This window comes from Leptidea sinapis, chromosome 38, assembly GCF_905404315.1.
Source record: "Leptidea sinapis chromosome 38, ilLepSina1.1, whole genome shotgun sequence".
Lineage (NCBI taxonomy): Eukaryota > Metazoa > Arthropoda > Insecta > Lepidoptera > Pieridae > Leptidea > Leptidea sinapis.
In genome coordinates, this window is record NC_066302.1 from 5,483,781 (window position 1) to 5,555,869 (window position 72,089).

The 72,089-nt window shown below is 34.3% G+C and overlaps 1 protein-coding gene and 1 long non-coding RNA gene across 2 annotated transcripts; both read right to left on the reverse strand.

Moving 5' to 3' along the window:
- Window positions 1-11,899: 11,899 nt before the first annotated feature.
- LOC126975925 (heterochromatin-associated protein MENT-like) lies at window positions 11,900-19,445 on the reverse strand. Its single transcript, XM_050824039.1, has 7 exons — window positions 19,347-19,445; window positions 18,538-18,732; window positions 17,583-17,681; window positions 16,366-16,506; window positions 14,890-15,102; window positions 12,680-12,836; window positions 11,900-12,077 (listed from the first exon to the last, which is right to left on the reverse strand). Exons 1-7 carry the CDS (start codon window positions 19,443-19,445, stop codon window positions 11,917-11,919), a joined length of 1,065 nt encoding a protein of 354 aa, XP_050679996.1. The 3' UTR covers window positions 11,900-11,916.
- An 866-nt stretch (window positions 19,446-20,311) lies between these two features.
- Window positions 20,312-22,816, reverse strand: LOC126975849 (uncharacterized). The gene is made up of 3 exons (XR_007731805.1): window positions 22,395-22,816; window positions 20,831-21,028; window positions 20,312-20,452 (listed from the first exon to the last, which is right to left on the reverse strand). It is a non-coding gene; the product is annotated as an uncharacterized LOC126975849 (long non-coding RNA).
- Window positions 22,817-72,089: the final 49,273 nt, after the last annotated feature.

A 72,089-nucleotide genomic window follows, 5' to 3' on the forward strand; every position in this document is an offset into this window, starting at 1 on the left:
AATTGTATTTTATCGAAGAGACTACCAAAGTAGTAGTCTTGTAACGATGTAATATTAATTGTAATAATAATGTAATACTAATACTATTGTCATACTTATTGTATTTACCAAAGAAACATGCAACAGTAATTATATTGTAATCTTTGCGACAATATGTGATACTAATTGTATTTTATCGAAGAGACTACCAAAGTAGTAGTCTTGTAACGATGTAATATTAATTGTAATAATAATGTAATTCTAATAGTATTGTCATACTTATTGTATTTACCAAAGAAACATGCAAGAGTAATTATATTGTAATCTTTGAGACAATATGTGATACTAATTGTATTTTATCGAAGAGACTACCAAAGTAGTAGTCTTGTAACGATGTAATATTAATTGTAATAATAATGTAATACTAATACTATTGTCATACTTATTGTATTTACCAAAGAAACATGCAAGAGTAATTATATTGTAATATTTGAGACAATATGTGATACTAATTGTATTTTATCGAAGAGACTACCAAAGTAGTAGTCTTGTAACGATGTAATATTAATTGTAATAATAATGTAATACTAATACTATTGTCATACTTATTGTATTTACCAAAGAAACATGCAACAGTAATTATATTGTAATCTTTGAGACAATATGTGATACTAATTGTATTTTATCGAAGAGACTACCAAAGTAGTAGTCTTGTAACGATGTAATATTAATTGTAATAATAATGTAATACTAATACTATTGTCATACTTATTGTATTTACCAAGGAAACATGCAAGAGTAATTATATTGTAATATTTGAGACAATATGTGATACTAATTGTATTTTATCGAAGAGACTACCAAAGTAGTAGTCTTGTAACGATGTAATATTAATTGTAATAATAATGTAATACTAATACTATTGTCATACTTATTGTATTTACCAAAGAAACATGCAAGAGTAATTATATTGTAATCTTTGAGACAATATGTGATACTAATTGTATTTTATCGAAGAGACTACCAAAGTAGTAGTCTTGTAACGATGTAATATTAATTGTAATAATAATGTAATACTAATACTATTGTCATACTTATTGTATTTACCAAGGAAACATGCAAGAGTAATTATATTGTAATATTTGAGACAATATGTGATACTAATTGTATTTTATCGAAGAGACTACCAAAGTATTAGTCTTGTAACGATGTAATATTAATTGTAATAATAATGTAATACTAATACTATTGTCATACTTATTGTATTTACCAAAGAAACATGCAACAGTAATTATATTGTAATCTTTGCGACAATATGTGATACTAATTGTATTTTATCGAAGAGAATACCAAAGTAGTAGTCTTGTAACGATGTAATATTAATTGTAATAATAATGTTATACTAATACTATTGTCATACTTATTGTATTTACCAAAGAAACATGCAAGAGTAATTATATTGTAATCTTTGAGACAATATGTGATACTAATTGTATTTTATCGAAGAGACTACCAAAGTAGTAGTCTTGTAACGATGTAATATTAATTGTTATAATAATGTAATACTAATACTATTGTCATACTTATTGTATTTACCAAAGAAACATGCAAGAGTAATTATATTGTAATCTTTGAGACAATATGTGATACTAATTGTATTTTATCGAAGAGACTACCAAAGTAGTAGTCTTGTAACGATGTAATATTAATTGTAATAATAATGTAATACTAATACTATTGTCATACTTATTGTATTTACCAAAGAAACATGCAAGTTTTTTTTTTTTTTTTGAGAGGAGGAAAAACTGTTGCGTATTTACGCCCTGGAACGGGGCGTAATATGTCGGACTCGAGTGTCCGCGTAAGCGGACGCCCCATACCGACTAAAACCTCCTCTGTGCTGTTAGCAGCCCTGGCTTTCACAGCGAAGTAGGACGTGGGCTGTGGAGGCCGCAAAGACTACGCAACAACAGTCGCGGGGCGTCTCCTAAGGAGACTCGAACCTCAGACCGGCTGTGTGCTTGTGGGAAGGAGAGAGAATGAAAATGAAAATGAAGATGAAAAGATGAGAAGAACACACTCGCCGGCGAGTGTGGTGATGTTTAGTGTAATGTATGTAAGTGTGTATGTATGTGTTTATGATTGTTTGTATGTATGTTTGTATGTGTGTAAGTAGTGTAAATATTAGTGTGCATGTATGTTTGTGTTTGTGTCTGTTTGTGAAGTGTGTTTGTGGTTGTGTAAGTGGTGTATGTCAGTCCGTCAGTCAGTCCGTGTGTTAGTGAGTGTAGTGAAACGATTACAGGACGAGGACTAACGTCTCGTCGGGTATCAAAACAATGTGTGGTGTATCTAGGGTGCGGGCCGCTGGCCATCGTCAGAGTGACGAGTGCCAGTGGTTTGCGGTGGTTGACCGCGCCTACGCCTGCGAAGGCGGTGTGTGCGTGTCTGTGTCGGTGTTTGTGTGGGTGTCGCGTTCGCGATGGTGATGTCGTCATCCGGGTCTACCGTTACGTGTCTGGGACGTCTTATTGGGTTGAGACTATGGTGAAGGGGGGTGTACCCGCATGCCTTCCTAACCAAGATGTTGGGATGGTTAGGCGCCTTGTCAAAGAAGCGTCGCGAGATCTCTTTAAAGTGTTGAGCTATCGTCGGATGAAACATGCAAGAGTAATTATATTGTAATCTTTGAGACAATATGTGATACTAATTGTATTTTATCGAAGAGACTACAAAAGTAGTAGTCTTGTAACGATGTAATATTAATTGTAATAATAATGTAATACTAATACTATTGTCATACTTATTGTATTTACCAAAGAAACATGCAAGAGTAATTATATTGTAATCTTTGAGACAATATGTGATACTAATTGTATTTTATCGAAGAGACTACCAAAGTAGTAGTCTTGTAACGATGTAATATTAATTGTAATAATAATGTAATACTAATACTATTGTCATACTTATTGTATTTACCAAAGAAACATGCAAGAGTAATTATATTGTAATCTTTGAGACAATATGTGATACTAATTGTATTTTATCGAAGAGACTAACAAAGTATAGTCTTGTAACGATGTAATATTAATTGTAATAATAATGATTACATTATAATAGTATTAACTAATACTAATCGCACTTCGACAAAGGTGTTGTATACTAACAATTAACAAATAATCGTTTTTGGCATTTTTAAGGTAAGGTTCTTGTGTTCAATGAGACGTAAACATTTCAATTAACCAGTGTATTAAATGTAAGGCATACATGGGCGTATTTTTATTTATTATTTATTTATTTAATGAACAAAATTATCTTGATATATATAATAATAAAGACATACTCACAAACCCTCTAAAGGTTTATGTGCGAGCGGTAAGTTCGCATTACAATAATTGTTTTAATTACTTAAGACTTAATATAACATATAGTAGTAATATAAAAATATACATCATAGGTATTCCTGGTTATTAGCTTCTAGATAGTATTTCTTTAGCTTTACTTTGAAATTTTTCTTTTGCAGATATATATCTATTAGATAATTAGGTAATGTATTTAATATCCTAGGTAATACATAGTTACAGGTTCTTTTACCATATACATTGTTATATTTAAGTAGGCTTGTTTCCCCATATTTTGTTTTCTTTCATATTTCTTAACATTACAATATGTATTATTATATTCTACAACTAAAATAGCGAATCTTATTTTAGAGTGTATCGACATGTATGTTTTGTATATCGAAAACAAGGGAACACAGGTGTTACGAATGTTTAATTTAATTTATACGCCCTCTTCCATGCGTTTCTACAGAAACATTTAAGGCAAATTATAAGGTTCCCTTTTTTCTTTAAGATGTACGTCCCTAAGAACTACAAAGAAGTCATCTTAATTAATAAGAGTTTGCTAACTAGTCTGTGGTATCGAGAGACAGCGAGAGAACGAATGCAGTTTGAATACGAAACTACTTTTGCTAATTTATAAAAATTTATTCTAAAATACGTAAGTAAGTACCTACTCTTATTAGCCATGACAACATTGAACCTTTTCATGGTATGACACCATAATTGGACGTAGTTCCTGAAAAACGTTCCAAGCCACAAACATCACATTTTAAGGAATTCGTGTTTAAAGTTTAATAAATATTAGTGTATTCCATACAAGTGGTTTGGGCTACTAAATCACGATGTCATTTAAAGAGTGACAGTAAGGCTGCCATTTTTTGTCAGTCCGTTAATATGAATCACGTGACCAATATATTCTTAAATCATAACTCTATTTCGACATGATTGTGGTTTGGAACGTTTTTCTGGAATTACGTCAAATTCATAATAAATAATCATATAAAATTATTACTTGTTGCTTGTTTTTTTTTTTTTTATTTAATAATATACTCCTAAAAGACAAATGTAGGTTTGAGTACAACATACTTTCTAGTCAGAAGACAATTATTATATTATAGTTGTACCTTTACGAGGTATCATTGTAAAATGAAATAGAACTAAATAATAATATGTATTGCACACTGATGCTCAATTATGATATTTTGTGCAACTAAATTAAAATAACATATCAAACTAATAAGTTTCTAGATTTAGAACTTACACAAAAATGAACACGCGTGCAAAAACATTAAGAAATTACAAAAATTATTTCAAGTGAGATAAACTTTGACAAATTTATAATGTCAATAAAAAATATATTCTAAATGTCCCACTTCCGGGCCTCATTTGTTGGCAGGTGCTCACTGCTTTCAAAACGTGTGATCCTGAAACGATGCCCTGGCTCGTCCCAAATTATTCATTGAAACTTTCAGCCAAACACTCAAATAAGAAACAACCAATAAAAACCAATAAGTACAATTTTGGCATCAAATAATATGAAGTATGCTTCAAACCTGCGACCCGTTGCTCATTTTATATATGGACATAAATAAACGTAAAGGTTGAAACCTTAAATTTTCAGAGTAGTATTTCTTAATGGTGCATAGTGCATTAGGTCCAGGGTAATTTGTGCCCTAACCGGAACCGTCGGCATATTCAGAGGTGCTAGCAACCGCATCTACATCAGACCTAGGTACGGTGCGCAGAAAAATTGTTCGCCGCACGTCCTGTGACAGGAGCCATTTGTTAATTCAGTGAAATATCGCTTCAGGCGACGGCTATTCATTATAAGGCCGGCTCGTTTGTGCCACGTGTGCTGGACGGTCAGCATATAAGTTCAAATTTAATTAAACACTACTAATTGAAACGATGTGTTCTGGCTTAGTAGTAGATGATTATGTCATACTTTATTATAATATATACTGTAATTTTAAAGAGGGAACAATTTTGACAAGAAATATTTTCCTTTTTAAAATTACTATTTTTGTTACTTTATTTAACATTGAATATTTTGGGTTTGGGGTGTTTATTATTAATTAATTAATTATATAACACTAGAAATAAGGGATTTCTTGTAACTAATTCTATTAGGCTTCGTAAGATACATAATAGCTTTAAGGGTGAATATATACACTTTTATAATAAAGTTTCAGCCACTGTTCAGGCATTATCTATAAATAAATTTAAATGTTTTATAAAAAAAATGGATTAGTCGTATATCCTTTTACGCCACAGCTGAATGTCTAAGTGATCGGACAGCCTGGGACTAGATTATGATTATTTTATAGCAATGAGAGTACAATATTGTATATTTTTAATTAAAATAGCGCAAAAAGACAATGCTGGGAGAGTTTCTTGCGCCGCTTCTTCTCTCTCAGAGCGCCATTTGTTTCCGAAGCGGTAGTAGTATCTAATTTATTAGAAATTACATAAAAAAGAATTCTGAAGCAATCAAATTTGAGAAAATAAATGCCTTTTATATGTGTATTTTTGGGGTGTAAAGCCATTGAATAGAGAGCGTTATAGTTTCTATACTTGACGAAGAGGATATAGTTAAACTGAACCTTCTTAGGATCCTATACCTCGAGGATCTGAGAGCTCCAGCAAAATAAGAGGATACTGGAAATGGAGTCTTTTTCTAGGCCCTAGAAACAGATTACATTTCCACACCTTCGAATGCCTATGCCTATCTCAGGACGTGTTTTTGGGCATAAATAGGGGTCAATATCCACGGATTTATATAATTGAACTCTTAGATCATTTTTATGTCTAGATAGTCTATGATAGCTGTGAAAGTGTCGAAAAAATTGAGATTGATAGTTAACCTCTATGTTGAGTAATACACCCACACTAGCAGAAAAGTAACATATAAATCGCGAGTGTAAGACGTAGTTTGTCACGCTACACTAATGTAATAAGCATAGCCTGTTTTCTTTCACTGTCTAGCAGCAAGAGGCTCTTTCTATACGTATAAATTACATAAGCTTGAACCTAATATTGAGCAAAAAAAAGCAAGACATCCATGTAATATGTGACAGTTTAATATGACATTAATTTGCTGACGCTACTTTCAGGTTCATTCGTTCATGCAATGACGAAAGTCATTGACTTTATCTTACACATTACAATTTGTTACGCTATCTCAGTAAATTGGCTAAATTTTATATTTTAGTTTGATAAGTAAAATTTTCTTTACGCATTTTTGGAACAGGGAAACTTACTGTAAAGGTACTGAGCTCTCGTGACCGCCATGCATATGACAGATGAAAATATTTATAGTATATAAGTATTCCCAAATTATTTTGACCATATTGACAATTATTGTGAAATTGAATTGCTCTAGTCCATAGTTTCTCAACCTTATTTTGCTCACCGCCAACTTTGAGAATATGTTTTTTTCTAGAGTATTTTCGTGTATTTTTTTGCCTTTTTAGACTATATTTTTTAATCTACTTACGCCCCATCTGCGCCATCTCAATGCCCCTTAATTTTCTCTGGGTCTTTTACTGCCCCCCCGAAAGTCTCAAACGCCCACAAGAGGGCGTTATCGCCCACGTTGAGAACCTATGCTCTAGTCCATAAGTCAAATTTCTTTTTTTTTGTCATGAGTTTTCCCGGAACAATCAATTTATATACGTATATTCCGAAATTATTTCGACCTATTGATATATATATGTGACATTAAAATATCACTAAAAAAAGGCCGTTTAGTTGTAATAAATGAAGTCGATTGATAATCTACCGTTTAATTATATCACTAGCGAAATGCAATTATTTAGTATTAAATATACCGCTATAAATATTTCTATATAGATATATAAAGAAAGTCTTTAAGTAATTTTATTCTTTTCGTAGCCATGAGTTTCCCAAGGACAATCAATTTATAGGACCGTTATTAAATATTTCATTAAGTAGAGGTCGAAAATGTTGTGACAGGTGGGTCTCGTGGGTCTCAATTAGTTCCGTCCAAATAGACTTCCTCGAACCGGATCGAACTGGATTAAGTCGGGACGACTCTATCAGACAATTTGTAAACTTGATCGTTTCACAAAATCAGATTGTTTTACTCCAAGATAAATATCTTACTATTTATTGTAAAATAAATAATAAAGTAAATATAATAAGTACATTTTTTTCTCATCATCAGGTAAGACAAAGTCATTTTAATTCTCTAATTTCCTGGCTACTTACTCGAGCCATTGATTGAGTAATTAGTTATAAAAAAATCTCTTTACAATAAAATACTCACTTCAAACTCACATATTTTAGAACAAGGTAACTAAAACTGAGAAATTTTAATATTCTCCGGATAATGGTTTTCGTTAAGAAGTTCCGCGCCTACCTTCCTGGCTTACTAAAACAACAGAGAATTTATCACTTTACAATCTTGTCACCAGTGAAATACGTGTAACTGAAAATCACGGAAACCTTTTATGATTTTCTCTATTAGTCCAACTTTACCAAATGACACTTTTTTGTTAAATAAATGATCTATAATTAAAAAAAAAATTGATCCTTTTTAACCGACTTCAAAAAAGGAGGAGGTTCTCAATTCGTCGGTTATTAATTCCAGTAATTAATCTAATTCTAGATACGATTATTGTAATTTTTGGAGTCGGTGTCATCCAATGTAATCGTTATGTAAGAGACGTAAAGTCGTGAGGAGGCGAGAGAAGAGAGCGGGTCGCGGCGGAAGGACACCGATTCCAAAAATAACAATAATCGTAACTAGAATCAGATTAATCAATGAGATTGTATAAAATCTATTGTTTTGGAATAGTGTTTTTGAAGTCGGTTGATTTTTGTTAAAAATTTTTTATTTCTTACAGGCTTTTTTTCTTCTTATGGACCCCTATATAAAATGCTTGGAGAAAGCCGTAGTATAGGCTTACAATATACTAGTGAATAAAATATTCTAAGTTTTTTGTGCTAAATATTTTCAAATAAACATTCAAATTTTAACATAAACATTTTAAAATAAAACATAATGTTTCTAACTAGAATGATGTGTCAAACAGTCGTACATGAGACACAAAGATTGTTATAAAAGAATTTCAAATTGCATTAAATTATCTTTTAGTTATGTATCTTAGAGTTTCTGTGTATTTACATGCTTCTGAAGGAAACCTTTTATACTGACGTCATGGCCGCTCGCTGCCTGCGCTGTCTACTCGAGCTAAGCTTCAGGTTTTTTTTATCGTTACACGAGAACGTCAGATTTAGGACCTTTATATATAAGTATAAAAAGTGGCAGCTTTGGCTCGCACTCCAAAATTAAAACGTTAACAGAAATAATGGTTTGAGAACTATTTATTTTACAAACTATATTTTTTTGAATGCCCAGAATATTAAATACCTTAGTCAAAGAGGATGTAACACAACGCACTAAGAGGCGGGATTGCCCAAGTAAAAATTGATATTTAGTTTAGTATGAAACGTGCACTTATTTCACATGAGTTTGAAATATTAGTAATTACAGTATTGCGATTGGCGACGAAGTTAAACCGGCTTTGTTTGAAAGCGAACAGTTGCTTAGAACGTAGTGGATTTCAGATATCTCCTTTTTTTACATGATTTTAGCCGACATCTGTCAATGACTGCACGTTTCATACAATCGAGTGAATCCCTTTTTTCTTAGAGAGATTCGCTAGCCTTACCATTGTGTTATTCTTATTTCTTGACGTAGTTGTGAAAGTAATTAATTATTATTATGTTTAAGTCAGTCAGAGTTCAAACACGTTCAAGCTTCGCTTTATTTTATAAAGTTTCGCTTCTTTCGGGCGTCTCTAGACGACACTGGTATAAAACCAATCTGTGTCAATTCAAATAATAAAATAGTTCTGTCAAGCAGAATTTAAATACTGCAAATATTCTTATAAGTTACTAAGAAGTTCTAGTACTAAGAGTATCATATCGATCCGGCCAGATGTATATCAGATCGAACCTCATTCAGTGTAGACGCAACGTAATAAGTCAGAATTTGGCGTCTGGCTCGCAACCGTGTTTATAAGACATATATGACGCTAATCAACAAGACGTGTACATTACAGACAACTAGAATTATTATTGAAAACTAGCTGACCCGACAGACGTTGTTCTGCATATAATAAATAAAATAATGTTTTTATATGAATTTGTCAATAATATATCATAACATCAAAAATTACTTCGTAAAATATGCACCCTGCTGTCGTAATGAAATTGTTTCACAGTAGAACTGTCAAACCGTGTGTCAATAAATTCTCTCATACAAATTATGTATGGACAAATCAAAGGAAAAACAAATCTGGTGTTTTTATTTAATTTAGCAGCATTTTCCTATTTATTCACCTTTTAACCTTCTCTGGACTTCCACAAATAATTCAAGACCTAAATTTGCAAAATCGGTCCAGCCGTTCTCGAGTTTTAGCGGGACTAACGAACAGCAATTCATTTTATATAAATAAAATATAATTAAATAATATATTCTAGGAAAAAAGGTCAAAAAGGGTTTTTTATAATAAATTTTAATACCACCTACTCAAAATTCACAAACAATCTAACATATAAATAATTAACTGTTAAATCAAATAGATCAATTTGTTAAGCTTCTAAGAATAAATTACGAAGAATGACACAATGACTACTACTCGGACAGAAGTTGGGCACCCATAAATCGTCATCGGTTGCAGCTGAAGTGTGTCGACCCCAGGGAGACATCGCCTTTGAAAGACATCTTCACACTGTTCACCTGTCACTGTCAACACGGCCTTTCCTGACAGGAGGCCGTCCTCGGGCTCTTTAGTCTTCTAACTCTGGAGATCCGTTTCCAGAGTTGACATCGAGTTCTGTGTTCCGGACGCGCTGAGCTATGGCTCCACCACGTCATCAGGCAGCTCCACAGCAGAAGGTTGGACGACACTCGGAGCGGTAGAACCTCATCCTCATTGTCAGATTCTGTAATGACAAAAACTACAGCACAAAACAGTGTCTAAGAGTAAATAATACACAATAGGTAATCTTCGGGTCCATACTTTTTCGATTACAAATTTGACAGTTATGTAATCTAGTCTCGCATAACCCCCTAAACATAAGGTTGTAAAATAAACTATTAGCTGTATCGATTACCCGGGGCAGTTCCCGTCGGGGAAGTGCCACCTCACGACTAGCTAGAATTCACGCGCTGGACCAGTTCCAGATAAAAGCATATTCCAACCGAAACTATCAATAAGACACCGAAAATTGTTTGTCGCTAGAAAATCACTATTCGTTAGCAGCAAACCCATGTAGCATAACCATAACACCATCTAAGACATGTCCCATATAAATATAAAATTTAAAATCACTCGCCATTTAAAAATCAGCGTCGCGCCACGCCTTGCACCACGTCTCTTCCTTAGATGGTGCACCTTACGCCAGATGAAGCAGCTAATGAAGGTTCCACCGTTTTGTAGCACCACGAGCCAGCGATACACCGTTGGATCCATTAAACATGAAAATAACAAAAACTTATTTCATAAAATGCAATGAAAACCTAAACACCATTCATTTAGTTTGTTCGTTTATTATGCTGATATTAATATGTAATTTTGCGAAAAATAAATTTAGTTGCATCGTGGTACATATTACCAAAAAATTGTTAGTTTGTGGATCACTTAAATTAAAGCCCCAGATTATAAAACATCAGACAATCGCCATCACCTTCATAATATCTATGAAAAGATCTTAAAAGTTGATGATCTCTGATACAAGAGGTATATAATATTGAACAATAATATAGTTGTATAATTTGGTGCGTATACAGTAAAGGCAATTAACAGGGTCATGAAACTCGCTTGCCCTAATCTCAGATGAAATAGGGCTCAATTTACACGGCCATGCGCTTTCAAATCCTATTCAAACTGAACATAATTGGTCAGATGGTGTATAATTTTCGATTTGACTTTATTGGCTCCATACTTATGCGGCACGCGGCCGTTCACGTGTTTTAGTTAACTATCATTGTGTTTTGCTTTTTGACTTTAAATATTATTATTGCAATTTGAATTTGTGTCTTTTAGATGGTGGGGACTAAGAATGACCTATTGTCATTCATTTATTGTTTCTGTTACATTTAATTTAATTAAAGTTATCAACTTTTGATGACCTGTTGGATGAATTGTTCTCTTTATTTAATATAGAATGGAAATTAACGAGTAATAATAATTTAAGAAAGGAAAAATTTAGTTGCTAAATTTAATCATCAAACTAATATTATGTTGCCTCGATCTATTGTTAATATTCATACATTATTTAATTAAAATTAAAAGTATTAGGAAGATTTGCGTTTTGCCCGTATAAACATACAGACAAACGTACAAAAATCCTGTATAGTACTTTTTTAGATTCGGTATTACTTTTAGAATTCAGCAAAAATATTCAAACTACAGTTTTTTTTTGTTACGATTGTATTCTATGTATAGATTTATGAAAATTCTTCGTGTTACGAACGGTGTAGTAAAAAGGGACAACGTTTTCTTCTGCCAATGTTTTAAATGATAATGCCAATAAAAGCAATGTAAAACAAAAAAATTATTTATTGAGGCCCATAATAGACACCATTTAGAAGATCCTCTGTGTTTTTATAATCGGATAGATCGTGATGAATCAAAATGCTGAAGTAGAACGGTTTATCTGCAGTGAACTCCAGCGTAGGATTTGTCATGGATATTATGTCATCCTGTGAACGCTCGAATTCTGCAACAAAAGTTTTTATCGGTTATGATTTAAAGTACAGGATAACAGCGCTCACAATAGTGCATGTTAAAAGTTATAAGAAAGTTGATGTTATGTTTTTCTGATGACAAACTTCCGATTTGCGAGTTGTTTCAAAGTTTTCACAATTTGAAACACGTATGATCATCATCATCTTCAGCTGGAAGATGTCCACTGCTGGACAAATGCCTCCCCCAAAGATTTGCGCTGCCCTCACCCAACAATTTTCTGCGATCTTGACCAGATCGTCGGTCCATCTTGTGTCCAACACTGCGTCTTCCGATACGTGGTCGCCAATTATTTTTAGTACCTATATTTCATTATGCAAGAGATAATAGGAACGAATAAGTAGTTACAACTCCAATTTATGTTAGAGATAGTAGAAGGAAATATTGTAAATAATCACTGTGGAAATTCACAAACTATGGCCGAAATGTGACAAAATCATACCTGATTATTTGACCTGGGTTGAGTTTTTAACATTAAAAATGCCATAACATATTAAAGAAGAAATACCACAGTAATAGACTGCACTCAGTGACCGATAATATAACGTATAATTATAAATATTTTATGTGTCTCACCATGTCTAAGACCATCTCCACGCAACACCCCCATCTCATCAACCTCGATAAAGGTCTTCTGCTTCACGACGCTTACATATAAGTGCCTTTTGGTATTGTTCTTCAATGCACTGTCTAACCCTGTTTCATTACTTAGAAATATTTTTTGCAAGCCCATCTGTAATCACAGATTAAGTTAACAATTATTTGAAATAAGAATAGCTTATCAACAAATAATAACAACAATACTTCAAGCCGGGGCACATTCTAGTGCTCTACAAAGCGCAGGTCCAGCCACACATGGAGTATTGCTGTCATCTCTGGTCTGGCGCACCCCAGTATCAGCTCGATCCATTTAACCGCGTGCAACGCAGAGCAGCTCGAATTCGCGCTTCGACACGCCACGAGTTAGGATATTATCCCCACCACCTGGACGACCACGGTCCTCCACAGTGCGGTTTTCAAGAAGCTTTCTTCCTCGTACTACAAAGCTGTGAAATGAGCTTCCTTGTGCGGTGTTTCCGGGACGATACGACATGGATACCTTCAAAAAAAGCGCGTACACCTTTAAAGGCCGGCAACGCTCTTGTGATTCCTCTGGGGTTGCAAGAGAATGTGGGCGGCGGTATTCACTTAACACTAGGTGACCCGTACGCTCGTTTGTCCTCCTATTCCATAAAAAAAGAATTACAATATTGTGGTTCCGAAGCAGCAAGTAACATAATATAAAAGTTCTTGTTGTTGTAACTTTGAACGTTGTTTTAAAAAAAATATTTACTAGATCTCGTTCAAAGTAACTTTCGGTGGAAGTATTCATGGTAATGTACATCATAATATATTTTTAGTTTTATCATTCTCTGATTTTAAGCGTTAAGGGGGGGGGGGGAGGACCCATTTTACCAAATTGGAAGTGTCTCTCGCGCAAACTATTCAGCTTAGAAAAAAATGATATTGGAAACTTCAATATAATTATAAGACCTAATCTCAACATCTACAAAACTATGGATACCATAGATGCTGGGGGACACGTATGGGTTTATAAAAAAAAGTTCAGTTGTAGTGAACCCCCTAAATTAATTGTTTTTTTTTTGTGTAAAAATCTTAATGTGGTTCACAGAATACATTTACAATTTACCAAGTTTCAACAGTATAGTTCGGAAAAAAGGGACTGTGACATACGACAGACAGACAGACATGACGAATCTACAAGGGTTCCGTTTTTTGCCATTTGGCTATGGAACCCTAATAAACTAAGGTTACCGTACTTTTTTTTTTATGATTTTTCCCTTTACCTGTAGTATAAGACGATACTACTTGCCAAATTTCATAGTTCTAGGTCAACGAAAGAATCATTGAGAGAAAAATTACAGAAATAAATATTTTGACTCTTGTTTGTTGCTTTTCAATATATTCTTGATAACGTTATGTATGTACAAAAGCACACAAGTGAATTTGCTAGAAACTATAACCGTAATGTTAACACCAGGAACAAACTCAAACTTATAATGCCTACTACTCGACTAAGTCGAGTTAGTAAGACTTTTGTGAGGTTTTGTATATACTTTTAGAACAAGATCCCAGAAAATGTTCAAAACAAATGTATTACGTAAATTCAAAATAATTGTTAAAAAACGTTGGTGTGTTAAAGGTTACTAAACCATAAATGACTCTCTTAATGATACCACTGATTGGCAATTGAGCGTCCGCCCACAGGCTATTAAATCGTAAATTTTATTATACCATTTTGTAACCACGTTTTTATATAAAAAAAGAAGCCCAATTTTATTGCGCCCGTTCTTCTTAGGTCTGAGCCATACTTTTTGGTATGGGTGGTAGTTTTTGACTTCCTATAAGTGATTTTATATCCTATTTTGAATAAAAATATTTGTATTTGAATTTGAACGAAAAATACCCTAAAAATATAGATTCTCTTGAGAGTGTCAAAATATTACTGCGGCATAAAATTTCGTATCTTTTTCTTACGGTAGCTTAGAATTACGATCTTCTCTGTCAAAGCGCCATTTATTTCCGAAGCGGTAGTAGTATCTAGTATATTAGTAATGACATCAAAAAGAATTCTACAGGAATCAATTTTGAGAAAGTAAATGTCTTTTATGCCTTTTAATTATTTAGAATTATAGTGATTCGTAACGCTCGCTTATGTGGCACTTGTTCTTCACGTCACCTAAAGTCAGCTGAACACCATGCACTGTTTATTATTCAACACTTACCTGCTGCAAGTCCCACTTCCAATTAACTAATGACTTTATTTTAAATCTTGGTAGATTTAGTGTCAGCATTCTTAATTTCATTCGATTCTTAATAGATCTTATAAAATTAGGTTCAGTTAAGACACTTGATAGGAAGTATGCCATACTATTTGCATCATCAGGCAGAACTATGAACATTGATAAACCTTGGGTTGCCAGTTTTATATCAATCATCTGAAAATGAATTATGCTGTACATTACTCCGTAAGTGCCTTGGTGATGTTGTGACAAATGCTCGTGAACGGGCGCTGCTTGTGGTGGCGGGATGATCCTGTTGCCGGGGACTCGGTTTCAGATTCTTGAAGGTTATTGTATATATATATATGTATGGATATATACATGTTTATTTATTTATAATCGCCTATAAAATTCTCACAGAATACCTTTATTGATTTATGGTGTATGTGGATGATGCAGCTACTGTACTCAATAACTTTTGTATTAATTTACATTTATTTTTTTGACTTACTCATGTAAGACATTGACTATTTGACGTTTGAGTGTGTTTGTTGCATCATTTTACATTTTACATATAATATTGTAATTGAAATGATCTGTAAATCTTGATATAAAAGAGTGGCAATGAGTTTCTTGCTACTTCTTCTCATTAGCTGAACCTTTTACGAAGTAGCGGTAGATTCAATAAGAAAAATATTTTATTTTTTTTTGACATTCATAAGTGTCATTTTCGTGACCTACTTGAATAAACTGATTTTGATTTGATTTGAATGTACCGAAAGTGTGAATATGTGGGTAAAGAAGTTACAGTAAAATCTATTATGTACTTATATTTTTCAGCAAACGGACAAAGAAAAGACTGAGAACTTGCTTTTTTCGGAAAAAGGAGTACAATCGAGTGTACGGGTCACCTGATGTGAAGTAATCACCGCCGCCCACATTATCTAGCAACACCAGAGGAATCACAGGATGCTGTCGGCCTTTAAGGAAGCTGAACGCGCTTTTTTTGAAGGTACCCATGTTGTATCGTCCCGGAAACACCGCACAAGGAAGCTCATTCCACAGCTTTGTAGTACGTGGAACAAAGCTCCTTGGAAACCGCACTGTGGAAGACCGCCACACATAGAGATAGTAGAGATGATATCCTAACCTGTGGCGTGTCGTGCGTTTTTTGTCACCTATTAGCAATATAGTAAAATTGTAACTAAGTGGAGGATAATTATATCGACAGTACCTTCAAATAAGCGCGTACACTTTTCTTAAAGGAAGCTGACACTCCTCAGACAGAGATTCCTCTGGGATTTCAAGATAATGTGGGCGGCGGTGATCACTTAACATCACGCAACCCATACGATCATTTGTCCTCCTCATCTATAAAAATCATCAGAAGACGTTGACTGCTGGACAAAGGATAAAGATCTATTATAATATAATACTATATTTAATTCAAGAATTTATAAAATTAAAATAATAGTTTACCTTCAACCCCAAGCCATCGTCTATTAAGAACAGATAAAGGTTATCTTGACTCATCATCGGAACTAATGATATATTCCTGTCAAAGTCACGAAATTTCGAGATCCGCGTTTTTTTCAAATCGAAAGGTATCTCCCACGTCATCTGAAATCGGAATTTTGGTTAGATTACCCATTTATTTGCGATTTTAGGCCTCAAATTATGAATCATGCTTGAAATTTGTTGTATCAATAGGTACGCCCTTTTCTTCAGAGGGCCCTTCTTAGTCCTGTCTATCGTCAACTCGAACAGGGTCGAAAAGCATGTTGTTTCATTCAACGCATACTGCCTCTTGATGATGATAAGCAAGAGATAACATTGAAAAAAATAATAGTAATTCCATAAACCTCATTCTAGAAAATATGTGTGTGTAAAATTTATGCTAAAAAGCAGATATTGGATTTTTGTTGTTTTGTTTGTATCTTATGCTTGATAGAAACCTAAATACAATGCACACGATACTTATCCACACTAACATTTTTTTAAAGAAAGATGTATCAAATCTCAGTATTCACGTACGAACATTTGCATGAAAAATAAGACGTGTTGACCGCTCTTAAGGCATGAAAGTAGACCTCAAAATGTTCATAACATAAAATATACATTAAAAGAAATAAATATCATATCACCTACACACGAATATATTACGTCGTATGATGAGATTATCAAATCACTCATTAATATGTGATCTTCTTTAATATTTAAAGCACCTAGATTTTGATTTACCGATAATGATATATGATATTTTTAATTACAAATCTCATATTATATTATTTATGTATTTCAGTACATTTTCCGTTGATCGCGTTCTCATTGCTATTTCCACAATTATCCTACGTTGGAAGTACTTTCCGGTCGCAGCCAATAACTCTCAAAAAACGAAGTTTACGTGGCACAATAATGAAATTATTATCATAATATGAAACATACTTCCTTATTTATGATTTAAAAATTTAATTTATAAAAGTTATCTAAAACTTCTCTTTACTTATTATCTTTTATTATTTCTTTTAAATAAAACAGTTTAAAGGATTTAAACGCGTGCAATTATAACTGTATTTTTAAATTAGTATTTTCCGTAAAAGTGACATTTTTATTTTAGTTAACCTGACTTGTAGTAGATCTGAATTTTTTATCGGACTTGATAATTAAACAGAAAAAAAAAGTGTCATAAAACTTACTTTGAAATAAACTGCACTAACCAACATTAAAGAGGTTCTGTTATTAATATCATCATTATTTAAAATATCCTTCAAGCGTTGTAAAGTTTTCGTGCTTATCTGGAAAAACAAAGAGTAATATTAATTCAAACGTGTTTGGATCAAGCAATTGTATTATGCAATAATATCAAAAAAATAAAAATTCGTGGAGTTCAACACACATAATAAATATAAAATTATAAATAATAATAATACAATTATATAATACATTTGTTAATTAGCGAGGTTCTTCGAAAAATCTGAATACATGTATACAGTACAAAATATTAATATTATACAGGGCCGTCCCAAAGTTGAAGGAAGGAACTCAGGAAGTCCCAAGACATGAAGGGAAAGTACCTTAAATATCCCTACATAGGGAATATTACTGAAAGAAGAGTAAATGTTATTTTTAAAAGTTGGTAATTCTGCATTCAAATATTTTCTAAAAATTACTTGCCTCATCTGGGAATCGAAGCGACTTAAATGTAAAAAATAAAAACACCCCTACCTTTATGATGCCAATCGAAAGAATGGCCAAAAACTAATAATTCTTCTTAAGTAACATAGTATTTTAAAAGAAAGGAGCAACGTAAAATGTTTGAGTCAAATTTCAAGAAAGTTATTTACTGCCGACGACGACGTTTGAAAAGTAGCGATATTATCATTCCATAGATAGCATTGATTATTTGAGGCAAGTAATTTTTATAAGATCTTTGAATGCAGAATTACTAACTTTTTAAAATAACATTGTCTTCTTTCAGTAAAATACCCTATCTACGATATATAAGGTACTTCCCCTTCATGTCCCATAACTTTGGGACCCCTGTATAGTTTTATTAGTTCTGTTAAACAATGTGGGAATTGTCATTTTTTTGTTATCTCACAGTGGAGTAAATGATTTTTTTTATTTATTAGTTAGGAAACAGGTTCTTACCAAATTATTTACGTAATTGACAGCTGAATTATTCTGATAATATTTAAATTTATCAACTTGAACACTGAACGAAGGTTTCAAAAACGTTTTAGTGTACTCGTCTGTATCATTGGTTAATATTCGGCTTAGCATAATGAAGTCAAAGCTTGCTAGAGTTGTCAGTACACTCTGAACCGCAGACAGACAGACCGATACCTAAAATGTTACAAAATAAATTTAGTATGGCATCTGACTTGATGAAAGCATGGATATCAGATATCTTCAAGTTTAGGGCATACTCCCAACTTAAAAGCCTCCAACGCAATTCCTCGATACTGGAGAGCAATGCCAAATTGGCTTCGAAGAAGCTGGGTATCATAAATAGAGTACGGCAATACTTCAAGCGGGTTCACATTCTTGCGCTGTACAAAGCGCAGGTCCGGCCACACATGGAGTACTGCTGTCATCTCTGGTCTGGCGCACCCCAGCCTCAGCTCGATCCATTTGATCGCGGCAACGCAGAGCTGGTCGAATTCTCGGGGACTCAGTGCTCTGTGAACGGCTCTATCACCTGGAGTTGCGTAGAGAACTCGTTTCATTGTGCGTCTTCTATTGCATTTATGAAGGCGAATGTTCCTTAGAGCTGATTCACATGATTCCTTCGAATTCCACGTTCGCACGATACGCTACAAGTTAGGATATCATCCCCGCCATCTGGATGTGTGGCGGTAGTCCACAGAGCGGTTTTCAAGGAACATTCTTCCACGTACTACAATACTGCGGAATGAACTTTCTTGTGCGGAGTTTCCGGGACGATACAACATGGTTACCTTCAAAAAAGTGTGTAGGCCCTCCATAAAGGCCGGCAACGCCTCTCTAGACCCCTGGTGATGCAGATGTGCATTGGCAGTGGCGTCATCGCTTCCCATCACTTGAGCCTCTTGCCTGTTTAACCCCTCTTATATGAAAAAGTGACTTGCCTGTTTTAGACTTAATAATATTTCTTTTACAAAAATATTAGTATAGAACCGAGATTTCTATGTCCTTGTTTATTTATATTTCTATGTTGTAATGACTGAAACCATTAATAATTTTCTAGTAATATTTTATTATTTTCAATTCAATAATATATACAAAAGGTACTTGTAATGAATTTGCTCGCATTATCTATGTACTATTTAAATGTGGAAACTTTTATTGGTCAGTGATTTATATTTTATGTTTTATTTTTTAAGTGTAGGTATTATGTTGTACTGTTCGTTGTCCGAATAAAATAAAATAAATTTCTTATTCTATTAATAATACACTTCTAATATATTTGAGTAAACTATATAGCACTTATAATTAATCATGTGGCATAACATGCTAGGTATGTTTTATCTGCCAGATAACCTTCCCATGAAAATAGGCCAGGTTTATTATTTTAGTGTGCGTGAAAAGCTACGGCTAACTCAAGCGTAACGTCAGTCCATTTGTTTTAGTGTGTTGCTGAAAATAGAGGTTTACTGTTCGCCGCTATTTTTGTAGACGTGTCCTTAGCTGTCACAGTCTATTTAGATGCATAAATTATCTAAACTAGTAACAATATGAAATGACAAAAACACAAAGCAGTTAGATATTGTTGACAGACATACAGATATCCACATAACGTCACCCATCGAATCGACATACTTTACGTTATGTTACATTACCACACAAACATACATCACCGCAATAACCGGCAAGTGAGATGTCACATGGATAAAGTATTTTCTACAGATGAGATTGTGTAAAAATTATAGAAAAAAAAACTAGCCTTTCCTTCTGTTTGGAAACCCAATACAGAGAGCAGTTCTGACTTCGCTTCTCCTTCAGCATGTTGGGTCAGCTTACACAGCGCCAAGCGGAGCGGCAGCGACACTATCGCTGTACTTGTGTTTGTCTTTGACAGTACGATCTGTTTGTTAATGATAAAAGATTATTTATAATCATCGTAAGCTTCTAAATACGAGAAATAATACATTATATAGCTGTGTGTATTACTTATATACAAATAAAATTTGAAAACAAAATTTTATGACCAATGCGGGACTCGAACCGACGGCCTCTCGCGTTCCGTAGGAGTGCTCCCGTTTTTAAATTTTATTTACTTATTACGTAATTGTCCCAGAAGTGAGGGTTATCACTTTAAAAAAATAACAAACTTATCTTAAAAATCGGTTTGGTCATTCATATCCAATTAATTTAAGTATTCTTGACCAATACTTGATATACCTAATAAAAAAAACCATATAATTAACATAGTTAAAATATTGAAGTATAAATTCTTTCTTACCGACGCTAACTTACTTCGAAGTCCATCTGCAATTAGCTTGTTATGAATGTGCGGTAATAGGGACAGAAGGACCAGGGTTACGCAATTATACACAATCATTTCTGGTAGAAAGCATCGACATTTAATTCAACCTTCGGATTGATCACAAAATCTTTTGTGCTATTTATAATTCTTGTTCAAGCAGGTTAGATAGACTTCCTGTAAAAAAAATCGTTTGTTATGAATAGAATAGAATAGATATTTACCATAGTGACAATAACATAAGAAAATTTATTGAATTAGGCGTTACTTTAAGGAAATCCATAATTATACAACTGATATAAGCTTTCTTTAGTGTTAATTTCGCCAATATTTTGATTCCTGCCGCCGAATTCCACCTTCGCACGACACGCCACAAGTTAGGATATCATCCCCATCATCTGGATGTGTGGCGGTCCTCCACAGTGCGGTTTTCAAGGAGCTTTCTCCCTCGTACTACAAAGCTGTGGAATGAGCTTCCTTGTGCGGTGTTTCCGGGACGATACGATATGGGTACCTTCAAAAAGAGCGCGTACACCTTCCTTGAAGGCCGGAAACGCTCTTGTGATTCCTCTGGTGTTGCAAGAGAATGTGGGCGGCTGTGATCACTTACCACCAGGTGACCCGTACGCTCGTTTGTCCTCCTATTCCATAAAAAAAAAATTGTCCTCAAAACAATTCGACACGTGTTTCGCCTCTACACGAGGCATCCTCAGGACGTGTTGTCTCGCCAAAATCTGGCACGAGACTCGATAATTACATAATATATTGCAACAACACTTGGTAAATAAACCTCATGAAGCTGGATCAGTTCATGCTTTGATTTTATTTTGATTTATCTTGATCAATATGACATTAAATCTATGCATATCTTAAAGAAGATAAAAACCTCTTGCAGAATAAAACAGTTTGTAAAAATGAATGAATTAAGAATTAAGAATTCTATTTATATTTGAAGTCGTTTTGAGATTGCAGTATTTTAGTCTAAACTTCATTACCTTTAGATCGATGAAATCCGAGAGCAAAAAAAAAATGCTGGGAGAGATTTTTGTGCCACTTGTTCTTTCTCAGAGCGCCATTTGTTACCAAAGAGATAGTAGTGTCTGGTATATTAGAAATGACATCGAAAAGAATTATTAAAGGAATCAATATGAAAAAATAAATGCCTTTTATTCCTTTATGCCTGTTTCAAGAAGTACTTTAATTCATACATCCCCAACTCCTTCAGGTGAATGGATTTCAGCCTTGTCTTTACTTTGGTTCACACAATATACAAATATAATATTACGCTAATTAATAATATCAAATTTTAATACGAATTGTACTAGACGTATATTAAATTAAATTATTTAGTGAGTGTATAGAATGTGAAGCTAAAAGATCGCTAGATGTGAGTCTTAATCTGTTTTTAAATCCAACTCATTGAAATAGTCCCATTATTTTGGCCAATAGTTCTTACAGTAAAATACAATTCCACCTCGTTTCAATCCATTCAATAAGATAAATCGAGCCACTATCCAACAACGAAATATTTTACGCAAATTACCTATTCCTTTGAAGTGTATTCGTTTTCTTGTCGCTACTTGCATAGTCTGAAGACAAGTGTGAGTTTCAGAGCCCGATAATGTAACCGAACTCTTTCGATCGAGCTCGCTTTGACGGCTGAATCAAATAAGTCGTTCGAGAATTGTAATAAAATTGAATTGAGCGCCTGCCCAGATGTAGCGGATTTATCGCTCGGTAAACACTGGGATACAATAAGAGATTTTATCATTTTTAAGAAAATGATCAGCTAAGGCTGATGACAGCGAACATAAGATAAGGGCAATTAATTATTTACAAGGATGGAAGCTGACGTAATCAATTGTCGTTCGCATATGGATGTGTCGTATTCTATACTGGAAGTCTAAACTGATCCAAAATTCATGCTCTCCTACCGCGAGAACCTCGGAAACGGTATACATATTAAAGAATTCATTAGTTTGCTCGGTGGCCGTGTTTGATTCACGAAAAAGCTCAAATTCGTTTTACGCCGAACATTGGAATTATTCTATTTCTGTCCATAGCTAAATTTTTATGTGGACAATTCATCTTTCGTAATAATTTGTTTCAAAGTTAATATTGTATTCTCCCGGGAACCCCAAAAAATTACGGGATAAACGTTGAGTTGTTAAGGCATGAAAGTGTAACAAACAGATAAGAATACAAAATCTTTTAGCTTTATAATATAAGTAAGAATTTATATGTGATGTTTGGGAATTTGTCTTACGTTCATCAAAAAGTCATGCGTTCCTAAAAACAAATAACCGAATGTAATGGCATATCAGATTAATATTTCATAGTGATGGTTTTATGTATAGATGTTGTATGTTTTAGCGTTTCTATAATATAATTTGATAATATTCTCATTAAAAAAATAAATAATCTGAAGCCCCAGTACAACACAACCTTTAATTTAGTCGCGCGCTTACTTACACATTCGTCGAGCTGCATCCAATATGTTTTCTAGAATATTGTCTTTAACAGCTCCATTATATCGAGGATAGATTGTGCGGAAGCCTCCTCACATATTGGGAATGAAAGTCTCTATCTTATGCCATGAATACATCGTGAACAATATTCTGCGATTTTGGGAGATAAAGTATTGCACAGACAGCGTTTGCGAATAAAGTAAAAACTACTACTTATTATTTTGAGACTTATGTAAGAAGCGAAGAAACGAGTGTACGTGTTGCATAGCATCATGTTAATAATTATCAAAGAAATGACTGAAGCGATGTTTCTCGTAATTTCGATACTAAGTACTCCATGATCAGAAATGTGGTTAATGCGCAAACTTGAGACTTCTGAAATGAAGTACATTTTATCACATTCTGTGATTATGTGACTGGTAGGTGACTTCCCGAGAGATACCTTCAAGGGCGATCTCCAGTACTGTCATCGGCATAACAATGAATTTTGGAGGCATTTTAAATTTCCGGGAGGAGATATAATTAGTCATTTAAATATCTATACAGCTATACTCTTTTTTGAACAGACAAATACATACTAAGTATGTCAAACTAAATTTAATTTAATGAAACATTGAAATTCACTACAACACGAATTTCCCATTGGCTAATGGTACTGAGAAGGAAATAATAATCTGGGATACAGACACGCCACAAGTTAGGATATCATCCCCACCATCTGGATGTATGGCGGTCCTCCACAGTGCGGTTTTCTTCTTTTTTTCTTTCCAGCTTTCTTCCACGTACTACAAAGCTGTGGAATGAACTTCCTTGTGCGGTGCTTCCGGGACGATACGACATGGGTACCTTCAAAAAAAGCTTAAAGGCTGGCAAGGCTCCTGTGATTCCTCTGGCATTGCAAGAGTGATCACTTAACACCAGGTGACCCGTGCGCTCCTTTGTCCTCCTATTCGATAAAAAAACAGTGTTTTGCAATTAGAAATAAATTGTTTAAGCAAAGATTTGTATGTTACTGTCAAAACTAGATATAACCAGTTTTTGTGGGCTCCGTCTGTAATGTTTTATAAGCTAAATGCGTGGTAATATTTGCGTTGTGTTCATTTTCTTACAAATCATAACGTTGCGATTGCTTTTCGATGAAATGAGAAAATGTTAATTTCAACAACTCTGTACGAGCAATAAACCTTATGAAATGTGATATTATTATTGTACATATTTTTATTCTATAGCTCAGTATTAGAATTATTATTGTAACTCACCAGCTTTGATCATGATAATCAAGAAATAAGAGAAAGTATGTAGTTATTTGTACCGCAAAAATGAAGTTATTTATAAATTGCATAATTATTGAGATGAACATCTTGATTGCTTGACGCCGCATCATTGTGTGTCTTACGACCGTTCCCAATATACTATCTACAGATAGAGATAAATTAATACCTTCTACTGTCAGTAATTATCTGTCGATAATCTGAAGTTGTCCCAATATACCCGAGAAGTGTCATTCTTATCGCCTTATATTGGGATGCGTGCATTGAAATTTCCTTACAAACTTCTATCGCTGGTAAGTTATACGTCGTCCTATTGACACACAGCGTGTACGGATAAGGTGAGTTGCCGTCGATAAGTTTATTGGGACAGAAAAGTCAACGATACTTACGATTTTTATCTCAAGTAACAGATAGACTGAATATTGGGAACGGCCGTTAAAACAGTTGGGAACATCTTGGGAAGTGTTTGGTACAAATATTTGACCTGATTCCTGCTGCTGAATTCCATTACCACACCAAAAGCCTCAAACTAAATATCTTTCTCATCATCCAGAAGTGTGGCCTTCCTCCTCGCTGCGTTGAATAGAAATTTCTTCAACGTACAACCTCACGGTGGATTCATATTCCTTGGACAGTGTTTTCAGGCTGATATGACATGGGTACTCCATAAAAATATTTTCTTGAGATCCATCTGCTTGGTTGTACTCTTATATTATAAACTAGCAACGCCCCGCGGTTTCACTCGCTTAGATGCCTTCTCTTGGTAGTGGAAAGTCTACTAAGTTGGATTATATATTTATTTTTGTTAACATAAAAGTTTTATTTCATTTAGTTATTATTTTATTATTTTCTTTAGGTTGGTGAAAGAATGTTTGAAATTACTCCAGTAGTTCTTGTGTGAAACTATTACAATCATACACACAAAAACACAAATGTTTCCTATTTATAATATTAGTTTGGATAAAATAAAAACTTCAAAAATACTTCAAATCATATAATGTTATATTATTATAATAGACAGATTCCTACATTTCTTATATGTTACCAGTATAGGTGGTAAGCGGGCCAAATTGGTATCGACCGAGTAGTACCGTAAGTAAGGAAGCATATTCGATACCTAGTTTGTTTGTACGTGGCAAAGTTTTTTTCTCCATAACTTGCTATCAACATATATACAAATACGAGTAAAACCTCAGTCGATGATAATATACCTAAGATCCACGAAGATAGGATCGAAACTAAAAAATTACGAGAAATAAATATTTCCGCTACGACTATGACTCTAACTTATCATCAAAATACTTCAAGCTCGGTTATTATCGCTATCATACGGGACATGCCTTAAATAGATCCCCACGGTAACGACTGGAAAGACTAGAATGCTTGCAGTCCCGATACGCACAAATTTTAATAATTGGTACAGAAATATCGAAAATGCTGAAAAGTATAAACATACAAGCGAAATGAGAAGTTATTAAAAAAAATTTGGAGAATGGTGAAAAGGTTCAGCGCGATCATAATTGTATGCCAGTTACACCAGATAATGTGGTTAAACCTCTCAGTAATAAACTGATACATTTATTAATACAATAGTTTCACACTAGATATTTACGAGTATTAACATAAAAATATTGAGCCAACATTTCATTTATCCGTTAACGTAATAATATAATAACGTTAATGAATGTAGGGAATCCACACAGCATAAAACAAAATTTTTATCATTAATTAATATTATGTAGATCTTCGTTTTGCCAACATAAATTAAACAGATGAATACAAACTAAATAAAAACAACCATGAAAATTAAGCAAAAATTCATCAGGAAACCTTGGTGGCATGTAATTGAATGAATATTCAGGCATCTTAATCAATAGCAGCATTACTGCGGAGTGTGGTCCTATAGAAGTAGTCAGCGGACTGTGAAATTGGACTCAAAAGGAAAGAGACAACTGTATTTACACAAGCTTTGTGGGAGAGAGACGACGCGATGTAGACGATTCTAAACGGGGTTTTATAAATCATTTTTCCTGGCACGGAGGTGATTTAGGGTATCTACACACACAAGTTAATTTAAGGGAGATAGCTATTTTACTAAATTAATTTTTATTCAATAAAAACAATTTGGTTAAAAAATATTTTTTGTATTACATATTTGAGTCACAAAGCCATATATAGAAGTTTAATATTATTTTTATGAGCGTCGCTTGTAAATACTAAATTGTAACATTAAAATAAATGGGTTTTATTTTACAACTAACAAAATAAATGTATATGCACACATTACCCATGAAGGACTTGACCAACATTTTTATTTATTTAGATAGTTACACCGACAACACATTATACAATTAAAATTTTAGCAAGAACACAAGGGATAGTACAACACGACATGTCTTTACAGTTGTAAACAACATTTTAAAATTGCAAAAAGAATAACAAAGTTAAACAAAAATGATGATGAATAATGACCTAGTTACATTTCTATTATAGAAAAAGAGATTCATATTATATAATATAACTATACAACAACACAATAATTTACTTCTGATAGTTAACTTACATAACTAAGATATTAATATTTTAATGCAGCTGGTTTTGAATTTATTGATATTTACCATATGATCAATATCTATATTACAATTTTCTGCAGTAATTGTTATTATATTATCATCGTAACGTGGTTCAGGTCGCAGTCGCACAACTGTAACCAGCCTAAGTAACAAACGCTGAATAGCAGTTATTTCTCTCTGCGTTTAGTTAATCAATTATTCTAATATTGTTGGTTCCGACGTGTGCGCCGTTGGATTTGCTAACGACGCATATGTACGCTTTGATGCCCAGCGAATACCATTATCGGTACCCTTTTGTTGCTCTGCCATAACTTTAGATATAATTTGGAATTCAAATGCAACATCTTCAACAGCAGACACAATTCGCTGATTCTTTATGTATTTACTGAAGCACTCCTAAGTACCTTTTTCGTTTTTACACAGCCTCACGCTTTCAAGCTAAATTAAAGATATATTTAATTAGTATTAGCGAAGAATATCCGCCGTTTCTTCGTTTCTTTCGAAAATAAATAATTTAGTTTAGTTTTACAACGTTTTACAAAATCACTTCGCAACGCGTGTTTCCACGACACGAGGTATATATAGAAGCTGTTGTTCGCCAAACCGTGGAAAAAGAAAGAAAATCACACCACACAACTAGTAGCCTCACACATCACCCATGGAAATGGTACATCAAAAGATAGAATTATCTTATTGGAAACAAATATAATATACATATATATATATATATATATTTTATCACAATAAAATACGGGACGAGCAGGAAGTTCAGCTGATGGTAATTGATACTCCGTACCCATTTCATTGCAGTGCCACTCAGAATTCTTGAAAAACCCAAAAATTCTGAGCGACACTACTATTGCGCTGGAGACATAAGATGTTAAGTCTTATTTGCCCAGTAATTTCACCAGGTACAGCGAAAGACCTTCAGACCGAAACACAACAATGATTACACAGTTGCAGTACCTATAATCTAGCCGGCTTCTTATGCAAAGGAGCCTCCCACTAGTATTTCAGAATAGTTAGTTATAAAAATTGAAATAATTTTGAACAGTTTTTGTGTTTGTTTTTGACTATATTTTGTAGTAATTTTTCTGTAGTGATTGAGGATGTTTTATGAAACATTATGCATTTTATTGCTTATAAGATCAGATGTCTACATGATCCTGAGGTACTAGCAACGGAATTGCCAAAAAAATTAGTTAATTTTTAATATATTATGCAATTTAAACTTAGATTTTCTAGTAATTTTTCTGTAGTGATTATGGATGTTTTATCATACATTATGCATTTTATTTCTTACAAGATCGGATGTCTACATGATCCTGAGATACTAGCAACGGAATTCCCAAAAAATGAGTTATTTTATAATATATTTTGCAATGCGTACTTAGATTTAATAGCTTATCATTGATATGAAATTTGCAACAAGTCAAATAATAACTTTAGGTGAATATTATGTTTCTTTTATAAAATATGCCTGCAATCGATGTCTATCGGGGTTGGAAAAAATTCTCACATCGCGTTTCCATTTTTAAAGCTCACGTTGTAAGTTAGCCATCGGGTCTCAGGTCGTGACGTCACAACTCTGCCAATCGGCAGCCAATCAGCTACCGGATCCTCAAAAAGAAAACATACCGACGATGACCGTTCCTCGCTAATAAGTTTGATCGCTCTTGCATAGCGAAACTGGATTGCTCCAATTCGCTCTTAAATTTCGCAATCTCTATTTCACTTGAGTAAATTTAAACAGAGGCTTCAATAATCAAGTCAGCAAATATCTAGTAAAAGGATATTCAAATAAAGTTACATTCGAAAAGAAAAATTTTTGGTCTTTGTCTTTTACTAAAACCTCTTTTTGTAAAACTGCTGGTTAACCACACCTAAAGTCATCTAACGGCCGTTTTCAATAACGTATCTATCCTTAGTTTAACTTACTAAATGTAGTGTATTCAAATAAAATGTTTTAATGAAGTTACATTCGAAAAGAAAAATATTTTGGCCTTTGTCTTTTATTATAACCTCTTTTGTAAAACTGCAGGTTAACCACACCTAAAGTCATCTAACGGCCGTTTTCAATAACGTATCTATCCTTAGTTTAACTTACTAGATGTAGACAATTGTATCCTTTTACGTTTACTTACATTGCAAAAACCTATCGACTCGCATTGGACTGTAACTATATTAAACGGTGACAGCAATGTATCCGTGACTAGAGATACGTTATTGAAAACGGCCGTTAGTCCAATGCTATGTGTCGATAGATTTGTATCTATCTAGTAAGTTAAACTAAGGATATATAGTCATAATACTTTTACAATATTTTCTTATTAGCAAAATATTGTTTCTTTAAAGCTGATTCTGAATGGTCTGCCAGACTTTAATAATGTTAAGTGGTTTAACAATTTAGGACACGTAAACACACAATATTAAAACTTATTCAAAAGTTGTGTCTCTGTGTAATATCGACTCAAGTGCTTGTAAGTTTTTTACGTTTTTGTGACGGCTACGGGTTAGTCTCCGAACGGATTGATTGGCGATACTTTAGATAGTTAAGTAGTTTTCCTACTAAATGCAAAAGTACACATCAATCTGATCTTATTGTGGAATTACAGAGTAAATGGGTTTTCGTTGTTTAATTTATTTATTTAAGGCAGCTGATTAGACAATACAACAAATTAAAAACCAAATACAACTGTAATCTATATACCACAATATACCTTCCAAGAATGGTGACAACGGGCTGAAATATTTTTGCTGTCAATAAAATAAATATACAAGCCAAACCAATAGTTTCCTTTATATTCTGCTCCAGGATAATACCTTATAAGGAAATTCTTGATTTTTTGTAAATTTATCAAAAGTACACATAAACTACAGAGATTAATCGAGAATTAGGGCACTATGAATTCTGAAAAAATAACAAATATTTAAAAATAAACTTCACACAATAACTTTACTTGTTGTACTACTTAAGTGGCCATTGCACAGGATGCCGGCCAGATTATGGGTACCACAACGGCGCCTATTTCTTTCGTGAATAGTAATGATTGATAATTTTTTACTTTTATTGAAATTACAGAGCAAATGAGACATAACATTTTATATCTCAAGTTGCCGAGCGCAATTGTAGTGCCTTTCAGAATTTTTGATGTTTCTTCAAGAATCCTGAGTGGCACTGAATTGTAATGGGTAGGGCGTATCAATTACCATCAGCTGAACGTCTAGCTCGTCTTGTCCCTTATTTTCATAAAAAAGGTGAATAGTATGGTACTGCAACTTAATTCTAAATTCGACCGGCTTTAAGCCGAGAGCAAAATTCAAATTCAAAATCCCCTTAACAAAACCCCCATTACTATACGGCAGGTTCGTACGGCTTTGCATTATCAGCTGGGAACTCGGGACGATTTGAATTTCAATATATTGTGAGCCCACGAGAACTAACTGACACTATCCTCACTTGTCGTACGATTACAAGTTGATAGTTGTTGCTGGGCGCCTAGTACAACTGAATGAACTCACTCGTCAGAGTTGTTGATAATAATTTGTCTCTGAATATTTGAATCATAACTACTCTAACTATTCGAATTACGTTCCTACATCTTTGTAGAATTTGATCTTGCGGAAATTTTGTAACAAACTGAAGAATTTTATTCTGAATTCCAGCTTACGCAGTCGTATCATAGCTGACCTTTAAGTACGACTATGAAACTCAATGCTTGAAATATTAATATAACATTACCCATATTATGTTATCTTTACATAACAGCTGATTTTTTTATGGAATAGTAATACGAATCTGCAGTCACCTAACTGAGTACTATACCGCTGTCAAGGTAAAGGTAGATAGGTGACCCATCCTTTAGGTATTATTATGCGAATATTTTTTAGAGGTATGTATTCTAAATACATCCATCAGGAACTCTATTATTCTGGTTACGCTATCTTTCTCACTGTCCATCCATTTGACCTTAAGAAGGCTGAATCAAAGAATAAATAATAAAAACCAACATAAAAGATTCCAAGATAGGCTATCTTGGAATTTAAGTATGCAAATAAAATTGTATTTGAAAATTGCTGGGAGCCCTTCGTGTTCCAGTCCACAAGCGCTCTCCTGTTTTTGCGTTTACTTGTTCCAACCACTTAAATTCGACTAAAACTCTTGAAATAGAAGTCCATATGGGTCCTGTATAGCCAGTATAATTTTTGATATAGATATTATTTCAAAAACCAATGGGCTTCTTGAATATGAATATTTCATACTTTTTAGGTTAGTTTAGATTAGTTTATAGGCAATGTTTTCTTTCTTATGTTTACAATATATTTACATTTAATAACAGTATGTATGTGCCATTACTATTTGCCATCTCAACCGTAGTGACATAATCTCGTTGCTGTAGAAATTATAAGACTTCTGATGCGACAAGTAGTTTTGGCAGTCCTCTCTTGATGTTAGCCTGAAATTGCCTGAAGTATTCTGAAGATACCGAAATAGATGGAAATCTAAAGGTGAAAGATCACAGCTATAACGCTGATTCATTAACACCTCCCCGCCGAACTCTCATAATTATTGCTGAGTAGCTAAAGATGTGTATGTTCTAGGGATAACCCTAACCCTAAGCACGGTAACGTGATGAAAGACCACATTCTTTTTATTGATCAATTCCTGCCGCTTTAGCATCAAAATCAGTACTAGGTTCATTAGGTTTCTTTTAGCTTTCTTTCGCTCGTGTGGCGTGGCACCTAACTATCAAGTTTTTTGGGTCAAAACTGTTTTGTGGTCAAATCCCAGTTTTTCAACTATATCTTTACTAATTATATTAAAAAACTGCATCTATTTTATACGTAACAGGCCGACCACAACGAAGTGCATCTATAACATAAAAAATATTTGATTTTTTAACACTTAAACCAACTTTGTTAAACTTGCTACTCTTACAATAACTGACACTGTATTTTACTATATGTATATCGATTTTTTATTAAATTACCTCATTTGGGCAAAAAGGAAACAATCAAAAATTAGCTGGATCCAACGGTTTATGAATTAGTTTATTTTTTTTAATCTTAAACTTTTTATTGACATCAAGACCAGCCTATATATATATATTTATTTGTTTATTGTTATGTATTTAAATGCTTTCGTCATAGGTTTTTTATAGCATAAACGGGCAAGAAGCGGTAAGGCAAGTCTATGGATGTCTTTTAATGGCCGTTATCATTAACGTATCTCTAGTTACGGAAACATTGCTATCACCGTTTAATGACAAGATCTTATCTATCTATAATTATGTCCAATATAGTCATATTATAAGTTATGTCCAATGCAATCTTTCGATAGGTTATTAAAATGTAAGTAAGCGTAAAGGGATAGATTTGTCTACCTCTAGTAAGTTAAGCTAAGGATAGATTGAAGGTTATTGAAAACTGCCGTAAGTCATCTAAGTTGAGAGTATGCTCTTGATATAATCAATATATTACATGCTATTTCCAGCTCATTTGTTTTTCTTTCCAGTCAAAATGAGTTAATCTAGTAAATTTTATAATTTACTAGCTGACCCTACAGACGCTGTTCTGTCAATAGAAAAAAAAATTATGTACCCTAATGTGTATTCAATGTAAATGGGTAAAAATGAAACTCAAACGTATTTCTGAGTGATTTCATAATACCGATGGACACTCTATTGCAACGGCTCCACAAGATGGACCAATGATCTGATCAAGATGGCTGGAATAGGTTGGATGAGCGTAGCATAGGACCGATTGTCGTCGAGGTCTTTGGGGGAGGCTTTTGTCCCGCAATTTTGTCACGGTGATAGCATGTCGTCACCAGTTAAATCGACAAAATATTAAATTATGTGTGTTCTGTTTGAAGTAGTGGTGACGGTGACTTCTTGAGCTTTGTGTTTTGAGAGTTATTAAAACAAAACCCAATTCAAATGCGTTTTATCGGTACAAACGCTTACTATAGACTTAAGGCCGTTTACAATAACTTGTCTATCCTTAGTTTAACTTACTAGATGTAGACAAATCTATCCTTTTACGCATACTTACATTTCAATAACCTATCGACCAAAAGTATTGGAGTAACGGCCGTTCCCAATATACTATTTACAGATAGAGATAAATTACTACCATCTACTGTCAGTAATTAGCTGTCAATAACCTGAAGCTGTCCCAATATACCTGACAAGTCATTCTTATCATCTTATGTTGGGACGCGTGAATTGCAATTTCCATACAAACTTCTATCGCTGGTAAGCGTTAAAGGTGAGTTACCGTAGATTAGTTTATTAGGACAGAAAAGTCAACGATAGTTACGATTTTTATCTCAAGTAGGCCACAACCGGAGATAGATTGAATATTGGGAACGGCCGTCAAACTATATTGGACATAACTATGGATAAATAAGATCTTGTCATTAAACGGTGACAGAAATGTATCCGTAAACTCAACTAAGGGTAGATAGGCTATTGAAAACGGCCGTAAGCGAGTTGAATACAACTGGCCACAACTCGTATGATTGTTTGTAGTGTCACGGTAAGACGCCCGCACGTAGTAATCAAATTATATATCAGCAGTATGTTACCACAATTACTATGAGAATTGTTTTTAGGGAAGAGGAAGATAAACGAGCGTACGGTTGTTACTTGATGTTAAGTGAACACCACAGAATGTGGACAGCACATTCTCTTACAGACTACCAGCGGAATAATAAAAGGAGCATTGCGGGGCTTTTAAAAAAGTAAAGGCGTTTTTATACCGTCCTCGAAAAACTGTACAAGTGAACTCATCACATAGTTGGATTCAAATACTCACTCTGTTTACCAAGTTTTAAATCGCTGATAATTTAAATATACTTCGTGTTAAAAAGTTTTAAAATTCAATAAACATCAAAAGACGATAATATAGGGACAAAGGATTTTATTAATACAAAATAAACAGAGGATGCTATTGTCAGCGATATTTTTAAGGCTTTATTTACCGGCTCAGTCGTCTTATGGACAATCTCGGCCAATAAATCCATCCGAGCCATGTCCCTTCGCTTTGAAAATATATCCGCACGGGTATTGGGTATCTTTTCGCTTGAGCGTCTTTATCGGTTTGAGCTCAGTACTAAGTTAATGTGTTGTAAAATTTAAGATACTATCTGAGCCCGCTACTTAATCTATGTCGACATGTTAATATGAGACAAAACACAATACTTATGTATATGTTTGTTCGTTATTATGACAATTTGTAAATTGTTTTGATTTTGGTAATTCAAAATCCAATATTTTTTAATAATCTGTTATGTTTTTAAAGTGATAACCCTCACATCTAGGATTAATACACAAACAAAATTTGAAAAACAAAATTTTATGAATGCTCAGCCGGTGCAGCACCGGCACGGAACGCCGGAGGTCGTGGGTCCCGCATCGTTCATAAAATTTTGTTTTTCAAAATCAAATATTTTTGTTCAAGAGTAGCGTACCCGACAGACGTTATTCTGTTCATAATAAAAAAAAAACTGTTGTGGGTGGTATTTCGTATATTCCACTCTAAGATAACATCTACTGGGCGAAAGGAATATTCCTACCAAATTAAAAAGTCTCTACGCCTTATATCCAAAGATATCATGATGAGTCAATACATCGGTGGAAATGTCTAATATACTTATTCAAAAAATTGAATTTAAAACACTTCTTGATTATCAAAAACTACTAATCACTCAAGAAACTGTGGGTTTTTTTTTAATTAAATTTCGATACAATCAAATGTATAAGTTAAATAGCCATACGACGGTCGCTCCATTCCCAATCTGTGGTATATTTAAGAAAGTCATTTATGTTATAGTAACCTTTACCACATAACTTTAACAATTCTTTTGAATTTCGTAATACATTGGTTTTGTACAATATCTGAAATTTTGTTGTAAAAGCATTGACCAATGTGGGGCAATCCCCACAAAGGAATTAGTAACCCGACTAAACCGAGTAGTAGTACCCAGTAATTGGGCACATTGGATTCGATAATGAGCCACGAGCGTAAAGTCGCGGCCAATGCTTGTATACCTCTAGAATCTCCAAAAACACTTTTCTGTATTTCAAGATAGAGGTCGTATTTCCAGGTGTGTGTGCAAGGAAACGTTGATATGCAACACACACTCAAATCTACACCTGCAACTATTTACGTACAATAAACAACTAGTCTCACAATCACGCTAAAAAATTGTCTGAAACAAAACTCTGCCTGCGAGTCTATTAGGCAGAGTCTTTGTTCAGTTATGTTTCTACTGCGCTTTGAATACAACGCCACGCAATTACAAAGTATTCAGTGATAAACTGTCCAGCATACCAGCATATCCAATCTTAGAAATTAAAGAACGGAGTACTATGGTATTTCAGCCTAAGTGCCCCCAAATTAACAAAATAATCATTTTGCTAAATAAGTACATTTCAATTGCTAAAACAACATGTTCTTTCACCGTGTTCGCGTTCAACTCTTTCGCATCATAATCAAACTCTCGAGAACAAAATCTAATGAGTAATGAGAATGAACATTACTGCCACGAAATAAGGTGTTAATTAGAATGAATATTTATTTGTTATATGTATATTTTAATGTATACGTATATAAAATGCCACTCGGAAATTATTTGACACCCTTTTAATAGATTATTGGGTGTCTAGTTGTTTATCGTACGTCAACGGCTGCAACCGAGAAGGTTTGTACTTGTGGTTTTTTATAGTTACAGTACGTAATAGTACGTAATTTATTGGCTAATACAGACATAGCCCAAATGATAGCGAAACTGAAGTGGCAGTGCGCAGGGCACATAGTTCAACGGACAGATGGCCGGTGGGTTAGAAAAGTCCTCATATGGCTAAACCGTACCGGTAGACGTTGTGTTGCTAGGTCCCCCATAAGATGGACCGACTATCTAGTCAAGATAACTGGATTACGTCGGATGATGGCAGCGCAGGACCGATCGTCGTGGATATCTTTGGGGGAGAGATTTGTCCTTTCTGTTAAATTAACAGTTAAATAATAATTATAATTTCAAATATAACATAACAATTAAAAAAAATTGGGAAATGAACAATACAATACAATGTGGTACCGATGCTAATACTTCCCACGACCCTGCATAAAATAAATTGTAAATAAACTTAAATATCTTATTACAGATGATATAAATAAGAATCACTTAGACTACATTAAAATATAATAGATCTAGACAGGTTCACCATCCGACGGCCCGCACTCATCCTGAGTAATATTCTTATCGTACACGAAAAGACTCTTACTTTAACTGCGATAAAATTAAAGTTAAACAATTCTATTTGATGTCACGATAGAATATAAAAAGGGGTATTTTAAATGTTTTTCACCTACGATCTGTAATAATGCAATTACTTTTGAAGCAATGTGCTATGAATGAATAATGATCTACTTTTTGTGAGTGATGATTCAATTTTCAATGCGTTTAAATATCTTATGGAGTGAATTTGTTATGATGTTAGCCAATTTTCATAAATTGGTTCTACTTCACAGCCTATGTGGTGTTCAGGTGTACATATGCCTTCGAGTATATTATTGGTCGAGTTTGGATTATCTTTATAAAGTAGTTATCTTAGTAGTAGTAGTTATAACCTTTAACTTATAAACTCGGCATTTATCATTAAAGCCGTAAAGATTTGTTATTCATAACTAAATTTTTAGGGTTCCTTCCATACAATATTTTGTACACTCTTTTGTATTAAAGTATTACCAAAAAGATTATACAATTAACTGACATAAGATAACTGACGTTTATTTTAGTTATTTCCATAATATTATGTCTTATGGTATATTGCTATGGGGCAACGCCGCCGATATCAATACAATATTTATGGTGCAAAAGAGGGTAATTCGCGCTTTTTCTAAACTAGGTCTCAAATTATCATGGGAGCAAAATTTAAAGAAATTAATACCTTGACTGTTGCTTCTCAAAATATTCTTGATAATGTAATGTAACTTATAATGCCTACTACTTAGCTAAGTCGAGTTAGTAAGTCTTTTGTGGGGAGATGTATATATGCTTTTACAACAAGATACCAGAAAAGTGCAAAACCAATTCACCACCCAGTTCTTAATAAAACCACAGATTGGGAATGGAGCGACCGCCCAATTTTTTTTTGAACAAAAACACAAAAAAATAACAATTATTTATGTACTAAAAGTGCGGGCGACTCATGCACATCTCATCTATAACTACCTACCTACCTTGGCTGACACCAACTCCAATCATTGTCAATAACAATAATCGTAACTAGAATTAGATTAATTAATTAGATTGTATAAAAATACGCAATTATTTTTATACTTTTTAGTGCATTTTATTACATCTATTGTTTTGGAATAATGTTTTTGATGTCAGTCGTTTTTTGTTAATTTTTTAATTTTATAATAATTTGTCGAAATATTTGTAGACCTACTAAATTTTACAATGCAACAATGAACCTAAGCGCATTGCTATTTGATTACAGACAGTAAGAAATTCTGTCACAGATCGCACTCTCACTGTAAGTCGTTAAGGAGTTACATTGATCATCAAGACGTTACGGTAGGTGACTTAAATATCCGGATAGCATGAAAAAGATTCGGCCGAGTATCGTTCATTTGCTCATATTGAATTGAAGAGTTCCGTTCCTTTGTCATGGATCCCATAATCAGAACCTAACCAAACCTTTGAAGTATATCCTTTCCAATAAAAAAAGAATCATCAATCAAATCAAGAAAGAGTTATTCGTAAATTTGTCGCGCACATACTTCTCGCAAATTTAAGACTTTTATGGGTTTCTCATGGATGCCATTCTCAGATCTCGACCAAATTGGGACCACGTGGGTAGCACCAGCTGTCAAATAAAGAAAAGAATTGTCAAAATCGATTCATCCACTCGAAAGTTCTGAGGTAACAAACATAAAAAAAAACATACTAATGAATTGAGAACTTCCTCCTTTTTTGAAGTCAGTTAAAAAGAAACCCGCTGAGTTTCTTGCGCCCGTTCTTCTGAGGCATACCTTTTGGAATGGGTGGTAGTTTTTGACTTTCATTTCTTCATTCTATTTAAATTTGAATTTGAAACTGTGACAAAGGATATAATTTTGTGCTTAGCAAAAGCATTAATTGTATACACTTGTTATTATTCTATGGAAGTCAGAAAGGATGTGATATCTCAAAACAAGATTTTTTTTACTTAAAGACCACATTCTCTTCCAATTTAGAGATACAATAAAAGCGAAACGCACCTAGATGTTGAATCAAACTGTGTCCGTTATTGGTTTCTGCATGGCTGACCAAAGAAATTGACGAAATCGCACACAAGAGCATTGCTACAAAGCGCTGTGATTTCAGCACACGAAGAGTTGCTTAACAGAGCTCAATGTTCATCAAAAAAATAATTGTTATAAATCACGCAAATTTTAAACGACTTCTTAAAATTTTACTTCCATACAATTTGTTAGACTAACAATAAATATTGAGGAGGAAAAAGGTATTATCATTCTTTCAACGCACATTAATAGGGTATTTCGAAACTACTGAAATTGTAAACAACTATTATCGTAATTATTATTATCCAAAATATTACTTCAATAATTTTATTATGTCCGGCGATCTTGACCAGATCGTTGGTCCATCTTGTGGTGGGCCTGGCAACACTGAGTCTTCCGGCGCGTGGTCGCCATTTTTAGGACTTTTCTGCTCCACCGGCCATCTGTCTGTCGAACTATGTACCCTTCCGACTGCAACTTCAGTTTCAAAATTATTTGGGCTGTGTCGGTGACTTGGTTCTCCTGCGGATCTCCTCATTTGTGATTTGATCTAGCAGGAAAACTCCGAGCATATAGCCCTCTCTATTGTCCTCTGAGTACCGTAAGTCATCATTGGCAACACACACTGGTTGAAAACCTTCGTCTTCAGACACTGTGGTATTTGGGACGAGAAGATTTTACGGAGCTTCCTGAACACAGCCCATCCGAGTTGGATTCGACGAGTGACCTCTTTCGCGAAATTCTACCTGCCTAACTGGATTGTTTGTCCAAGGTAGACGTACTTGTCGATAATTTCGAGAGTACAGTTCGCAATAGTTACGGGAGTAGGTGCGACATGGACATTTGACATGATCTTTGTCTTGTCTATCTTCATTTTGAGACGTACTCCTTGGGATTGTATTGAGGCCATCGAGCATATGTTAACTGTCAATTTCAACGTTTTCACAGCTGTCACAGTCTATCTAGGCGTATAAATGATCTAAGATCTAAATATATAAAATACATATTTCTGCATCTCCTGGACTAGAGTATGGAAAGGCCGGAAGGGCGATCGTTTTGTGTACGAGTACAAAGAGTGATTGCGCTGAGGGTGGAACAGTTTTCTGCACTGTGACATCTACTAACAGAACTGTGGAGCTATGCAATTTGATTGAAGATGTGCCAAAACATTTTGAAACAAAACAAAAGGCTTATCAACGAACTTGTTTCACTTTGTCTTCATACTAAAACTTCAATTGAATTCAGTTGGTTTTTATCGTGATAAATTTCAGTTGTAAGTGCACAATAAATGGAAGTTAAATGGTTATTTTATGTTTTGATTGAAATCCAAATTAAAATAAGTCATTATATTTAGTTATTATGTTGGTATTAAGGCAATTCAACTTCAAATATTTTTATTCGAAATATAATGTGAAATCACTTATTGAAAGTCAAAAACTATCACCCATTCCAAAAATAATGCTTCAGACCTGAGAAAAATGGGCGCAACAAAGTCAGTGGGCTTTTTTTCATCAAAAAATATTATAAATGTTTACAAAGTAATATTGTACAGTTAAAGTTATTATTTAATAGCCTCAGGGCGGTCGCTCCATTCCCAATCTGTCGAATCATTAAGATTTTATGTTACAGTAATTTATGTTATAGTAACCTATACCCCACAACCGTTTTTTTAAGAATTCTTTTGAATATCGTAATACTTTTGTTTTGAATGTTTTCTAGGATCTTGTTGTAAAAGCATATACATCGCCCCACAAAAGACTTACTAACTCGACTTAGCCGAGAAGTAGGCATAACGAGTTTATGTTTGTTCCTCGTGTTAACATTATGATTTTCCCAGTTTCTCTCAAATTCATTATCAAAAACATTATCAAGAATATATTGAAAAGCAACAGTCAAAACGTTTATTTCTTTAATTTTTTCTCTTAATGATTCTTTAGGACCTATGTTACAAATAGAGCGAATAGCCCTCTTCTGCAGCACAAAGATGGAATTAATATCAGCTGCACTGCCACATAACAATTATATAACATAGAACATAATACTATAAAAATAACTAATGTATACTAGTCGCGCTGTATCATGTCAGTTAACTGTCTAATTTTTTAAACCGCATATGCTGCAGAACTAAGCCTATTATTAATATCGCGATCAGTATGTCACTTTGTGTTCGTGTGCGTGCATTGCTCAAATTAGAGATTAACAGCTGTCATCATCCTCATCAGCCGAAAACGTCCACTGCTGGACAAAGGACTCCCCCAAAGATTTCCACGACGATTGGTCCTGTGCTGCCTTCATCCAACGTATTCCGGCGATCTTCATCTTCCAGATCGTATTCGATCATATCGATCGCCATTCGAGGACTTGACTGCCCCAATGGCCATCTGTCCGTTGAACTATGTGCCCTGCCCACTGCCACTTCAGTTTCGTAATCATTTGGACTATGTCGATAACTTTGGTTCTCCTACGGATCTCCTCATTTCTAATTCGATCTCGCAGGAAAACTCCGAGCAAACTTCTCATACGGCCCATTGTTAGAGACCACGTCTGCGTACCATAAGTCATCATTGGCAACACACACTGATTGAAATCCTTCGTTTTCAGACACTGTGGTATTTGGGACGAGAAGATTTTACGGAGCTTCTCGAACGAAACTACTATTATCGTAATTATTATTATCCAAAATATTACTTCAATAATTTTATTATGTCCGGCGATCTTGACCAGATCGTTGGTCCATCTTGTGGTGGGCCTGGCAACACTGAGTCTTCCGGCGCGTGGTCGCCATTTTTAGGACTTTTCTACTCCACCGGCCATCTGTCTGTCGAACTATGTACCCTTCCGACTGCAACTTCAGTTTCGAAATTATTTGGGCTGTGTCGGTGACTTGGTTCTCCTGCGGATCTCCTCATTTGTGATTTGATCTAGCAGGAAAACTCCGAGCATATAGCCCTCTCTATTGTCCTCTGAGCGACCGTAACCGTACCGTAAGTCATCATTGGCAACACACACTGGTTGAAAACCTTCGTCTTCAGACACTGTGGTATTTGGGACGAGAAGCTTTTACGGAGCTTCCCGAACACAGCCCATCCGAGTTGGATTCGACGAGTGACCTCTTTCGTGTAATTGGACCTGCCTAACTTGTTTGTTTGTCCGAGGTAAACGTACTTCTCAACAATTTTGAGAGTACAGTTCCCAATTGTTATGGGAGTAGGTGCGACATGGACATTTGAGATGATCTTCGTCTTGTCCAGGTTCATTTTGAGACCTACTCCTTGGGAAGCTGTATTGAGGCCATCGAGCATATGTCTTAAGTCTTCCATGGTCTCTGCCATGATTACGATATCGTCTGCGAATCGAAGGTGAGTGGTGTATTCGCCCTTGATGTTGATGCCCAGTCCGTTACAGTCCAAAACCTTAAAGACATCTTCCAATGCAGCGGTAAACAGCTTTTAAAATTTAGTGTCGTCGGAATGAGGAGAGTGTTAATTCTGAATTAAACGCGGGAAACAATATACGTTCGAATAAACCAATCAAAAGCAAAAGGTCTATTTGTAAACATTTTGCATATTCTTGGTTTATTATCAGGTATAACTTTATACCAAGTGTATTTGTTAGGCCGTTAGTATGTAAGTTACACATTAAATATGAAAACTAACATAAAAATGTTGGTCTGAACTGGTCGTCCATGGACATCAGTAATACAAGAGGTAAGACATGTGTTGACGTCTTACTTATTTATTTATTTAGGAAAGAAACAGATACATCACTATAGTTCAAAATGAAGTTCAATAAAATGTAAAAATTACAATATTGGATATACCCTAGAATAGTTTCACTGAGAACACAAAATAATACAATTATACAGACATGACAACAGAACGTTAAGATAAGCAAACAATAGAATATTTGGGGAAATACACAGTATTATATAAATTAAGATACATACAGACATACCAGAGGATATAATAATGAATAAAGATACAAGGTTTAAGGTAAGGACAGTATTTGTTGTTTTAACTTATTCTTAAATGAAACAGTACAGGAGTGCGAAAACAGGTCCACATTAATGTGAGAATCCAATGAAGAACACATTCTGTGAAGAGGCTCGCGAAAACCAATATGGTTCTAGGAGTCGGTAGGTTGAAAGTTCTGTGCATGCGTAAAGACCTGGCTGGAACATTGAATGGCAAAAGCTCGAGAAGTTCAGGACAAGTTAGTTCATTCACACATATTTTTCTTAAGGTGACACAGTCTATCAAGTGACGTCGTTGGCTAAGTGAAAGTAAAAGTCTTTTGACATAAGACATAAATTCGGAACATTATAATGGATATCATATATAGTTCTTAGTATTAAATTAAATTACTTTAATATCTAAACCTTACTTGATCAAAAATAAGCCTTGACCTAGTCTTGTCATAAATACTGAAACAATGAAAAAAATGCTATAGCAAATAACTTTAATTACTTATACAGTATTTTAGTTAAATACATAATAATAAAACAATTTAAAATATAAAAAGCTTATTCGAAGTGGTCTCAATTGGCTGCAATACAGTCCTTTAAACGTTGAGGCTAGTTATCAGTAGAAGCACGCACTCTATCCATGGGAAAATTCTTCACTGCCAATCGTACGGATTGTTTAGGGACTCCAAATTATCATGGCGTTTCGAGCAGTACTCTCTAAAATTGACCATAAATCATTATCCAACTAATTACGATTGGGACTAGACGACGGCCAGTCTTCAGCTTTTATGGAGTCCGAAACGTTCGTTTCCAACCAAGACTGCGTAGACCGAGCTTTATGACCCGTCGTCGTGTCTAACTGGAAGGACCATTCTTGGTTATTGAATATGGTGAATTGAAATTGAATAAGGAGCTTCACTACCTTCTCAAGAATGATATTTTGATACGCTTGTGCCGATGTTTTGATACCTTTCTCACAAAAGTATGGCTCAGTCACTCCTTCAAAGCCGGATAGTGCCCACGTTGCACTCTGTCAACTAATTGGGAATCTTAGCATAGAGCTTTATGCATAAATACGGTCATTTTGTTTGTTAAAATGTTGCTCAATTTTAAAAAAATTCTCATCCATCCGTAAATAAAATTTTTCAAGATGTAATTTGTTTCTTCTGAAAAGATGCTGAATATCGTTGGCAGTTACTAAGTCATATATAATAATATCACATCGCCTCCTGATTAGTTGTCCCTATCTATATGAAAGGTAATGTCGGCACAAAAATATTCTAACAATAGTGCTGATAAAAATAGCAGGTATTTACATTCACATCCATAGACTAACATAATAATATACATAATCACAAGGACGCTACAAGACAGCGTTGTGGACACCAGTACGTCACATTTGCATAACAAATTGTATGAGACCACAGCCACGCCGCACCGCGACTGTCTCGAGCGATTTTTGTAAACACGACGTATTCATGTTGACGTTAGCAAGCCAGTTACTTGTTTATTTCTGGTTAGATACGAGGCCTTGTGTTTTCCTTAAGCTATTATTATATTAAAGCTATAAAGAACTTTTTTTTTATGGAACAGGAGGACAAACGAACGTACGGGTCACCTGGTGTTAAGTGATCACCACCGCCCACATCTCTTGCAATACCATAGGAATCACAGGAGCGTTGCCGGCCATTAAGGAAGGTGTAGGCACTTTTTTTGAAGGTACCACTCTCGTATCATCCCTGAAACACCGCACAAGAAAGTGCATTCCACAGCTTTGTAGTACGTGGAAGAAAGCTCCTTGAAAACCGCACTGTGGAGGACCACCAGATGTTGGGGATGAAATCCTAATTCAGCGGCAGGAATCAGGTGAGACAGCTCTTCGGAACACTCCCCGTGATAAATGCGATAGAGGACACACAATGAAGCGACGTCTCTACGCAACGCCAAGTGATCCAGCCGTTCATAGAGCACTGGATCCCCGACCTTTCTTCATCAACACTGGTGCCTTGAATAATATAATTGAAGTAGCTCTGAGAGGGAAGAAGCAGTGCAAGAAACTATAACAGAAATCTTTTTTGCTCTTTTATTAACTATGAATAAATTATAAACAATAAGAATCAATAAATTTGATTTAGAGCAATATGTCTCGCTGCTAAGCAGACTTATCATTAATGAAGTCTTAAATAAACTGAAGTTGAATTTGATATATTAATGTAAACAAACATTTCAACATAAGCTGGAATTTTAATATAAAATGTAAATGGTTTTCGTCAAAACTGTTGTGTTTTTACCAGAGTAAACTACTACTTTAATACGGTGTCAGCCAAGATATGTTTATAACTACATACTTAGTTATATTAGAAATGTGCTGAGTCGTGAGGCGAGAGCGCGTCGCGGCGGAAGGACACTAAAAATCATAAAATAAAAAAAAATTAACAAAAAAATAACCGACTTCAAAAACACTATTCCAAAACAATAGATATAATATGCACTGAAAAGTATAAAAATAATTGCGTATTTTTATACAATTTAATTAATTAATCTAATTCTAGTTACGATTATTGTAATTTTTGGAGTCGGTGTCATCCAAGATAGGTTTGTAACTACATACATAGTTTTAGATGAGATGTGCTTGAGGAGGCGAGAGGCGAGACCGAGTCGCGGCGGAAGGACACCGATATTATATCTATTGTTTTGTAATAGTTTTTTGAAGTCGGTTGTTTTTTTGTTAAAAATTGTTTATTTGAAATATTGATTATCATCTTATTTTGACTAAATATCGAAGAAGAACCTTAATTTTGAATCGAAAATTCTTACGCCAAAATATCAGCTTTTTTAAAAAAGTCTTAAAAAAAAAAGAGCGACGCAATAGTTTTAATTTATGACTGTGTGCTTGTTGCGTTCTTTCATCTATCTCTTTCTGACAAGTGATAGAGAAAGGAATGTGAATAATTGTCCATAATTGTACCGTATTTAATGAACAAATATTTGTTTTACTAAATTATTTATGCATTTTGCAAACCAATCTTATAGGTACAAATAAAGCAAACTCACCGGTGCAAATTCACTCCATCTTTTTTTTGCGTCGTTAACGTATTATTTGAGCACTTTGATTATAGCACACTTAAACTTGGTGATTGACACGCAGTTGACACAAGACTAAGGAGAAAAGTGTGCTTACATTGTCTTTAAGCACACTTTTCACAAGCACAAGACTTCGAACGATATGTCCATATGTATAGAACGTCATTGGATAATATATTAAACAACCACTGACAATGCACAGTCATAATTATTTATGATATCATATTTGAAATAATATTACAATATTTTTTTATTTGCGGCAGATGAAAAAGGCTCACATACACTTCTACACTACATTAATATATAACATAAATTAATGATGATTATTATTTAAAATTATTTTTGGAAGTCAAACCGTAAATGATGAATCATAGTTAAAACCATAGACTTTGAATATACTAGCAAATAGACGACCAGGCAGCCGAATATTGTGTGACCATTTTTGATTTAATAATATGATTTTTTTTATGACAGTACAAAACGAGCAGGACGTTCAGCTGATGGTAGTTGATTCGCCCTGCCCATTACAATGCAGTGCAGCTCAGGACTATTGAAAACAAAAAAAATCTGAGCGGTACTACAACTGCGCTCGTCTCCTTGAGACATAACTTGTCAAGTCTCATTTGCTCAGAAATGTCACTAGCTACGGCGCCCTTCAAAGCGAAACATAGTAATGCTTACACTTTACTGCTTCACGACAGATATAGGCGCCGTTGTTGTACCCATAATCTAGCCGGCATTCGGTGCAAAGGAGCCTCCCACTGGTGTTTTACAGAAGCTAATGCCAAGCGTGGCTGACTTTTTATGACCTATCAATCAGAATCATTTACAGTGTCTGTCACTTACCTTTTCTATCTTGCTATATCGCTTTGTTTATGTATACACTAGTATATTATAAGTCAATGGTCAAAACCTTACAATAGTAAAAAGATTAGAATCAGTTAGTTTTCACAAATATCCCTCCAACTATATAATGTTCATGAGAATAAATATATGTTAGTAAATATCACGGACTAGTAAAAAAATAAGGACTCCGTGTCTCCTTTCATAACAGTGTAGCACCAAAACAAGCCGATTAACGTGTAAATACATAGCCCCACGCACACACTTACACTACTACAGGCCGATAGGCGGCCATTTTGACAATTGTCATCGTCTGTGACAGATCAGATTGCGTCTCAATAAAATATTTAAAAAATGCCGTCGTGCGTTGTGAAAAAGTGTAAAAATGATACTATATAAGTATTAGTGGCCATACATGATTATTTAAGGGATAAAAAATATGTAACTAGTATCCCCCATAACCGCACTCACACTAGCATAACGGTGCTTCACTTGCTAAAATCACGGCGCGGAGTCCTTCTTTTTTTACTCGTTCGTGGTCAATATATATAAATATAAAATCAAAATATATAAGTACCTGTAAATCTAGTTTTCTCAATGTAATATTCAATAGACTTCTTAATAAATAGATCTGAGCATCCAAATAGGGAACGCTACGTAAATCACAAACTTCAACAATTTCCATAGCGCAGGCCGCAAACGGTTAGCTCGATTTCCATAACTAATTAAATTGAGGACAAACTTGGAGTTCAGGTGCTGTGGTCGAAACTTGTGATCGAATTGCGCCACTATCTGTAGCAGCACTGAATACGGAAAAGACGATTCAAGAAGAAAAATGTCACTGCGGAGACAGCTTGGGTCCCCCAGATTAACGCAAAATTGAGAACATTTGAATATTACCAGGCTCCTTTGCACAGGATGCCTGCTAGATTATGGTTGCCACAACGGCGCCTATTTGTAAGCATTACTTGTTTTGGTCTGAAGGGCGCCGTAGCTAGTGAAATTACTGGGCAAATGAGACTTAACAGCTTATGTCTCAAGGTGACGAGCGCAGTTATAGTGCCGCTCAGAATTTTTAGGGTTTTTCAAGAATCCTGAGCGGCACTGCATTGTAATGGGCAGGGCGTATCAATTACGTAATTAGTAAATAAAATTTAAAAACAAGAGCACTCCTACGGAACGCGAGAGTTCAAGTCCCGCGTGGTTGATAAAAAATTTGTTCATATTAAATTTTATTCTTTATAAGTTAATTCAACAATTTTAAAGCCGACTTAAATTCAAATTCAAATATTTTTATTCGAAATAGGATTCAAAATCACTTATTGAACGTCAAAAACTACCACCCATTCAAAATAGACTGCCTCAGACCTGAGAATTACGGGAGCAAAAAACTCAGAGAGATTTATTTTATATACAAAAAAACAAAAACAAAATCATTTATTTCGCACTTTTCATATACAAATTAACATTTTATACTGACCCCCACACTAGGCATTGCCTGTCTCGTGGGGGAAATAGTAGAATTAACAGAAAATAAAGATATACAAGCGGCTAGTGACAACAAGCTGATTACTAAAATTTTACTAAACATATAAAGAAATAAAGTAACAGTAATAACTATACAAGTATTAATTGTGTGTATATGTGTTGTGTGTATGAAAGTGTGTGTATTGTGTATATGTATTGTGTGTATTTTTTAGGATTGTACCTTAAGAAGATTTTCAGTTTCCATATAGGATAGTTGTATTAAATATTTTGATAGAAGCTCTTTAGCCTTGAAGATGGAGTGTTCTTTAAATTTACATAGCTGGACCAGTTTATTATAAATCCGGGGGTACAAAAGGTTGGAAAGCGACATGCAAATGCAGTTTTGACATTAGTAACAGGCAATTTGTAAACTCGGTTTTTAAGCAATGTGTTGTATTCTTTTGAGTTCAGAGCTGTTTTGTGGACATGCATCGCCACTCTTATCAGGTACAGCTTTCGAACACTGAGTACCTGAGCGTCGCTGTACAAATCATTCGTTGGGTATCTAATCGGTTTCCTCAAAGCGACTTTTAACACAGCTCTTTGCGCTCTTTCCAATTTTATGAGGTTGGTGGAATTTGTACCTCCCCAGGCTAGAATGCAGTAATTTATGATTGATTTTCCGAGGGCTAAATAGATGCTTTTTAATAATGAAAGCTCAGCGGACTCTCGAAGCAATTTAATGGTGTATACCAATTTTCGTAAACGAGTTGAGACAGCAGCAACGTGATCTCTGAAACTTAATGTTTCGTCTACGACTATTCCAAGATATCTCATTGCGTTAACTCTTTTAATGTGGTCACAAGTGCACTTTTGAGCTGGACGTCTTGTACAGTTTGTACTGTGAATTTTAAGATTTTGATGTTGGCTTGGTGATGAAGCAGAAGTCTTATAAAAGCATTGAAATCTTGTTTTAGAAGAATTTAAAGTTAGAATATTTTGTTTCAGCCAGTATGATACCTGTGACATACCTTGCTCGACATATTCGTAAACGGTATCCCAAGAGAGTCCGTGAAAAACAATAGCTGTGTCATCAGCGTAACACAGGATCTCAGCATTTTGTAATGGGATAAACATTATGTCATTAATATATAATAAAAACAGAGTAGGACCTAAAATGCTGCCCTGTGGTACCCCGAAGGATATTGGTCTCAGGTCACTAAGTTTATCACCAACTTTAACACATTGGCTTCTATCCGTCAAATAGCTGGTAAACCAATCCAGTATAATTCCTCGGAACCCGTATGCTTCGAGTTTTCGCAGTAGGATGGGAATTGAAACTGTATCAAAGGCTTTCGATAAATCTAGGAAAACTCCTAAATACATATATGAAAAAAAAATGGATTACAATGTGATATCGTCCAATAAACATTTATCATTAAAGAGCCTTAGGGTGTTCGATTCATTCCCAGTCTGTGGTATCATTAAGAAAATCGTTTATGCTATAGTAAACTTTCCCACACAAACGTTTTTTAACAATTCTTTTAAATTTCGTAACACATTAATTGTTTTGTACATTTTCTGGGATCATATTGTAGAAGCATATACATCGCCAATAAAAGACTTAGTAACTCGGCTTAACTGAGTAGTAGGTATAACAAGTTTAAGTTTGTTCCTCGTTTTAACATTATGAATGTTATAGGTTCTAGCTAATTCTTCAATGTGCTTATAGAACATTATCAAGAATATTTTAAGGAGCAACAGTCAAAATATTTATGTCTTTGAATTTTTCTCTAAATGATTCTTTAGGACCTAGGTTATAAATAGCGCGAATAGCTCTCTTCTGCAGCACAAAGAAAGTATTTATTTTGACTGCACTGCCCCATAGCAAAATAAATAGATACGGACAAGGGTAGTTAATTATTAGCTAACATAAAAACCACAAGCAAATGTGATGTGACAATCAGAAAGTAGCTCAGGTAATATGTCTCTGACAAAATAGCCGCAAAGCCTGTAAGAAAATATATTGTAATTTATGAATGTCTAGAACAGCGGAATATTTTAACGGCGCGTAGCGTGCCGTGATAAGCCAATACCGGCGGCGCCTTATCGCACTGATAACGATAGCATTCTAACACACAACGGAGTTTCTTGTTCACATTTACATATGGGGGATTAATTCTAAGCGTTGCGTAGTTAATATTGCAACGAACCCAGACGAGCCCTCGTATAATGTTACAAATGTCTTGGAAACTTTGATGGAAACGTTTCGCCAACGAAGCGATGGAAATACAGTGATATAATTAAAATAGCATTTTGTATCTAATATTATTTGTTAATGTTTAAAAAATGCGTTATTATTGCTATTTAACAGTACGAGTCAAATCTCAGTTGAAGACACACGCTTCATCATCAGAACATAAAAATTAGCAGTTGAAGAGACTGCCGATAGGAATGAAAAGTTTCGTATAAAATTTTTGAATTCTATATTGTTTAAGAACAAGTCTCAGTGAGTCATACATCTTTGTGCCGTTTGGTGTCGAGACACTTGGCCCGTGGGGCCCAGAGGCGCGGAGAATGTTCAAAATACTATCTTCGCGCCTCAATAAGGCTACTGGAAACCCAAGCGCTGGCAGCTATTTCGGTCAACGGATCAGCCTTGCTATCCAACGCGGTAATGCTGCCAGTATTCTTGGTACGCTTCCACGTAATGATAGTTTTAATTTTATGTAGCCGTAGTATTGTAAATATTGTTATAAGATTTGTTTTGATTAAATATATAATTATAAGGTCAGAAGTGAAATTAAATTATTAATTTCAATTTATTTTTAAAACTTATTTTCAATAATATATTAATCAAACAAAAACACTATTTCAACAATGCAATCCCTAGAAACAGAGCTATTTATAAAAAAAAATTTTTTTAGCCCAACAATCAGCAGAACTAGGCATAGGTATATACGCCCCCTTAAACAGAATAATGAGCTCTTATAATATCACTGCAAAAAATGTTAATATACATATTATACATATCGTTAATATCAATAATGTTATAACCGACTGCATTGAAGTATTAAAATATTAATAATGTAAGTTAAATATTAGAGTTTAATTATTATATCGTTGTATAGTTATATTCATAATTTCTTTTTTTATAATATAAATCTAATGAAGTCATTTTTGTTTATGAATCTGTCGGTGACGCGAACCCATAAGATTTAATCCTACCAAAAAGTTACCAACCCGTGTAAAGAAGTTGTCACTTAAAAAATATTAACGCTCTTAAAAGCTGATAGGATTTGAAACTTACACTTATATAATTTTGTTCAAAACAGGATATTAAAATCATTGAACGTCTAAATCTACCACAATCGAAAATTTATGAATCGCACCTAAGACGGTTGCAAGAAATTCAGCGTGCCAATTTTTTAAGTAATTACTCATAAATTTATGCATTACATAGCCTGGATGTGGTTTCTGGTGGTGTGTTATAGTAACCTTAACAACAAAAACCTTTTTTAACACGCAGTAATACGGCATGATTAATGATAACCCAGAAACTAGCATTACCTAAGTATCAAGTTTTTCAGTTTCTAATATGTCCCTTGTGGAGAATTCGCCTGTGTGTAGTTTCATTAATAAAGCACATTATATTTTTATTTAAAGTACATTTCATCTCGACACAGATTTTTTTTTATCTATTATCGGATAGCCGAAGGTGGAGCTCATTCTATCATGGAAAGTCAACGATGAAAATCACTTTATCTTTGTGCACTTGCGATAAATTGGTCAACAGAAACTGGCTAAGATGGGAATCCAGCTCATATTCAGGTATAATGTACTTCACTACAAGCCACCGCCTGCGACTATATAAGGGGCAAATTCGGCCTCATATGGAGTACTGGTCCTACCTCTGGGGGGTGCTCCCCAGTACCAGCTTCTTCAAATTGACCGCATACCACGAAGAGCGACTCTAATCATCGACGAATAAGTCATCTCCGATCAGCTTGATTCTCTGGTGTTGCGTAGAGATGTGGGTTCTCTCTGCATCTTCTGCCACGGGGAGCTTATCACGGGGAGTGCTCAGAGGAGCTGTTGGGTTTTCTTCCAGCGGCCGAATATCATCACAGGACATTACGTGCAAAGTACTACCCGCATCACGTTGACATTTGGCATTCCACAACCTTGCGTTTTGCACGAAATTTCTTGCCTCGTACAGCCATTTTCTGGAATCCATTACTGGCTGCAGTTTTCCAGAACGGATATGATTTAGGGACCTTCAAGAAAAGAGCATAATTCTTCTTCCCACGTCGCCTAGGTAAGCTAATTTTTCATTTTAACTTTCTTCTTTTTTTATGGAAAAGAATGATAAACAACAGTAAAGGTCACGCGATGTGAAATGATCCTGATAACTACCACATACATTCTTACGTACCGATGTCGTATCGTCTTGAACACATGGACACAACAAGCTGGAATTAGACCGCAAGTGTTATATATATGCTTACTCATAGATTGAGAAGACTTATTGAAGATATTTATAAACATAGCAATGATAAGAATTTCGCCAATTACTAAGCATGTCATCTAGTCTGGGCAAGGCATGTGTCAAACAAAAATAACTTAATGCCTATCGTGTACAAAGATGTGCAAAGAGATCGATAATTAGTTCTTAAAACTTATTCATTCAAATATAACATATATATGAGGTTTGTATGTAGAGAGTTACTGAAAACTATATAGTTTAACGATTTTAAGTAATTCTAACTTATTAGTTAAAAAGATAGGTAAGCTGCAATACTGCAGTACAATATTACGATTTACAATACTTTGCTTTTAAAACAGGTAAGGCGTTATATTATTTCTTTTAATTATTAAAAGTTTATTTAAATAACGACTACATGTATTATTAAAACATTGAGTTTAACTTTTTTGATCCTTTCACGTGGGTTACTACAGTTGTCTCGCCAATAATTAATTTAATTGATACCTTATACCAACAATAATCTATAAGAAATGTTGTTTTTTCTTATAATTGAATATTTAAAGAAACATTTGAATTAGCATTGAGTTTAGTCCATGGAGACATCTGCAGTTTAAAACTAAGCAGACACAACGAGATTGCTGTAAGCTTCTCATGATCGTTACGGCGACCGGCCGCTTATCCGCTGTTAATTGAATCGGTTCTGTAATGAGCTTCGGCTGCACTATCATATTGGATACGCCATTGCGGCAAACGGGGCCATTGGTGCATTGATAGGACGCGGACGGCTCGTTTGCTTTCTAACCGTGGCGCGTTGATCATCTCTTCAATATAGCTGTAAAAGGTTTATTAATTTATATAACCACTATCCTGATTAACAAGAGGTACATAATTTAATATTTTAATTCGCATTCGTCCTGACGACTAATGTCACTGAACGCGAGGTCACGCAATTCATAGTTAAGTAAGTTATTAATATTATGCATATTGATAGTTGGATTAAGTTTATTAAATCTTCACTAATTTACAATCTAAGAGTCAAGATTGCAAACCGCACTTAAGTGCTCTTACACTAATTGTGAGCGGTGTTATTTTTATAATAATACTAGTGGACCCGACACACGTTGTCCTGTACACACGTATTAAATTTGAAAAATTGGTCCAGCCGTTAGGAGGAATCACTAACATGCACATGAGCGGGAGAATTATAATATATGGACGGAATTGAGAATATTAACCAATCTCAAATTCACTGGAACACACAAAACTTTATCAAAATCGGTCCAGCCGTTTAGGAGGTAGTTCAATTTTAAATCTAAACCATTCTCGAATCCACCTCAGGACAGACAGAAAGTTTCATTAAAATCGGTCCAGCCGTTTACACTTATACCACAGACTTCAAATTGGCCTTAAAAAATAGATTTGAAAATCACATTTTAAAGCACCCCTTCGAAAAACAAATATCTCCAGCTTGAAAAGAAGGTAGTTAACGCAAAACAATCAATGTTACTTATTATCTTTTGACCATATTAAAAGGTATTTATTTATTTGAAATTTTGATAAAACGTAGAAAAATATAATATTTACAAAATGTAATCTAATAAATTCAGTTGTTTCCAACTCATTGATATTACGCACACATTAACTGCGAGAGTAGTGTTGTTTCATTAGCCCGATAGTTTCCAAGCAATAGAGTTTTATTTTACTATTATTTTGTACTGTACGAATTATACATGAGATTAAATATTCCGGGCGAGTGGCTACTTTATAGATTTTATGTACGCCTGTTGAATTAGAATGGCGGTACTCGTATTGAACTTAACAACTAATAATAAAACAATAGGATTGCGTTGAAACATATTAGCTTTTACATTTTAACATAGACTGCGGAATGTGTTGCACTATCGTATTCCTTTGCATAGTTAAAGTTAAAAAATGAAATATCATAATACAAAATCCCACTGCTTGTTTCTGCAGGTATGTATTTTTAACCGACTTCAAAAAAGGAGGAGGTTCTCAATTCGTCGGTATTTTTTTTATGTTCGTTACCTAAAGCTTTCGACTGGGTGAACCGATTTTGATTATTCTTTTTTTATTTGAAAGGATATATATACTTCAAAGATAGTTTGGTGAGAGTTTGGTTAGGTTCCGATTACGGAATCCATGACAAATTAATGGAACTCTTCAATTCTTAGGAGCTAATTAACGATACGCGGCCGGGATCTTTTTTATGTTATCCGGATATTTAAGTCATCTACCATAACATAGTTATGGTCAAGTAATTGTCGTAGTCGAATATGATGATCAATGGGACTCCGAAACGACTACTACAGAATTTCTAACTATGTGTAATCAAATTCCAAAGGGCTTACGTTCATTGCTGCATTGAAAAATTTAGTATATCTACATATATTTAGACAAATTGTTAGTTTGTGTTCGAATTCACTAAAAATCAAATAATAAAAAAAATAACAAAAAAGAACCGACTTCAAAAACACTATTCCAAAACAATAGATCATATCTAGTCGGTGTCATCTAAGATAGGTTTGTAACTACTTCCATAATTATAGGTGAGATGTGCTTGAGTCGTGAGGAGACGAGAGGCGAGAGCGGGTCGCGGCGGAAGGATTCCAAAAATAACAACAATCGTAATTAGAATTAGATTTATAAATTAGATTGCATAATAATACGCAATTATTTTTGTACTTTTTAGTGCATATTATATCTATTGTTTTGAAATAGTGTCTTTAAAGTCGGTTGTTTTTTTGTTAATTTTTTTTTGATAAAAAATAATTTTAAATGAACTTTGAAACCTATATAAAATAGGCCGTAATTACCTTATTCAAAGGAATTAAATTTTACGTTATTTTAAAGGAAATGTAAAAACACAAATTACATTTGTAAGCAAAATTTATGACCGCTGCGCGACTCGAACCCGCGACCGGCCGGTTGCCGTCCGAGCGCTCTTCCACTGAGCCTACCGTTGGAGTGACGTACCGTTAATAAATCTTGGTAGATCTGGTTCAACTCTCAGGTCGTGGCGTCATCTACAGTTGATAAGCCCAATATTTGCATATTAAGAAAATGGGAAGCCTGAAAGTTGATCAAATAACAAATTATTTAAATTATGTAACAAAATTGAAAATAATATGGTTTCCAGCTCGTAGTCTTGCGCAAGATTAGGTTTGCCAGGTGTACAAAGGTACTAGAAGTGTCAACCAGGTCAATGGAATAAAGAATAAGGCAAGATAATACTTGACGTTTGATAATCTTGACTGGTAGCAAACGGAGGTTCAAAATTTCTTGCCTATTGCACTAGGAGGTGGGCGGGCTAATTTAAATAATATTTTTTCCACATCTCCGCAGAGAGTTATTTTTTACCCTATTCTTTTATTTCTGAATATATTTCTGACGTATTGTTATTCGCATTCGTCAATAAATTTAGAGGGCAGAAAAGTTCCACTTTTGTTCCGGAATACAGAGTTCAGCAAGCGAAGTTTCAGATTTCAAGCAGGTGTGGCATAAAATCACACACGGGAAGGAAAAAAGCTATCTCAAACTGCGTGCTTGCCATGGCGGTGGGATTTTGCACGCGGTTTAAAATGAATGACTAGTACCCTAGTTGGGTAATATACCTACTATTAAACATTATTTATATATTATAGTATAGGAAATAAGATCAAAATGGTTTTTTATAACAATTGACGAATTTTAATACCACCAACTAAAATTCACAAACAAGCTAACATCTAAATAATTAACTTTTGAATTATACATCAATTTGTTAAGTTCCTAAGAATAAATTACGAATTACACAATGACCAATATTCGAACAGAAATCGGGCAAAGTAACGACTTATCTAATCAACGGTTGCAGCGGAAATGTGTCGATGCTTTTTTTTTTGCGCCGAAACAAATGGAAAGGGCTACCCTCCGGGATAATGACGCGGGGGGGAGGTGGTGAATGCTGATGCATACCAACGCAGCTTAAGGCGAAAAGTAAGCAGAAAACACACAAACATGGTGTTTTTAGACAAGCATTTCGAGCTATGAACACTACTTAATCCTGTTACACATATCCTTAAGTCTTATTTGTAGGTTGCTAATGCTTGCTGTTGGTTATAGTTAACACTGCCGAGCCTTTATGAACTACCACTTTTCTTTGAAATTAAACAAGTTATTTGGCATGGCGTGACGCGTTTTTTTGGTACTTCTCTCAGAAAAGTTATTCTTATAGCTTGTACTTTTTTGTGTTGGTTCATTTATTCAGATTAGTAGTTAATAACGAGGATTGTAAGCATATAAACTGTTTTCCACGCAAGAATTTTGAAAATATTGGCTTTGTTACATTGATGGCGGGCCGGCAGCCGTTAACTCATATCGCTCAAGGTCGCTGGCATTTAGTGTCGCCTTAAGTCTGCGTTGGTTATGTGGGTACCTAGGTGCCTACCCACTAAACACCACCTAGGGAGACGTCGCCTTTTATAGACGTCTTTACCCAGTCCACCTGTTACTGTCAACAATAGATTTTTCTTATATTGAAGAAAAACAGTGGTCATAAATTTCGGTATTTAATAACAATATTACACAAAATATTTGCACGTATCTGCTAGTAAGCATTAATCCCACAGCGCTGCGGCCGCCTATCAGAACTATAAATCTATAATGTCACTATCAGCATTACCTTTAATATTACATATTCCCGCATCATTCACATCGTAATTTTATTCATTTGTTGCAAATTTATTACATAATACCATAATAAAGGCAGGTATTGACCGCGAACACAGGCATGGTACTTCTTCAATTTGTTATGTAAATTCCTTTTGTGCTGACCGTCCCAGTTTGTACTGTCTCGACTTCCTTTACTCATATGAATTTCAGACAACTTTACATTTTAGGTAGTTGAAACAATATTCCATGTTGATGCTCCACGGGTTATGTTCGGCTTAAAATTGATGCGAATTTTGTGATGATAAAGTGAACTCAAAATAGCTTCAGTCAATTTAGCGAAATACACGTATCAAGCCTGATGACCTCCCAACGTCCACACCTTTCATAGAAATAGTATAATTTAATATATTGTGTAATGCTGGAAAATGGCTGAACTTATAAATATATTGAAACCAAATTTTTTAAATGAATAGTTACTCAGGCGTAGAAAACAAACAGGTTAAATAAATTTTACACTAGGAAACAGTCGTTAAAATATATTGATTCACTTAAAACCAGAAAATAAAGTAAGCATAGAATCTGTAAAGAATAATTTAATAGCCACTCTATGGCTTTAAGTTACTAATATTAATATTGAAGTAAAAGTATTTAATAAATGACTTTGATTACGTTCGCAGTAAATGATTAGGTATATTAAATATTAGTAACTATATACACGCACTAGTTACTATTATATATATAAATAAATAAAGAAATATTATTTCACTTCACCAAGAAAGTTAAAAAAAGTTGTAAAAAAGATTATAGAAAATAATTTAATATATATAATGTATTGCCAGTAAGCTTAAAACATAAGAACTTATTAACCATTAACAATCATGGCACTCAAGAACATAACCCATCTTCAATTACACACAATAACGCCACTCGGTCGATGTCCGCTGATAAGTTCGAGATACCTAGAATAAATTACTACAAAAAACACCTACCGTATTTATTAAACAGCTTGCCTGAGGACACCCGACTAGACACCAGTAAAAGAAAATTTAAAACTTAAGTAAAGTAAGAAATATTTATTGTCAACATTGCTTTAAAATTATATTTTTTCGAAGCGATCCTACAGACATACTGTCCAAACAGTTTTACGGGACTATGTTAGCTTAAGATTCTTTCTGTAAATGATTAATAGTATAAATAAATAAAAATATACTTAAGCCGAAAGAAATAAACCAAACCATAATGCATTCATGATCCAACTCTTGAACTAAAGTGTAAATAAAACAGTACTTCTAACAAATTATTAAACGAAACATTAAGTCAAATACATTTTTGACACTATCAGCATGGATTAGTAAAAAATAACGACTCCGTGTCACCTTACATAACAGTGTAGCACCAAAACAAGCCGATTAACGTGTAAATACATAGCCCCACGCACACACTTACAATACTACAGGCCGATAGTCGGCCATTATGAGAATTGTCATCGTCTGTGACAAATCAGTTTGTGTCTCAATAAAATATTTTAAAAATACCGTCGTGCCTTGTGAAAAAGTGTAAAAACGATACTTAAGTATTTGTGGCCATATATGATTATTTAAGGGAGAAAAAATTGTGTAACTAGTATCCCCCGTAACCGCACACACACTAGGACAACGGTGCTTCACTTGCTTAATATCACGGCGCGGAGTCCTTATTTTTTTAATCGTTCGTGACTATCATATGGAGAGAATCATTAAAAATCGAAAAGAAAATAAAAATGAATGCCAGTCCTCGGACCAGATTAAAGCCTACATATCTCCAATATTTTAAACTTAATAGCTACTGTAAAATTAAATCGTTCAATAACTATTAACGTATATAATAGTAACAATCAGGTGCTATCAATATTCATTACGGACTCGTATTGAATCGCTTGATAGCGAAGCAATGATGCAATCATTGATTTCATACCTGCACAGAGGAGAGGAGAGCCACTGAGCGCCCCGTTAATATGTAAATTGCGTTCGCACCGAGGCTAACTGGCGATTGTAGAGCCTGCCAATGAGACACCGATCTGAATAAACGGATGCAGTCGATAAGTAAGCCTCGATTACTGTACGCATTATATTTGATAAATCCGTCACATAAGGCAGTCTATAAGACAATTATTGTTAAATGAAATTCATCAAAGTGCTTCGTAACCAATATATTTGTACATTTAGTACAATAACCAAATATTTCATTTCTTAACTATCTGTAAAATGCATCACCGCTCTTCGACAACACTTCCCTAAAAGCCTCGCCTAGTACCGGAATACTGGGTCTCGAAATCTCGAGCGATTGCCAATTCCGTGGCCATCTGGAGGGCAAAGCCAAATTGGCTTCAAAGAAACTGGGCGTCATTAATAGAGCACGGCAATACTTCAAGCCGGCCCACATTCTAGCGCTGTACAAAGCGCAGGTCCGGCCACACATGGAGTATTGCTGTCATCTCTGGTTTGGCGCACCCCAGTATCAGCTCGATCCATTTGACCGCGTGCAACGCAGAGCAGCGCGAATTGTCGGGGACCCAGTACTCTGTGAACGGCTGGATCACTTGGCGTTGCGTAAAGACGTCGCTTCATTGTGTGTCTTCTACCGCATTTATCACGGGGAGTGTTCCGAAGAGCTGTTTTACCTAATTCCTGCCGCCGAATTCCACCTTCGCACGACACGCCACAAGTTAGGATATCATCCTCACCATCTGGATGTGTGGCGGTCCTCCACAGTGCGGTTTACAAGGAGCTTTCTTCCACGTACTACAAAGCTGTGGAATGAACTTCCTTGTGCGGTGTTTCCGGGACGATACGACATGGGTACCTTCAAAAAAAGCGCGTACACCTTCCTTAAAGGCCGGCAACGCTCCTGTGATTCCTCTGGTGTTGCAAGAGAGTATGGGCGGCGGTGATCACTTAACAACAGGTGACCCGTACGCTCGTTTGTCCTCCTATTCCTTAAAAAAAAAAAAAAACTCAGCTAGATGTTCTCACTAGCTGTAATCTTGATTTATATCAAGATTATAGCTATATAATACCACGCAGAGTATATAATTATTAATATACTCCGCGTGGTATTCTCTTCTCACGATGGCCTAAGACTCCGTCACGATATATATTGTGTTAGGCTGATAGCTCGTTTTAATATTTAAGACATAATCGAATAATTTTAGCCAAGGCTTGTTTTTTCAACTACGAACGAAGCAGCTTTTAACTAAATAAAAATTTAATTTTAACCCACACATGAAGTCTATTAGGGTACCTATCTATATACTCTGACCCTTAAAAGTTTTGTAAACGCATTTCTTGAGTCATCACCAATTGGACGTAATTCCAGAAAAACGTTCCAAACCAGAATCATGTCTAAATTGAGTTAAGAACATAAATCTGGTGCCGTGATTCATATTAACGGACTGACAAAAAATGGCAGTCCTACTCTTTGAATGACTTCCTGACTTAGTAGCTTGCTTGGAATACACTAATGTTTATTAAACTTTAAACACGAATTCCTTAAAATGTGATGTTTGTGGCTTGGAACGTTTTTAGGAACTACCTCCTATTAGGAGTGGCTTAATATGTATATACAGTAATATTGTATCACATGACCCGACTGGCGCAGGAAGAGAATACCATGTGGAGTATATTATTGTACCATGAACTGTACTATCGAGGGGTTGGACGCTGGTACCTTATATCTCAAGCCTCTGACCTATCACAGACACCACACAGACACAGTGTTTTGAAAGAATGTAAGAAAAAAAAATTCAAATAGGTCAAAATTATACTTATGAATATCAAAGATTTTAGAAGCCTTTTGTGTAAACAATTTGTGTATGAGCAGTATGTAACATACCCAATGTTGTACGAGTATGTTGGATTTAATTTTATTATTATCAATCCTGACGTTGAACGCATTCTTCAATGCGTTAGTATTTAATTCGGTCAAATGTGTTAGTCCAATTTAGCGAACATAGTGCTTGTAGCGAAGCGAAAATAGTAAATATTTACAAACATCAATTTTATTCTTATTTAGTATACTGGGCTTTGTAGAGTTTAACCATGAATTTTACATATAAGTAAACTGTAAAATAAAAAGTAGTGTAAGTGACGTAAAACATGAAACATTTGTATAACAGTTTCCTTCACTAGGACCGCCAAACGGATATTATCGGCGAAGTTATTTCCGAACCAATTACTTTATAACTCCGATTAAATTAGGATAAATTCTCACAGAAATATTAAATTTAAGATTGAGTAGTTTATACTTTTTAAAGTTTACTAATATTTATGTATGATGCTATAAATTTCTCCCATGTATTAAGTTTTTTTAGCATCATCGTTTTTTCATTGAACTATGTAAAGTGAGACAATGGGCCTTTGTTCATTTATACGTCTAAATATAATGTGACGGATTTGAAAACGTCGAAACATATTGAGCTTGACAGTAAACCTCTACTTTTGAGTAATGCTCGCACACTAACATTAAGTGACATACAAATCAGGAGTGTAATACGTAGTCTAACAGTCTAGTCTAGTCTACACACTAAAGTAATAAACCTGGCCTTTTTTCATTACTTGCCTAGCAGCATAAGACTCTATGTAGACGTATAAATTATCTAGACAATGAGCCAGAGCCAGTATTCTAACTAAAAAATTATACATCTTTTTAGTATCCAATCACGGTACAGCAATAAAAATATCTTATCAATGTTACTCTTAAGTTGAGAATCAAACTTTGCGTTTAAAAAATCAAGAATTCTTCAGTTTATTTGCGAGAAGCATTTCGTTCTCCGTTTATCATGTAAATTGTTTCAAACTTTCCCTTAAATCCAAATACGCGTTAAATTATACATCCTCTCCAGTCTTTTTCATTTCAAAGTACTTAATGCGGGATGTCTTGCTTCACGAAATTTAATCACTTAATTAATATGTAGATTTACTGGTTTAATTTATACGGATTTATATATTCAATTTATCATATGATGTTCAATTTTTGTTACGTAGAGTTTTAAAATAATTTTATTTCCCTTGATAGCATGGGCTTTTGCATTTAATGTCTTTTATTATATTGCTTACACATTTGATTTGGATTCTGTTTTAAGAATGAAATTTTAATATAATAACAATTTTAAAGGAAGGATGTAAACATCCTCTTTCACACAATGTGTAATACGAATCGCGAGTGTAAGACGTAGTTTGTCACGCACACTAAAGTTTTATTCCTGGCCTGTTTTCATCGGTTTAGTATAAATATATCTAAGATTTACACAGCAAACCGAAATGTCTGCGTTTGAAGATTGGCTTTGGTCGTCCCCTACACTAAGATACTCCAACAGGAGCGAAGATTGATCCATACTTCATAAACTTAGCATTACTAATCCACCATGTAATCGGGAACACGACTACTTTTATTGGTATTAAATATTTACGATAACAGTTTTATTCTTTTTTCAAAAATATTTCGTTTGTTAAAAATGTTCGTTTTAACGTTCGTTCAGCTGATGGTAATACGCCCTGCCCATTGCAGTGCCGCTCAGGATGCTTGAAAAACCCCAAAAATTCTGAGCGGCACTACAACTGCGCTTGTCACCTTGAGACATAAGATGTTAAGTCTCATCTTCCCAGTAATTTCATTAGCAACGGCACCCTTCAGGCCGATACACAGTAATGCTTACACATTATTGCTTCACGGCACAAATAGGCGCCGTTGTGGGTCCCATAATCTAGCCGGCATCCTGTGTAAAGAAGCCACCCACTGGTGAGTAGCCTCCCACAGCTCTGTAGACTTATTATATTGATCACTGTTTTGTAGTTTTTTTAAGATTTCTTTTAATCCGTTTCATATTTTGCTCACGTCAATTGAAGCCTTTAATTGCTTCTGCTCCGTTATCTTATAGAGATTATGATATAAAAAAATATTACATTGCTAAAAATACAAATACGTTGATAACTAAACTCAATCATTTCAAGTTGTCGTTGATTGTAAGTAACTTTGACATTTATATAATTTGGATGACTGACAGACGACGAAATTTTACTGCTTTGATCCGGAATAATGAAGTTTCGGTAGTCATTGAAAGAAACTAACCACTACTTTTTACAATGATTTCTGAAAAAGCGAACTGTGTAATTTTCTAGGGATTATTACTTAAATTTATTTAAGATTATATTTTAATAACTGCAATCGACTATGTACATACAATTTAAAAAAATAAAATGTTGAAACCAAGCTTCAATAAAATCGTTACGTGCTACGCCGTAGAGTAGTTGCAATCGCTCCTGTAGCGCTACGAGTACTACAGTGATTGTAAAGCCTAGACATGTATAGGTTCAAATATATCTAGACCCGCGATATCAGGCTTTACAGAGTCTGATAGCTCAGTACCAAAGTAGCACTGAAACAAGCGGCACGCTACTCCACTTTTTTACAAGTCGGGAAAAGTTTTTCTTAAGTATATATTATTTTAATAACTCGTCTCTAAGTCTTAGATTAGGTAGTCGTAAGCTAAAGCTGACTCAGTTGGTTGTGATAGTGTAGCTGTAGCCGTAGCAACGTAGCTCGTAGAATCTGTAATCGGTAATCACTTAGTTTTCGTAGAACTTTCGTGTAGGTGTTGTGATAAGTTTGCGTGTCTTCTGGTCGTGGTGAGTATAATTTGTTTACATTTTTATAAGTTTTGTACTGATTTTAGTTAAAATAATTAGTACTTTTAAATAGGTAGAATATGATAAGTTTTATTATTAATATATAAACTGTGTGACCGTTAAACATTCCTTTTACATTATAAGATATATAAAAATATTATGTCACTAACTGAAACGACAACTCATACGGGTGCATATTTTTATTTTATAAATTATATTACAAGATTCCATGGGTCCGAGGGGTAAGTGAATTAAATCAATCAGGGAATTAGTCAAATCGGCTTGATTTAAATTCTCGTCACTACCCAAACTAATTTTGGATTTTTTTATTTAAAAACAATATTTAGTAGATTCATAATATACTGAGTAATGCTTAAGACTTGTACAATTTGTGACTTATACGTTTTAGAAGAAGTACCTCATCGCCTAATCAGTAGTCAATACGAAAAATGAGAACATCCAGTGGAAAATGCCTATGACATATTTTCGCTAGTGTTTAAAGATTTACACACCATTTTACCAACAGAAGGTCTATCCAGTTTATGAATAACATCGTAGTATCTTTATTATAGTTAGTTTTATAATATACAAGCTTATCCAAAGAGCTGTTTAACCTGATTCCTGCCGCCGAATTCCACCTTCGCACGACACGCCACAAGTTAGGGTATCATCCCCACCATCTGGATGTGTGGCGGTCCTCCACAGTGCAGTTTTCAAGGAGCTTTCTTCCACGTAATACAAAGCTGTGGAAGGAGCTTCCTTGTGCAGTGTTTCCGTGACGATACGACATGGGTACGTACAAAAAAAGCGCGTACACCTTCCTTAAAGGCCGGCAACGCTCCTGTGATCTCCTGTGTTGCATGAGTTTGTGGGTGGCGGTGATGACTTAACACCAGGTGACCCGTACGCTCGTTTGTCCTCCTATTCCAAAAAAAAAAATACAAGCTGATCATTGAGGCGTCGTCCGCGTGGACGCTTTATGCCACAAAAATGCTGTATCTGTATCTAGCGTGATAATATGTAGCCTTGATGCTGTCCCAATCTTAATAAAGCGTAGATTAACATAATTTTCTTCTCCAAGTATTGATTTACAGAGACACAGCCTCCAGGCTACGTTGTAGGCATTTGTGAAAGTTTTATAAAAGTCTGTCCAATTGATCTAGAGATTAGCGTTATGCAAAGAACAGACAGAAAGACGGTAATTTTATAAATTTGTATTTTTATGATAAGCTACACTCCCCTTATCACTTTCAATTGTTTTTTGGAAAAGATATCCAAAGTACAAACAGTACTGATGTACTAATACAATAACCAAGTCAATACCATGCCATCCAACAAAAATCTAAAAAAATTATTGATTTTTTAAAACCGAAGGAGTACAGATGATTTGGAGCTTTAGTTGAATGGATAAATATAAATAGTAAATAAAATAGTTTATAATCATTTTTAATTGCACTTTGATAGACAATTTATAAAACCGTGACGTCCTGAATCCCATCTTATAATATAATAAAGAATAAAATTCATCTGTGTATTCTGTGTTTATTTTGTTAATTATAAAATAAAAAATATCTGGCTTATCGGCAACAATAACGTACAGATCTACCAGAACAATATCTGACTTATTGGCAGCAATTTGTTCTGACAGCACGATATCGGGTTGCTGACGACTTGCAAGCAATCTACCAAAAAATATCACATATATAATTATGCTCCAACCGATTTACTAGCGCAATATTTGTCTTATTGGCTACAATTACGGTAAAAGAGATCTACCAGCTCAATCTCTGGCTTATTGGCAATTGGGATTGGCATTGGCAACAATCTGAGATGATAAAAGATGATAAATTAGTCCATGTATAGATTGTCACTGCCGTTTTCTAGAGCTGGCTCTAGTCTACAAATATTATCAAAATTTTACTAATTATAAATATAACATAATTTACTCAACTATATATACCGATTTTATATAGTTAATATGTCGTTCAAAAGATTTCAACTGAATACAGACAGACAGATAGGCAGACTTCATTAAGCTATAAAAATTCAAAACTAAAAAAAGTTATCTAATTAGTTTTACATTATATTACCTTAGTTTTTCTTTCTGTTTTCGTATTGTTGTTATGAAGTATTTAAGATTTATAAAAAAATATTTAATAATTATTAACTTTATTACCTTATAGCACTTATACATATTGTAGTGATGTCATAAAAATATATAAGTCTCTTGTACCATTCACAAGCTCATGCCTACAAATTCTAATTAAATATTTTTATTCAAAATATAATTCAAAATCACTTATTGAACGTCAAAAACTACCACCCATTCAAAAAAGACTGAAGAGAAATATGGATTACAATGTGATATCGTACAATAAACATTTATAATTAAAGAGCCTGAGGGTGTTCACTCCATTCCCAGTCAGTGGTGTCATTAAGAAAATTGTTTATGCTATAGTAACCTTTCCCACACAAACGTTTTTTAACAATTCTTTTAAATTTCGTAACACATTTGTTTTGTTCATTTTCTGGGATCATATTGTAGAAGCATCAGAACATCGCCCAACAAAAGACTAACTAACTCGACCCAACCGAGTAGTAGGCATAACAAGTGTATGCATATTCCTCATGTTAACATTATGAATGTCACATTTTCCAGAAATTTCCTCAATGTGCTTATGAACATACAGCACAGTAGACGTGTACATATGTCTACACTCAACGACTCGTACATTTATTAACTGTGGTCCGATGGTATTCAAAAACACCACAAACTGTACAAAATTGAAAACTGAACACTGATATATAGCAGTTTCAATTCCTTTTGAACATTATGTTTCATTGACGGCTCCTTTCAGTTTTAGACATTTAAGTATTTTTGTTGCGTCACTTTGCATATATTGTAATTGAAATGATTTGTAAAACAATTAAAATGTAAATCTAGACTTAAAAGAGTGGCAATGAGTTTCTTGCTAATTCTTCTCATTAGCTCAACCCTTTACGAAGTAGTGGTAAATTCAATAAGAAACAATATATTTTTTGACATTCATAAGTGTCATTTCCGTGACATACATGAATATAGTGTTTTTGAATTTGAATTTGAATCAAAATATACCATAATAATAACAAAAACTATTCGTTACTGGTTTGATATACTCGATAGTCGACGACAATTTCAAAACAATCGAATGGTAGTTAGTAAATTGTTAATTTGCTCAGGTGTTCATTTTTTCTGAAATTACTTCAGAATATCATTCGTCTGAAGTAGTAGTATGAACGCTGCGAGCGGTAATATTGCTTACATTTTCATAAATTACTCAGGAAGCACCTGACTGCAAACTCCCGAGATTGTTTTTCGAACTATTTTATTTTAATAGTTCCTAACTTGTTGTTAATTATACGCTTCTATTTTGTTGTTATGACGTTAATGTTTATTTTTGCTTGGCAAATACCAACGAATACCTCCTGTACAAATAAAATATATGTACGTGAACAATATTCAATAATGCATTGGAATGGCGCACATATAGTGTTTATGTCAATACTGAATTCGACTGATGCAGTATATCCCCCATATAACGCTCACCGAGAGTCTCCCTAACTCGAGCTGGCTTTACCAAAGCGAGCGCTACGGGTGACGGCTGAGCCTCATTCAATGCCCATAGAATAAAGTAATCAACGCGTATGAAGAAGTTGTCACCTCAAGACGTCAGCAGTTCTGATTAGTGAATTTTGAGATCCTATGATCACTAAGGTAACCTGTCTCCGTCTTACCACACGGGTATGTCAAAAGTCTTTTCACCTCTCCAGCACGAAAAAGGCGCTATTGCTACGTGAAAACTCGTAGCAAAAACGCTTTCGAACCCCACGTGACCATACATCCGGGAATTACACCGCGTTAAGAAAAAAAAATGCGATCCGATGCGTTCCGAAACTCATTTTAGCCTAGCGTATTATCTCATTGTCACAAAAATTTATATTTTATTTAGCAAAATTTAGATTTATAAATTTTTCAACTGTTGATTCTTTTTATGAGGATTTTATATTTATAATAAACATTTTTAAATATTATCTTAATTGTTTCTCTTAATATAACACTCTTCTCGCTAGTCGAGGTGAAAAGTTGTATGTTTACAAGAGAACAATATTTTTTTTGTCTCGTGCCTTTAAATCACTCACTACCTCAGTAGTATATATTGTTAAAGAAATTAATATTTTTCAAATATCTTTAAAGCATCAGAAAGAGAAAATTGAATGATATTTTGGCTAGAATTAATTCATCTTCAAAAAAAATAATATTTTATTCAATTATGGCCTGTTACTCCAGATTCCACAAAGTGGTTGTACGAGGCAAAAAGTTTCTCATAAAACTCGTTTTTGTAGAAATGATGCCAGACGTCAACATAACGCGGGTGGAATGTCATAGTCATAGTAGTCAGTGGTGAAAAGCGACTACTTAAACTATTCCTTATTGGTTCCTGAACAACTCCACACATACAAACTGAAAGGCCTCCACATATCTCTGATTGAAGTTAGAATTGAGCTCATCGGAGATGAATTGAACGTATACAACAAAAAATTAAATGCTATGTAAATTCCACATACTCATGTGTTTTCAATTTTCGAATTCATAATATTATTCACGTCTATTCGACGCTTAATAATTTCTGCTACGCTCTTGTGATTACTCTGGTGTTATAGGAGAGTATCGGCTGTGGTGATCACCTTTTTTTTATGAAAATAAGGGACGAGACGATCAGGACGTTCAGCTGATGGTAATTGATGCGCCCTGCCCATTACAGTGCAGTGCCGCTCAGGATTCTTGAAAATCCCCAAAAATTCTGAGCGGCACTACAACTGCGCTTGTCACCTTGAGACATAAGATGTTATGTCTCATTTGCCCAGTAATTTCATTAGCTACGGCGCCCTTCAGACCGAAACACAGTAATGCTTACACATTACTGATTCACGGCAGAAATAGGCGCCGTTGTCATTTTGCACCTACCATCAGGTGACCCGTATGCTCCTTTGTCCTCCTTTTACATCAAAAAAAAGATGAAAGTCGCGCTTTGCACGAGACATCCGTCACATCGGCTTCGGGAAAATTTTATTTCAATGCTAGTATTGGAGATGATGTATGTATGTAGTATACACATGGATGAAACTTTTATCCTCTCGACTACTTTCATGTCAAGATAATCGTGAAGTAATAGTAATTATAAGGAATCATTTATTTCAGGCATATCAAATAAATTACAAACAGATACAGACTATTATAAAAAAGTATTGATTTCATATAAAAAAATTAGATTATAAATTACATTACTTAATTAAAAATAAAATAAGCCTTTGTATGTATATTTTAATATTAGAAGCTTCAAGTTTGGGCGTTTACCACTAGGAAAACCTCTATATCAAATAGCTGTTCGACAATACCCCTCTGAATACCTCCTTGTGTTTTAATACTTGGTATTGAAATCTTACCAATAGCAAACTTCGAATTCATTTAGAAGACAAAGCCAAATAAAGGCTTCAAAGATACTGCGACAGAGAAAATACTTCAAGCCAGCCTTCATACTAAATTGCTAAATAAATTTAGTCTAACAGTTAGAATTCCACGTTAACCTATTACTCCATTTCATCGAACGATCCTAGGTACCAATTCTCTAGTCCCACTGTTATGTATAATTTTAAATTTTTACAGCGTAGCTGATATTGACATATTTGCTCATTCCTTAGACAAATTCCGCAAGACCATAACGATTTGCACCAACATTGATAATAATAATGTTAATAATTGGTAAATTAATGTAACTGTGTACTTACTCATTTATAAATATAAAAAAAAAAAATACTTAGTTAATTCTGTATAATATTTTGAAAAAAAATCCTGTGCATGCTGTGTTTATAGTAATCACTACATTTAGTTCCTCGTTCTTAGTACTACTTTTTAAATTTGTATTAATGTAAGTGATTATAAATTAACCTAATAAATAAACAATACAATTAACGCTCCACACGGGTATCTCTGTTCTCCGGCACTCCAGTATCAGCTGGAACTATTTGACTGAATACTCTCACCACAACACACGCCAAAACCTTAAATCATATCTTGAACATCTCTTGAATAAAATTTTATTCAGTAACGTTTCAAGGAACTTTCTTGTAAGAACCACCATACTGTGAATTTCCTCGCGCGGTGTTTACAGGTTCATATGGCATACCTTAATACTTATGGCATATTATAAGTTTTACGAAATTCAAAATAATTGTTAAAAAACATACATAAATGAATTTCTTAATGGTACCACAGGCTATTAAAAAAAATATTGTACGATATTAAATTGTAACCATATTTTATGAAAAAAAAAATACATGGTAATTGATGACTTTCAATAAGTGATATCATAGTATTCTATTTTGAACAAAAATATTTGAATTTGAATGTACTTAGCTTATAGAAAGCCGAAAATGCTGCACTGGTAGCTGTGTTTCAAGAGATAATGGGCATTGGTGATCACTTACCATCAGATGACCCGTACACTCGTTGCTCCTTCTTTTCTTTAAAAAAAAAACATAAAATTTTACAAATAATCACATCTCAATAATTTGATCCAATGCAAGCAGTAGCTCTTCTCACAAAAGATAAAGTTATGTTCATGACAAAAGTAATCCCAATTGTAAAAGTGGAACCGAGGAATAAGACAACAATATCACCTAATGGATTTGTTTAAACTATTACTGGCTGCTGAGCCAACATCTCAGTACCTTTATTAAAACTCCAGACGTTTATTTCATATAAAAATATTTGCCCGGCTTTTAAAGTAATTACATCATTTCGCGGTTCTGTTTGCGATTCAGAAACGTTTTGTTGGGACAAGCTGCGATTGTGAAAATAACGAAGACAAAAAGTTTCGCTTTCCTCACTTTTATTCAAATTGTTGGTCATTCCTTGATTAGTTGGATTGGTTACTTATTACTTACTTACTTAATCTATGTCTGTGTTATTAATAAGAAGTAAAGTTTTTCCAAAGTTAAAACTTTTTGTTTTTGCCACTACAGAATTACGTAACAGGGAGAAGTAATTTTAAACTTGGAGTAAATTAACATTGCGTATATTAATAAGTCAGAATTTTTCTTTATTTCGCTCAACAATTGTACAAATGAACTGAATTGAAACAAACTCCGCGTATTAAAGTAGGAAATAACCTGACATAATTATTCTTGTCAGATTATGTTACATTGCGTATTAATCTATCTATATATATAAAAAAGAATTGCTGTTCGTTAGTCTCGCTAAAACTCGAGAACGGCTGGACCGATTTGGCTAATTTTGGTCTTGAATTATTTGTGGAAGTCCAGAGATGGTTTAACACCTTGCATAAATATGAAAATACTCGGAATTAAATGAAATCAACAAATTTGTTTTCCCTTTGATGTGTCCATACATAATTTCTATGAGAGAATTTATTGACGCACGGTTTGACAGTTCTGCTGTGAAACAATTTCATTACAACAACAGGGTGCATATTTTACGAAATAATTCTTGATGTTATGAAATATTATTGACAAATTAATTAAAAACATTATTTCATTTATTATATACAGAACAACGTCTGTCGGGTCAACTAGTTATCAATAAAAATGAGGATTATCTGCTTTTTATTGTCAAATGAATTCCTTTTCCAAGGATCAAAGTACGTCAATGTTTATCTAGGTACTCATGTGCCTAGTGGCTTATACAAAATAATAATTAATAAATTAAATATAAACTCTGGTGTCCCTCATAATTATGGAACAGCTAATAACACAAAAATGCCGTTTGTCACTGTCTACTTTTGTACCAAAATTTCTAAATTAAAATTCAAAATTAATAAACAAGAGACTTAATGAAGCGAAGTTACCTGTATTTATAATTTAAGATAAAAAAAATCAAAGTATAAATGAAAATTAAAAAATATGAAAACATTTTCCAAAAAAATTCTAAATCCAAACATATTATTCCAAACTCGCATCTGTTTATTTAAAAAAAAAGTAAAAGTTAGTGATAATTTAATCATAAAAAAAATAACGGGTTGCACTCCGGGAGTGCTGGCACAAGTGAAAACTTGAACATTAACGTTGTGCATTTTTGAATATTTTAGAATGGTTAGGGAATAATATCGCATGAAAACAAAAATGTCAATTTATATTACATAAAAAATTGAACACTTCAGTACTATTATTATTATTGATTATTTTACAATAAAAAGTTTATATCCCAGAAAAATCAATTTTCACCCATAATTTAAATGACTGTCTTACGAATTTACGATCAGGTCACGTGTACTGACGCGAGTTTAACATTTTGTACCCATCGCAAGCAAAGTGCTTAATGCCGCTAAAGAAGTATTATTCACTTCTATCTAAAAATATTTCATAGCTGAGATTCGATCCCTCAACCACGAGGTT

Coding starts and splice junctions, on each gene's coding strand:
- LOC126975925 (XM_050824039.1), bottom strand. CDS start 19,445: ATGGGAAGCGATGACGCCACTGCCAATGCACATCTGCATCACCAGGGG. Junction 12,837..14,889: donor GGAAGTGGGACTTGCAGCAG/GTAAGTGTTGAA, acceptor CTGTGATTACAG/ATGGGCTTGCAAAAAATATT. Junction 12,078..12,679: donor TGGAGATGGTCTTAGACATG/GTGAGACACATA, acceptor CTTTTGTTGCAG/AATTCGAGCGTTCACAGGAT.